This window comes from Lactuca saligna, chromosome 6 (assembly GCF_052625555.1).
Source record: "Lactuca saligna cultivar CGN05327 chromosome 6, ASM5262555v1, whole genome shotgun sequence".
Lineage (NCBI taxonomy): Eukaryota > Viridiplantae > Streptophyta > Magnoliopsida > Asterales > Asteraceae > Lactuca > Lactuca saligna.
This window is the reverse complement of record NC_136422.1, coordinates 49,669,994-49,742,082: the sequence shown is the minus strand read 5'-3', so window position 1 is coordinate 49,742,082 and position 72,089 is coordinate 49,669,994. Positions and strand designations below refer to the sequence as shown.

At 36.5% G+C, this 72,089-nt stretch overlaps 1 protein-coding gene and 3 pseudogenes across 3 annotated transcripts in view; all 4 read right to left on the bottom strand.

Annotated features, from left to right (window-relative positions):
• LOC145000919 (putative CoA ligase CCL7) overlaps nt 1–1,353 on the bottom strand; it is a 1,566-nt pseudogene extending 213 nt beyond the window's left edge. Inside the window, exons 1-5 of the transcript XR_013661417.1 lie at nt 1,115–1,353; nt 879–1,024; nt 692–759; nt 111–213; nt 1–45 (exon numbers count right to left, since the gene is read on the bottom strand). The exon at nt 1–45 is cut by the window's left edge and continues 213 nt beyond it. The product of XR_013661417.1 is annotated as a putative CoA ligase CCL7 (transcript). The remainder of the gene's footprint in view (nt 46–110; nt 214–691; nt 760–878; nt 1,025–1,114) is intronic.
• A 13,691-nt stretch (nt 1,354–15,044) lies between these two features.
• LOC145002557 (putative CoA ligase CCL7) lies at nt 15,045–18,613 on the bottom strand (annotated as a pseudogene).
• A 4,400-nt stretch (nt 18,614–23,013) lies between these two features.
• Nucleotides 23,014–27,164, bottom strand: LOC145001557 (putative CoA ligase CCL7). Its single transcript, XM_078960927.1, has 6 exons — nt 26,097–27,164; nt 24,561–24,750; nt 24,325–24,470; nt 24,138–24,205; nt 23,380–23,482; nt 23,014–23,314 (listed from the first exon to the last, which is right to left on the bottom strand). Exons 1-6 carry the CDS (start codon nt 27,096–27,098, stop codon nt 23,201–23,203), a joined length of 1,623 nt encoding a protein of 540 aa, XP_078817053.1. The 5' UTR covers nt 27,099–27,164; the 3' UTR covers nt 23,014–23,200.
• A 40,347-nt stretch (nt 27,165–67,511) lies between these two features.
• LOC145000700 (putative CoA ligase CCL7) overlaps nt 67,512–72,089 on the bottom strand; it is a 7,294-nt pseudogene continuing 2,716 nt past the window's right edge. Inside the window, exons 2-6 of the transcript XR_013661334.1 lie at nt 69,118–69,307; nt 68,884–69,027; nt 68,697–68,764; nt 67,931–68,033; nt 67,512–67,865 (exon numbers count right to left, since the gene is read on the bottom strand). The product of XR_013661334.1 is annotated as a putative CoA ligase CCL7 (transcript). The remainder of the gene's footprint in view (nt 67,866–67,930; nt 68,034–68,696; nt 68,765–68,883; nt 69,028–69,117; nt 69,308–72,089) is intronic.

The window sequence follows — 72,089 nt, the reverse complement described above, 5'->3', positions numbered from 1 at the left end:
ACTGCTTACAAATGTCACTCGCTTCAATCTTTTATCAACTGCAACCTGTATCGATTATATTCCAATGAGTATTGTTTTTGTTAAAATACAAAAATATTACAAACATTTACCTGGTCAATAATAAATTTCTTAACATCTTCTTCGGTCAACGAACTGTTTAGAGACCGAACCACAAATGCAATCGGGACCTCGCCAACTTCCACATTGGGAAACCTACCATAATATATATATATACTGATTAGTTACATCATATCGGATCTAAAAGAGAAAGTTGAAGGAAAGAACAATGTAATTTCCCCTTTTTACCAATGTGAGAAATATACTTCAAGTTTTATGCATAATAACAATGTACTTATTGTTTTTACACAATGCAACCAATTTTAATCTGGAAAACAAATAACTTCTTTGCCATTTGATTTTTGTTTTACTTTTGTAGTTTTTTTTTCATATGTGGTAATACATTTTCCAAATCAGTATTCAAATATTATTGTTTAAGTATTTTGTTACTAAAGGTAAAAGTGAAAGTATTGAGGATAAAGTACAATACTGTTATGGATAAATATTAAAGTATATTACTCATTATATATGGTAAAAAAAAGGAAAGGTATATTCCTATTTCCTGAAAATTGACTATTTAAAAAATGTTTTGGATGAGCTTCAAATTCTGAATAAGATTGTATTTTTAACTTATGGAATTACTGCAGCGTCCAATATTTCAAAGTGTGAAAGCAAAAGTGCTTCATGCTCTGCCGGTGCAACCTTATAAGTATAAAACATATAGCCAAGATTAATGACTGCTATTGTCATGAAAAAAAGATAACAAAAAAACCTATCAAAGTAGGATCATTGGAAGATATAAATTAACACAACTTTTTTACCTGAAAACCCTTTCACTTACTGAGTTCCTTTATTCGGTCAACCACTAATAATTGACCATGATGATCAAAATACCCAAGATCCGCAATATGCACAAAACCCTCTTTATCTACCATAAGCTCGATAGCTTGTGCATTATTGAGATAACCTATAAATTAAGATCCAAAAAGGATTTTATGCCAAAAAAGTAGATTAAAGATTCATGTTTTATGTGTAAAAAATGATAAGATGAACATACCTTGCATCATGCTAGCTCCTCGAACCCATAATTCACCCATCTAGTTAATAGGAAGAGGCTTATCGGTATCTGCACTAACTATTTTCACCTCAACACCTGGTAGTAGAATCCCGGTTGAACCAGAGTTACGTGGGCCTATGCTTAGACTCTCCATTGTTATAAGCCAAGTTGTTTCAGTCATACCATATCCCTGTTGAGTTTCTTGATTTTGTCATATAATTTCAAGATTCTTAAAGAAATTCAAAAATCAAAGCAGAATGGTGTTCAGAACTCTAGCTTATAACTAATAGTCTTATGTTGTACAACATTTTGTATAAAGTTTAGTTACACCTTTTGGATCAGCTCATTTTAGATCATAAGATTCTGGATCGTATAATTTACTATTATAACATTTTCAACCAAATTAAGTTTTTGTCTAATAAAAAGTTTTAGATCACAATATTTTTTTACTTATAAAATATTCTATTAAGTATCACGATTTATGTAAATCAAAATATTTTGGATCTTAACAAACTAACGTATTACGAACTTGGTGAAAATAACAGTTTTTTATCAAAAACTATTTTGGATCATACAATTTTGGATCATAACATTTTCACCGAACTTGGGTTTTTGTTTAATAAAAAGTTTTGAATCATAATATCTATTAAATCGTATCATTTTGAATTGTAAAAGATACCGTTAATGATTATAAATATTTTGAATTATAATATTTTTGGTAAAAACAAATTAAAGATCATAACATGTTGAATTATAACAATATTGTATTTTGAATATTTTAACTAATATCATTTTCATCATTAATTTTTCAAAAACTTATAATATTATAAAATAATGTTTAATATATAAACAACCATAATTGTTTAAAGTATATATATATATATATATATATATATATATATATATATATATATATATATATATATATATATATATATATATATATATATATATATATATATAAAGAATTAAAAAATTACGTGTCAAATTAAGTTTACAATGACAAACAATCGAACAATTACAAATGGCCAGAACGGAGATCATTAAATGTGTCGCTCTATATTGAAATGGAAAGGAAGATTACCCAAAGGTGCAGCTCCTATTTAGCCAAAGCAAGTATAACCCGGGGAACAATCCATAAATGTGTCGCTCTATATTTCTCAATGTTGTTTAGTAACCCTTCAAAATCAAACTTCTCCATTGATATGATGGTATTCCCTTCCTGTAACTGAGAATATAGTATAGTCGCAAGTCCGGCTATATGAAACATGGGCAAGACACATATGAACCTGTAGTCTTTCTCCCCCATTAATCTTTGATCTGAAGTAATCATCTGTGAATTAGAGATGAAATTCATATGGCTTAAAACGACACCCTTACTAACACCGGTTGTCCCAGAAGAGTACAGTAAGGCGGCAGTATCATCTCCTCCGATCGACACATTAGGGAGTTCTGAGACTGAGGAAGATGTTGAAATCAAATCGTTATATAAAAAACATCCTTTTCTTGGACTTTCTGATCCTAAAAACACAACCGGCAGGCCAAAGCTTTCAACTTTTTATTACAATGCTGGAATGGTGATGATGAGTTTGGGTTTAGAGTCTTGGAGTTGTTTGGATAGCTCACCGACAGTGCACCATTTAATGAATTTGTTGGTGTGGTTATACATAATCACATTAAAATTGAATTTGTTGGTACGCTTTCCATATAAGTCCAACATTAAAGCAAGATTTTTTGGTGCGGAAGTTTAATTTATCATCTATACATACTCACATTAAAATTAAAATTGCTCTGTAACATCCGGAATCTAGAAGGTCAAATTATGGAAATACATTCCCTTTTAGGGGCCACCTCGTCAAGTTCTTCGCATAAACTCGACGTGTTGGAATCTTTTGGGACGCGTGTTTTTGAGGACCAACTCGTCGAGTTTGTGAAGGAAACTCGACGAGTTTGATGCTGTTTGAGAAATCCAATTTTGGGATTTTTCACCCAATTTAAACATCTTAAGTCCCATGTGTTGGCCTCATTTCCAGCCTCTAACCCTAATCATGAAACCTTAAAGCTTTTTTGAGTGTTGTGAGCCCTTTGTGAGGGTGTTTTGGTTTGTTTGAAGCCCTTGGAAGAAGGAGAAGCTTGGTGGAAGGTGGTGATTCAAGTTGGAGCCTTCAAGATCTTGATGCTTTGCATCATTTCTAGCATATTTCTGGTATAAAGTTCTAACATTGCTCAATAATTGGTTAGATCTCTTTTTGAGTTAGTTATGATGATTTTAGCCATGCTTGGGTGATTGGTGGGGTTGAAGGTTGTCCCAAGTGTTTTCCTTCCAGATCCAAGATCCTCTTGTGCTCTTTTGGCATAAAGGTGCCAACTTTATGGTCTTAAAAGCTCCATGCATGCATTAAGTCCATCTTATGGCTTATTTTGGACATTTGAGCCTCTTCTAAGCATACTTGAGAGCAAAGTAGGAAACTCTACGTGTGTTAGCAGCCTTTAAGGACTAAATCTGTATTTTGATGCTTTGTCTTGGTGAATAAGTGCTTATTGATTAAGTACTTACCCTTTTAAGTTTAGGGTTTGGGTTTTGAACTCATTTTGGTAGTTCTTTGGGGTAAAGTGGAAACTTTACCCTTCTTAAGGCCGTTTCAGCTAAGGTTTGAGTGGGAGAATCTATTAGTTTCGAATATGTTGGCTTAATGGGTTGAGTTGTTTGGTCCTGGGTGAAATTGAAGAGTTGGATGGCCAGCTCGGCGTGTTGTTTTGATTTCCCCGATTTTCAGTTGGTATGGGCCAACTAGGCAAGTTGATTAGACAACTCGGTGAGTTGGACCGGTTTCTTCCCGACCTTACGGTTGTCAAAGGAACTCGGCGAGTTAGGTCAACTCAGGCCATTGACTTTGACTTTTGACTTATGCCTTTGATCAAGTTTGTCCCAAGGGGTGTTTGAAGCAATTTGAATTGGAAAATGTGGGCTTAGAATAAGGCCCATATGGGATTGGGCCCAATTTGGAAAAATGAACCATTAGTAAACTTTCATGTATTTCGAGGTTTTGGATCTTGTTGGATTTAGGGCTTGGGCCTTAGTTATGAATCTTTTTGGGCCATGGTTAAAATGGTTATTTTACCCCAAATACGGATTATGGATTATGGATCATGGTTTGGTTCCTAATCGCTAATTGAGTGATATTTTGGTATTGTTAGCTTGAGGAGTTATTAGGGCAGCAGCTAAGGATTTCTTGCAATGAGCTTCAACATTCGAGATGAGTCTCCTCACTATTGTATGGGTCGAAGGCCGACCTATTTGGTTTATGTATTGTAGGAAGAACCGGGGGTTAGCTCTTGTCCTTATGTATAAAAGACCACGAGGGCACACTGTATGCAAGACCGGAGTCTGAACTCTGGCAAGTAATTGGTTAAGTAGTATAGTTTGTATATTATTTGTCTTTGTGATTCTTGCATGGAAGACTAGGAGGTAGGTCTTGGCGCTTGTCTGTAAGATCCAAGGTTGTCGCCCCCGGCCTGGAAAGAAAGACCAGGAGGCAACTCGTGGCATAATGGCAAGGCGATGGTCGACACATAACAATCTCATTGATTATGGTATATGTGACATCCCCAAAATCTCGGCCAGAAAAGACTGATTTTCATTTATTCCTTTAAAATAATTTCAGAGTAAATCCTTTTGTTTGAAAGAGTTGCGGAATTTGTTCCCAAAAAAAACGTGATAAAACAATGTTTACCAAAGCATTTCATAAAAGAAATGTATTTTCATTATATAATCAAAAATCGGGATGTCATGTTCCGATACAGACCATAAAGCATAAACGATAACATTAGAAGTCATTCAACAAATATATACATATACAGACTTGTAAACAAAACAACTTGATGGTTCATCCATCTTATGCCCTTGCGCCACTTCCTGTAATACAAATAAAACTGAGTGGGTCAGGCTTGGGAGCCTGGTGAGCATACAGGGTTTTCAACCCACAATAAATAATTAAATTAATTTTCATCAACCAACAATAACCCAATTACCCATTCCTGTTATTCTCACTTTATGTCCCTAAAATAACTAACACAAGGGACCTAGTCTAAAAATATTTCATCGGGGTGACAACACATGCTTCGAGGGTTCCTCAACAATATAAGTCAAATACGGCAACCATGAAGGGCATGGAATATAGCGAATGAACACCCAAGTTCATTAACACCTACAGGTTATGAGCCTGCTAGCGTTCCACTGGATTGTCTAGAAAAGTCCGTGGTCGTCATCTAAATTCCGCTAGATGACTGGATCAAAACAACATCGAAGCCTCTCATCTGTTTATTACACACCAACTATCTACCCATGTTCTACCCAACATATTAGTAGATAAAACATACATTTTTATACATAGTTTCAAAACTTGTATAGCATGCTCAATCAATACATTTTCCACATAACAGATGAGGAACACACATAACACGTATTTCATAGAGAAATAATCAGATCTATAAGATAGAAGAAAGTGAATATACATTCACACACATAACAACAAAATATACACATAACATGTATTTCGTATAAAATACTTCATAATTATGCGTTAGAAGAAAGTAACTACACACTCACTTGATCATAAGATGATCGGATAACACTACGGCTTACAATAGTAGTAATCCTCAGCAGATCTGGAAGATCTTCACAAAAATCGAACTTCTCGCGGGCAGAGCTTCGGCTCGGGAATCGCACTTCTCGGGATCTTCGGGGCTTCGAAACTTGCTTCGGGGCTCAGGGATATTACCGGGGCTTCGGGGTACTTCTAGCACACAAATCGAGGTAAAACGGGAGAGAGAAGAGAGAAAAAGAGCAAATGAGTCGGCTGCCCTCGCATCCTATTTATAGGAGGTTGAGCCTCGCACGTACGTTGGGCGTACGCCGGGCGTACGCGTCCGAAATCGTCACTGCATGCGTCATCTGAAGAACTCGAGTGCGAAGATCGTCATGCTACGCTGTATGCTGGGCGTACAGCAGTACGTTGGGCGTACATCGGATAGGCTCGGTGACTCCCTTTCGGATAATACCAGATTTAAAATTAAATTTTAATATTAATTATTTAACAAACTTTGAAAATTCATATCTTCTTCATACGAACTCCGTTTTCGACGTTCTTTATATCCATGTTTAGGTGAGACTATGCTCTACAACTTTCGTTTAGACTCTATCGGCTAATTTTGACTTTATTTTTATTAATTATTTTTAATAGGTCCGGATAGGAAAACTTCGTTATAAATTCATAACTTCTTCGTTTGACGTCCGTTCTCGCCTAACTTTTCATCGCTTCGATATCAACAACAAGATCTTCCATTCTCATTTAGATTGCTTCGGCTAAAAACTGCTCGATCTCAAATCGAGTATTTCGGGCTGCATACCGCTAAGTCGAAACTTCAATAAATCATAACTTCCTCATACGAAGTCAGATTTTGGCGTTCTTTTTATGCACGCTCTTGGTTTAACAAAATCTACGACTTTCGTTTAGATCACTAAGGTTAAATATCGCTCTAACGTAAATTTCACTTCTTACATCATTTAGCGTTGCCGGTTTTGTCGCGAAACTTCGACGGGTCATAACTTCTTCGTTATAACTCGGATTTCGGCATTCTTTATATCTTCGGAATCCTTGTTTCGACCACTACATCTTTATGCAAAGATATTGGGATTATCCCACACTTCAAATTTGATGCTTATTTTTATTCTTAATTAATCAAACCACATAATTAAGCAATTAATCACAAAACACATAATACTCAAATAATAAACTTCTATTATTTCAAAACGGGTTATAAAGGTTAACCTAGCCTATTATATCAACATTAATGACAGGCCCAGAAACACAGGCGTTACAATTCTCTCCACCTTAGAATGATCCCGTCCCCGAAATCACACATCAACAAACAAATGCGGATAGCAACCCATCATGTCACTCTCCGTCTCCCAGGTGAGATTCGGCTCATTCGTGTGTTTCCATCGGACAAGCACTAACTTGACCATCTTGCGTCGCTACTTCTTAGTCTTTCGGTAAACAATTGCCTTTGGTTCTTCAATCAACCTTTTGTTCTCATCGATTCTCAACTCCGAAAGTGGAATCATGTCGGGAACTTCTCCCGTGAGCTTCCTCAAATAACACACATGGAAAGTGTTATGAATTCCATTCAGTTCTTCTGGTAGTTCGAGCTTGTAAGCTTGGTTCCCAATCCTCTGAAGAACTTTAAACGGTCCAATAAACCTTGGACTTAATTTTCCCCTTTTACCAAATCTTATAAGTCCCTTCCACGGCGAGACTTTAAGCAAGACCGAATCTCCAACTTCGAAAGTCATCGGTCTTCGCTTGTTGTCAGCATAGCTCTTTTGACGATCCTGAGCTGCTAACATTGTTTCCCTAATTATTTTCAACTTTTCAGCAGTTTGATGAATCATCTCCGGTCCCATAAACTGCTTTTCCCCAGCCTCAAGCCAACAAGACGGCGTACGACACTTCTGCCTGTACAAAGTTTGATAAGGTGCCATCTTAATGCTCGAGTGAAAACTATTATTGTAGGAAAGTTCTACCAAAGGTAAATGTTCATCTTAGTTACCTAGGAATTCCAGGGTACATGCCCTCAGCATATCTTCAAGCGTTTGTATCATCCGTTCGCTCTGACCATCAGTCTGCGGATGGTAAGCTGTACTTAAACACAACTTGGTACCCATTTCCTCTTGTAGACTTTTCCAAAACCTCAAGGTGAAACAGCTATCACGATCCGACACAATCGTTAACGAAACACCGTGAAGCCTCACAATTTCCTTCATGTAAGAATTCGCAAGCTTTTCCATAGACCATTTCTCCTTGGCTGTTATGAAATGCGCACTCTTAGTGAATCGATCAACGACCACCCAAATCATGTCGTGACCATTCTTTGTTCTAGGTAGTTTAGTGACAAAATTCATTGCAATGTCTTCCCATTTGCCCATAGGCACAGGTAAAGGTTCTAAACTCCCATATGGTTTCTGATGTTGTGTCTTGACTCTCGCACAAGTCACACACTCGGCCACACACTTTGCAACATCGAGCTTCATCGTTGGCCACTAGTAGTAGGGTTTCAGGTCCCTATACATTTTAGTGCTAACAGGATGAATCGAGTACATGGTTTTGGGAGCTTCTTCCATCAGAAGATCCCTAATTCCTCCTGACTTAGGTACCCAAATACGATCTTGGAATACCTTCAGTCCATGACCGTTTGTACCAAACACCAACGTTTTACCCAAACGTTCCTCCTTTCGGTCATTTTTCTCAAAAGCTTCCTCTTGAGCTTTCTTTATACTCTCCACAATTGTCGAGACAACTTTTATTCTCAACACTCTTGGCCTTTTCCTCTCAACATAGACTTTCCGACTGAGAGCATCAGCAACAACATTAGCTTTATCGGGATGGTAAAGTATCTCACAGTCGTAGTCCTTGAGTAAATCTAGCCAGTGTCGTTGCCTCATATTTAACTCTTACTAATTGAAGAGATATTGGAGACTCTTATGATCAGTGAAAAGTTTGCACGTCGTGCCATAGAGGTAATGCCTCCATATTTTCAGAGCGAAAACTACTGCTGCCAACTCCAAATCATGGGTCGGGTAATTCTTTTCATGCTCCTTCAACTGCCGAGACACATATGCTATCACCTTTTCTCTTTGGGTCAAAACACAACCCAATCCAACCCCAGACGCATCGCTATAAATAGTGAAGTCTTCAACTCCATCGGGTAGAGAAAGTATTGGTGCCTCGCATAGCTTCTTCTTTAACTTCTCGAATGCTTCTTTATGCTTATCACTTCAAGCATAAGTAGCTCCTTTGTGGGTCAAAGCTGTTAATGGACTAGCGATCGAAGAAAAACCTTGGATAAACCTTCGGTAATATCCGGCTAATCCTAAAAAGCTTCGGATCTCCGTGGGACTTTTTGGTTGTTCCCACTTCATTACAGCTTCAATCTTTGTTGGATCAACCATTATCCCTTCTTGGTTGACCACCTGACCCAAGAATTGGACTTCTCGAATCCAAAAATCACATTTGAAGAACTTAGCATACAACTTCTCCTTCTTCAAGACTTCTAACACTTCTCGTAAGTATATGCCATGCTCCTCTTGGCTTTTCGAATAAATCAGAATGTCATCTATGAACACTATCACAGATTTATCAAGGAACGGATTACATACTCTGTTCATTAAATCCATGAATGCTGCTGGAGCATTGGTTAGTCCAAACGACATAACCAAAAACTCGTAGTGTGCATATCGGGTTCTGAATGCAGTCTTCTCTATATCTTGATCTCTTACTTTCAGCTGATGATATCCTGACCTTAGGTCGATCTTCGAGAAATATCTCGAACCTTGTAGTTGATCGAATAGGTCATCAATCCTCAGCAACGGATATGTATTATTTATTGTTGCCTTATTCAGCTCTCGGTAATCTATGCACATTCTCATACTTCCATCTTTCTTCTTTAGAAATAACACCGGAGCTCCCCAGGGTAATGAACTAGGTCTAATGAAACCTTTATTCAATAACTCCTGAAGTTGCATCATCAACTCCTTCATCTCCGTCGGTGCTAATCGATAAGGTGCTTTTGCTATTGGCGTGGTTGCTGGTAACAAGTCTATTCTGAACTTCACTTGTCTATCAGGTGATAATCCAGGAAGTTCTTCGGGAAATACTTCCGGATAATCACACACCACTGGAATACTCTGCATCACCTTCTTTTCCTTCGTAGCATCAATCACGAATGCTAAATATGATGTACATCCCTTGGTCAAACACTTTCTGGCTTTCATTAGGGAAATGATTCCAGAATTTACTCGGCATTTGTCCCCATACACCATAAATGAATCTCTCCCAGGCGAGTTTACTTTAACTATCTTCTTCTTGCATAAAATTTCGGCATCATTGGCGCTAAGCCAATCCATTCCCAAAACAATGTCGAAACCATTGAGTTCGATAGGCAATAATTCCTCATGAAACTTATTCCCATTAAGGTCGATTAAGATGTTTTTCATACGATGGCTAACAGGTACAAACTTGCCACTAGTAACTTCGACTAATAAAGCATTATCTAGTCTATCAATAGGCAAAGCTAGTTTTTTACTAAACTCATGCGAAATAAAGGAGTAGTTGGCTCCAGAATCAAACAAAATTTGAGCAGGTATTTTGTTAACAAGAAAGGTACTTGAAGCGACATCAGCTTCATCTTTCGTAGCCTCAAGTGTCATCTGGAAGGCTCTCGCCTTCGGCTTCAGTGGAATGTTGGGCTTAGCTGCCTCCTTCTTCTTCGGACAGTCTTTCAAAATGTGCCCCTCTTCATTGCAACCAAAACACATCCTTTTGTTGGACGAACACTCATTGGCAAAATGCGCAATTTTTCCACACTTGTAGCAGGTTACATCCTCACTACACTTCCCAAAGTGCTTTTTCTTACACTTATCACACCATTTCACTTCGCCTCCTTTTCCTCCAAACTTTTTCGAATCAGATTTCAAAAATTTGCTTCTCTTACCGGAACCAGATGTTCCCTCAAACTTTCTCTTCTCACCAACCTCAACCTTGTCGGTGGTTCTCCCCTTAATCATGTTCTCAACAGAATTGGCAGCCCAAATAGCTGCCTCTAGAGTAGGTTTCTGACGAACTGTCACTGCGTACTCCCATTAGAGTCCCTTTGCATACCGGTCAACCTTTGTCAACTCATCTGGAACGATGCGCAAATCAAACTCCATCTTATCTGTAAAGTTATTAGTGTATTCATCAACTGACATGCTGTCTTTCGTCAATGTCGGAAACTTGTTCTCTAGTTCCAACAGATTTTGAGCCAAGCAGAACTTGCGCTTGAACTGCACCAAGAATTCTGCCCATGTCAATTGCAGTGGCTCATTACGACTTAAAGTCTTCTCTAGAGTGTTCCACTAACGAACGGCTCCACCTCGGAATTGACGCACTGCATAGATAGTCTGCAACTTGCCTCTGCAGCCACAAGTCATGAAGGCCAATTCCATTTCTGAGATCCAATCCATAACTCCAATCGGATCCTCCTTTCCATTGAAGGTCGATGGTTTGCAAGTTAGAAAGTCCTTGTACTTGCATCCCATTCCATCATTCCTTTCATCATGGTTGTTTTGCCTAACTATCGATGGGTTGGCTTGACCAACAGACCCACTAAAGTTTCCACCTTCCGAGTGCCCTTCATTTAATTCGGGCTCTTCCACACGAATTGACAGTTCTTCACGATTCTGTTGAAGCAACTGCCTAGTTTCATCCATCTGACAATCCAACATTGTTTGAATCGTCATTTGCACACCAGCCATGGTTATTGGCTCAGGTGTTGCTGCTACGATAGGTATTTGTTCAATCACTGGTGGTTGATTCCTGTTTTCATCAGCATTTCCAACTCCACTTCTTGTTCTCACCATTTTTGATCTACACACCGAATAAGGTGAAATTAGATCCTCATTCACGATAGATATTCAAATCATCCTTATCACTCCGAAACGTTTACATGCTAGTTCTAATATCGTAGACGTACACTTAGAATCCTACACATATAAAGTTTCTAGATTCGGTTGACATTAGACCATAGATCCGAAAAAATAATATCATATATGGCAACATAAAACTTTTAGTACATAAAGCATTTTAGGCAACTTTCCTAAAATAAACTAGTGCTCGTGTCTAAAATATAACAGACACACGTCTCAAAATTCCACTTAGCATTCTAAGTTTAAGTCTAGAAATCCTACAAATTCCTAGTTCGCTTAAACTAATGCTCTGATACCAACTGTGACATCCCCAAAATCTCAGCAAGAAAAGACCGATTTTCATTTATGCTTTTAAAATAGTTTTAGAGTAAATCCTTTTGATTTGAAAGAGTTGCGGAATTTGTTCCCAAAAAAAAAACGTGATAAAACAATGTTTACCAAAGCATTTCATAAAAGAAATGTATTTTCATTATATAATCAAAACTCGGGATGTCATGTTTCGATACAGACCATAAAGCATAAACGATAACATTACAAGTCATTCAACAAATATATACATATACAGACTTGTAAACAAAACAAATTGATGGTTCATCCATCTTATGCCCTTGCGCCACTTCCTGTAATACAAATAAAACTGAGTGGGTCAGGCTTGGGAGCCTGGTGAGCATACAGGGTTTTCAACCCACAATAAATAATTAAATTAATTTTCATCAACCAACAATAACCCAATTACCCATTCCCGTTATTCTCACTTTATGTCCCTAAAATAACTAACACAAGGGACCTAGTCTAAAAATATTTCATCGGGGTGACAACACATGCTTCGAGGGTTCCTCAACAATATAAGTCAAATACGGCAACCATGAAGGGCATGGAATATAGCGAATGAACACCCAAGTTCATTAACACCTACAGGTTATGAGCCTGCTAGCGTTCCACTGGATTGTCTAGAAAAGTCCGTGGTCGTCATCTAAATTCCGCTAGATGACTGGATCAAAACAACATCGAAGCCTCTCATCTGTTTATTACACACCAACTATCTACCCATGTTCTAACCAACATATTAGTAGATAAAACATACATTTTTATACATAGTTTCAAAACTTGTATAGCATGCTCAATCAATACATTTTCCACATAACAGATGAGGCACACACATAACACGTATTTCATAGAGAAATAATCAGATCTATAAGATAGAAGAAAGTGAATATACATTCACACACATAACAACAAAATATACACATAACATGTATTTCGTATAAAATACTTCATAATTATGCGTTAGAAGAAAGTAACTACACACTCACTTGATCATAAGATGATCGGATAACACTACGGCTTACAATAGTAGTAATCCTCAGCAGATCTGGAAGATCTTCACAAAAATCGAACTTCTCGCGGGCAGAGCTTCGGCTCGGGAATCGCACTTCTCGGGATCTTCGGGGCTTCGAAACTTGCTTCGGGGCTCAGGGATATTACCGGGGCTTCGGGGTACTTCTAGCACACAAATCGAGGTAAAACGGGAGAGAGAAGAGAGAAAAAGAGCAAATGAGCCGGCTGCCCTCGCATCCTATTTATAGGAGGCTGAGCCTCGTATGCCAGTATGTTGGGCGTACGCATCCGAAATCGTCACTGCATGCATCATCCGAAGAACTCGAGTGTGAAGGTCGTCACGCTTCGCTGTACACTGGGCGTACATCGGATAGGCTCGGTGACTCCCCTTCGGATAATATTGGATTTAAAATTAAATTTTAATATTAATTATTTAATAAACTTTGAAAATTCATATCTTCTTCATACAAACTCCGTTTTCGACGTTCTTTATATCCACGCGTAGGTGAGACTACGCTCTACAACTTTTATTTAGACTCCGTCGGCTAATTTTGAATTTATTTTTATTAATTATTTTTGATAGGCCTGGATAGGAAAACTTGGTTATAAATTCATAACTTCTTCGTTTGACATTCGTTCTCGTCTAACTTTTCATCGCTTCGATACCAACAACGAGATCTTCGATTCTCGTTTAGATTGCTTCGGCTAAAAACCGCTCGATCTCAAATCGAGTATTTCGCGCTGCATACTGCTAAGTCGAAACTTCAATAATCATAACTTCCTCATACGAAGTCAGATTTTGGCGTTCTTTTTATGCACGCTCTTGGTTTAACGAACTCTACGACTATGGAGTTAGCACTGTTAAGTAAACCCTGGTGACTATGGAGTGTGTGCTGAGAGATGGTATGAGTAAACCCTGGTGACTATGGAGTGAGCGCCTACTGTTAAGTATACCCTGGTGACTATGGAGTTAGCGCCAACTGTTAAGTAAACCCTGGTGACTATGGAGTTAGCGCCTACTGTTAAGTAAACCCTGGTGACTATGGAGTTAGCACCTACTGTTAAGTAAACCTTGGTGACTATGGAGTTAGCGCCTACTATTAAGTAAACCTTGGTGACTATGGAGTTATCGCCTATTCTATAAACCTTGGTGACTATAGAGTTAGCGCCTATTGTTAAGTAAACCGTGGTGACTATGGAGTTAGCGCCTATTGTTAAGTAAACCTTGGTGATTGTGGAGTTAGCACCTATTGTTGAGTGAACCTTGGTGACTATGGAGTTAGCGCCTGATAACTATGGATTTAGTACTTGATAGATAAACTTTGGCAGCAATGGACTTCGTGCCAATTCCTTAGGTAAATCCTTAGGAATGAATGAATGCAGGATAGTGGATTCTTAGGGTAAACCCTTGAGAAAATAAAGTAGATATGGAGATGGGTATTTGGGTTGATTGTTTGATAATTGAATATATATATATATATATAAATAAATATATATATATATATGTATATATATATATATATATATATATATATATATATATATATATATATATTATTGTGGGTTGAAAACCCTATATGCTCACCAGGCTCCAAAGTCTGACCCACTCAGTTTTCTTTGCATTACAAGTAATGGCACAAGGGTATAAGTTGGTGGACTTGACGAGAAATTTTGGATTATAGATCAGTAGTTATAAATAACTGTTGTAAGGTCTATTTTATATTGTTTATGCTTTTGGTCTGTATCAGAGCATGATATCCTGAGGTTTTATTATTTAATGAAAATACATTCTCTTTGAGAAACGTTTTGATAAATTTTATCATATTTTGTTTTGGGAACAAATTCCGCAACTCTTTTAATCAAAGGATTACTCTGCTTTTATAAAACAAAGCATAAACAAATCAGTCTTTTCTGGCCGTGAAATTGGGGATGTCACAATTACTCATCATTGTAAAAAAAAAAAAAAAAAAGGGGGGGGGGGGAAGGTAAATTCCTATTTCCTAAAAATTGGCCATTTAGAAAATGTTGTGAATAATCTCAAATTCTGAATAAGATTGTCTTATTAACTTATGGAATTACTGCAACATCCAATATTTCAGAACGTGGAAGTAAAAGCGCTTGAAGCTCTGCCGGTGCAACCTTAAAAGTATAAAACATATAGCCAAGATTAATGACTGTTATTGTCACGAAAAAAAAAGATAACAAAAAAACCTATCAAAATAGGATCTTTGGAAGATATAAGTTACCACAACTTTTTTACCTGAAAACCCTTGCACTTAATGAGTTCCTTTATTCAGTCAACCACAAATAACCTACCATGATCATCAAAATGCCCAAGATCCCAGTGTGCACAAAACCCTGTTTATCTACCATATGCTCTGTAGCTTGTGCATTATTAAGATAACCTATAAATTAAGATCCAAAATAGATTTTTTGCCAAAAAAGCAGATTAAAGATTCGTGTTTTATGTGTAAAAAATGGTAAGATGTTCATACCTTGCATCATGCTAGCTCCTCAAACCCATATTTCACCCATCTAGTTAATTGGAAGAGGCTTGTCGGTATCTGCACTAACTATTTTCACCTCAACACCTGGTAATAGAATCCCGATGGACCCAGAGTTACGTGGGTCAATGATTAGACTCTTCATTGTTATAAGCCCAATTTTTTAAGTCATACCATATCCCTGTTGGGTTTCTTGATTTTGTCATATAATTTCAAAATTCTTACAGAAATTCAAAAATCAAAGCAAAATGGTGTTGAGAACTCTAGCTTATAACTACGAGTCTTATTGTCTACAATGTTTTGTATAAAGTTCAATTACCCCCTTTTTTGGATTGGCAAATTTTAGATCATATGAGTTTGGGTTGTATAATTACTATCATAACATTCTCAACCATTTAAGTTTTTGTCTAATAATAAGTTTTAAATCACAACATTTTTTAATCATAAAATACTCTATTAAAGATCATGACTTATGTAAATCAAAATATTTTTGGATCTTAACAAACTTATTAAAAATAACAATTTTTTATCTTGAAATATTTTGGATCATACATTTTAAGATCATAACATTTTCACCGAAGTCGGGTTTTTGTGTAATAACAAGTTTTGAATTATAATATCTATTAAATCATGTAATTTTGAATTGCAAAAGATACGATTAAAATTCATTATTTTTTTTTGAATCATAATGTTTCGGGTTAAAACAAATTAAAGATCATGTTGAATTATAATAATCTTGTATTATGAATATTTTAACTAATATCATTTTTAACATTAAATTTTTTAAAACTTACAGTATTATAAAATAAAGTTTAATGTATAAAGAATCTTATTTTTTTAAAGTAAATAATAAAGGATATATATATATATATATATATATATATATATATATATATATATATATATATATATATATATATATATATATATATATATATGCGCCAAATTAAGTTTAAAAAGGAGATCATTAAATATATTGGTTCAAATGGAAAGGAAGATTACCTGAATAACCGTAACATGAGGAAACTATTTGGCACACTCCTCCATTAATTCTTTTCCCAAAGATGCAGCACCTGAAGCAATTTGCTTTAAAGAAGATAGATCGAACTTCCTTACTGCATCCTGTTTAGCGAAAGCAAGTATAACCGGAGGAACAACCCATAAATTTTTCGCTCTATATTTCTAAATGCGCTTTAGTAACCCTTCAAAATCAAACTTCCGCTTCGATCCTCTCGACTGGTGACCTTGCCTAGCATATCTAGGTGCTGGCCTACCCCTTCGATCCCCTCGACTGACCTATCACATACTATCACATAATCATAGTCTGTCTAGCATTGCTGGGTACTAAACTACCCCTTCGGCTCTTTCAACGAGTAACTTGGGGACTATCTCCCCTACTACTACCGCACATAATATCATATCACATATATCATAATAGTACATAGAACATAACAAGTAGCAGCAAACTTATATGAATATCACAAAGACAATCATCTAACATACATCTCCTACTATTGGGTCGGCATTGTAGCCTTAGAGTTACTGCTACTGGAAGGTAACTCACCCCTCAATAGACTGCTGAATAACTCGTGCAAAGGTGACACGTCGGCTGCTCCAACTATTCCCCGGCTATCATGACCACATAAACGTTTAATCAGTAACTGTTGGCTCTTCTATGGGTAAACTGACTATTTTACCCATTTTGATCAAATTTGGGCCATGAACTAGGCCCACTCCTTTCTAGTCCTCACTAGGGCCTATTAAGTCCCTAAATGGCCCAATTTTTTAAATTGGGCCTAACTCTTCAAATAGTCTTTTCTTCCATGCCCAAACCAATTCTCGGGCCCTTAACTCACATTTGAAGGCCTATCACATCCCAACTACCGCTATGTGCAAAGCTAGGCCCAAGCCGAGGCCCAATAACTTAAAATCCATTGACTAAGCATACGCATATGTACGCTGCGCGTATTGCTTAAATGGCTTATACGTTGTGCGTATTGGCGTGTACCGCCAGCGTACTATCCTGTTAACCCATCTTCTCCAAAATGACTTAATCCCTTAAGACAGAACATCGAACTTACATATTTGAGTCTCATGCTTCATTCTAGTCTCTAAAGTTGGTTACTTGGTGGCTTGCAACCCACCAAATGAGCCCAACACAAAAAAATGACAATGAACTTCCAAAGAAAATGATAGATCTCTTGCATAGCTTCATAAAAGACTCAAAGCTTATAACTTTATTTCTAAAGGGACTCATTAAGCTTCAAGGGTGGCAACCCTAAGCTCAAAATCGAAGTTGCCTGATCAAGATCCAATCTTTGGACCTAAGAAGGTCCAAATCTTCAAAAACCCTAGATCTAGACTTTGAGGAGGAAAGTTAGGAGCTTTATACCTCCTTTTGATGCCAAATGATGAGCTTAATCCAGATCCCTAAGCTCAAGGTACTCAAAGGTTTCTTCTCCAACCTCTCATTCTCTTCTTCAAAGCTTTTCTTCACCAAAATGAGCTCAAAAGATCATACACAGACAACAATGGAGTATGAGGCGTATCAGGGTTCTCTGAGGGTGAGGGGGTTGGTAGCAAGAACAGGGGTGGCTATAATGGGGTATTTATATGTCTTAAACCTTAAAAATTAGGGTTTGGTATCTGCTCACATACGATGCGCGTACTCCTGGTATGTTGTGCATACGTGCGCACGCCCCCTGTATCCGATGCATGCCTCTATCCCCACGCACGCAAAGACTACACCCAACGTACGTCTTATGGGCGGCTCAATTCCTTGGCCCCTTTTTCTTAAGTCCAATCCAATAATCCTTTTATCTATATTTTACCCATCTATAATTTTAGGAAATAATTAATAATTAATACCTCAAAAGTCGGTCATTACAAAAATACTTCATATCTATGTGTAACATGAAAGTGACTATACACTCACGTGAAAAGGAGGTGATTCGGACAGCACTTCGCTTCTAAAAAATAATCTTCTTTCATGAAACCAGGAGGTTTGCTTGAAACCGGCTAACTCGCATCATATTTATAACCGAGAGGCTTCTGGCTATGCAGGGCGTTCCTGCGACGGTAAACGGGGCATACCTCGGTCGCAGGGCGCTCCGGCCTACGCTGCGCGTTCATATTGACAAATATTCGAAGTTCGGTTGGTCATCGTGGCCGATCCGAGACCAAGTGCTACGAGAAAGCGGAGCGTTCCCCCTCCTTGCACGGGGAGTTCCTCGGACAGCTCGCAAATTGTCATCCCAACATCAAAAATTCATAATTTTCACATACAAGCTCAATTTTTGATGTTGTTTTATATCCACGTGTAGGTAGAGATGTGCTCTACAACTTTGGTTTAGACTCCGTTGGCTAATTTTGATTTTTTAAAAAAAAGTTCAACAGGCCGGGATACGAGAAGTCCGTTAAAAATTTATAAATTATTCATCCAACGTCCAATTTCGTTTGTCTTTTTACCGTTGTGCTACTATTAACGAGATCTTTGATTTTCGTTTAGGTTGTGTTGGCTAGAAATCGTTCGATCTAATATTCGAACTCCAGGCTGCATATCGCTAAGCCGAAACATAGAGAAATCATAACTTCCTCATACAAAGTCAGATTTGGGCGTTCTTTTTTACGCACGCTCTCAGTTTAACGAACACTATGACTTTCATTTAGATCACTAAGACTATAAAGTCCTCTATTGTAAATTCACTATTTACGCCACACAGTGTGGTACCGGTTCTGTCGCGAAACATCGACATGCCATACCTTCTTCGTTATAACTCAGATTTCGACGTTCTTTATATCTCCGAAATCTTTGTCACGACCACTAAAACTTTCTTTATCGATAACGGTCTTATCTAACATTTTATTCTTGACACTTATTTTTATTATATCTTTGCAAACAAGTATATAATCACATAAAAGCACAAAATCCACATAATATTCAAGTAATTCATCTTTATTACATTAAAATAGGTTACAACGGTTGACCTAGACTATTACATCATCACATCGATGCTTAGCCTCGAAACACGGGCGTTACAAAAGCTTAATTCATAAAGTTGTGAGAGTCCATTTCCCACGATGTGGCAATTTGCCAGCTACAACGTGGCGACAAGTGTCACCGTGACTGTTTTTTTGTGAAGCTGCTACAACGTGGACTATGGTGGCCACGACGTGGAGGTCAGTTAGGGTTTACTTTTTACTAAGTTGACTTTTGGTCAACTTACGGGGTTTAGTGTGTAGTCTGAGAGGGTACTTCTATATTGATGATTATTTGATTCATAATATAAGTCTTCACTGTCAGAGAGCTATTGTGATTGTATGATATTGCGAGGTGAATCTTCTCACTATACTACTTGTGTGCGAATGCTAGACTAGTCGAGTGTTATTTGTAGATTGTTGTTGTGTGTATTATTGGTTGTTGATAACCTACAAGGTTGTGGATAATCCATAGGGTTGTTGTGAGCCCATAGGACTACTGATAATCTTAGGGTTGCTAATAACGCATAACTGTTCATTATGTTATGTTGTATGTGATATTTTGGGGGAACTCGCTAAACTTCGTGCTTACAGTTGTGGATTTAAATATTTTTGGGTCCTTCAGATGATCGTGGATTTAAATATTTTTTTATGCACGCTCTCGGTTTAATGAACACTACGACTTTCCTTTAGATCACAAAGACTATAAAGTCCTCTATTTTAAATTCACTATTTACGCCACACAGTGTCGTACCGGTTCTGTCGCGAAACTTCGGCATGCCATAACTTCTTTGTTATAACTCGGATTTCAACGTTCTTTATATATCTTCAGAATCTTTGTCACGACCACTAAAACTTTCTTTATTGATAACGGTCTTATCTAACGTTTTATTCTTGACGCTTATTTTTATGATATCTTTGCAAACAAGTATATAATCACACAAAAGCACATAATTCACATAATATTGAAGTAATTCATCTTTATTACTTTAAAACAGGTTACAACGGTTGACCTAGACTATTACATCATCACATTGATCTTAGTTGCGAAATATGGGCGTTACAAAATCTTAATTCATAAAGTTGTGAGAGTCTAGTTCCTACAATGAGGCAATTTGCCAGATACAACGTGGCGACAGGTGTCACTGCGACTGTTTTTCTGTGAAGCTGCTACAACGTGGCCTATGGTGGCCACGACGTGGAGGTCAGTTAGGGTTGACTTTCTACCAAGTTGACTTTTGGTCAACTTATGAGTTTTAGTGTGTAGTCTGAGAGGGTACTTCTATATTGATGATTATGTGATTCATAATACTAGTCTTCACTGTCAGAGAGCTATTGTGATTGTATGATATTGCGAGGCGAGTCTTCTCACTATACTACTTGTGTGTGAATGCTAGACTAGTCGAGTGTTATTTGTTGATTGTTGTTGTGTGAATTATTGGTTGTTGATGACCTACAAGGTTGTTGATAATCCATAAGGCTGTTATGAGCCCATAGGACTATTGATAATCCTAGGGTTGCTAATAACGCATAACTGTTCATTATGTTAGGTTGTAGATGATATTTTGGGTGAACTCGCTAAACTTCATGCTTACAGTTGTGAATTTAAATGTGTTTCGGGTACTTCAGATGATCGTGGAAAGGAGAAGGCTTGACTGTATACACTCATCGACACCTTTTGTGATTCCGCATTATTATGATACTCTAATTCTAGGATGATTGTATTTTGAAACTTATGGTTTTTCTTGACTTGGTTTTTATGGAAACAATGTTTTTACCTAATTTAAAAATGAAAATTTTGGTTGTATAAATGAGACATTACATTGTTATAACGAACCCAAACAGATAACCCTTCACTTTGTAAACTGCTTCACCAGTCATTAGAAACTATTTGTTTCATATTTTTTTAGAGTGCAAGGCCTCATCGTCTTCATTTGAGTAAGAGAATCATGAATATTAAGATTTAAGAACTGTATCATTGATATTCGAATATGAATTCGGAAAAGAGCATAAAATGATGAATCCAAAGTCTTCCTCATCATACTTAGATTAGAAATAATTTCTTTGAGGTCGAATATATGGGTAAGAAATCTCCACTTTTTGAAATTTGTGTAAGAACAACTTATGTTTCCAATGCATCTTGTTTGTAAGAACCTTCTTCATACAAATAGATTCAAGTTTCAACCAAATAGCTCTTGAAGACTTTTGTTAAGTACTTGTTGAATAATATTGTTGTGTAAGTAAAGTCAAATACAAGCAAGAGGATGCTGGATGCGGATCCTTTCTTTCTTCATTTGGAGTCCAAGTAGCTTTAGATTTACCTACAAACAAATCTAAAGCGTCCTCATAATCCGTTTATTCCAAAAGATCTCTCATCTTCACTTGCCAAAGTGACAATTAATCTAGTGTTACAATGTAGCCATGAGAAAAAAATCGATGTACATATAATTTGTAATACAGCTAATCGTCGATTTATAGATCAGTTCAAGAAAATCATTTCATAAGGGCTAAGAACTGATTTATATGGCTGGGAAAAAAATTGTATATCAGGTTGTGTATGACTTTAAGGAAAAATAATAATATACGTCTTACGTGCATATGAGCTTAAGATAAAAATTTAAAAGGGTATTGTTGGTTAAAAACGATTATAAAGGGGATGTTGTTTTCTTAATTTAAATAAAGCGGCTAATACAAATAGGCCAATATTATTTATTTACTGTTGGTTTTACTTTTGAGGCTTAAGGAAAAACGATGAGGAGCTTCTATATATCAATTAAAGAGCTGTGATATATCTTTTAACAATTGATATGTAGGGCTGATAATCAGGCTTAAAAAATCAACTAATAATAAACACAACTTTTAGTGGCTTAAGAAAATCAATAAAGAGATTTGTATGACAGCTTCAAAATAAAAAACAACAATGGTGGCTAACATATGGTTTGTGGTTTCCTTGAGCTTTTAGAAATGGATTAATGAGGCAAATTAATAGGTTTAGAAAATCCATAAAAACCATAGCTTGAATGTTTATTGGCAACAAGAAAAAAACGATTATAATATTGGCAGTATAGAGTCACCAAGAAAGAACCTTTTGGGTTCGAGAAATACTATCAATGTGTAGGCACAATCGACTAAAGAAAACAACTTTTTTGAAACGCTTTCTAACAGTCTTGTAGTAGAGGCCAAGAAGAAACCCATTAGGGTTGAAGAAAACGAAGAAATATGTGGTTGTAGTTGTGATCTTCAAAAGAGTAAGATAAAACCGACTTCACGAAATTCTTTGTAGGTTTAAATAGTAGTCGATAATAGTGAAGAGTATAAGTTACTCATGAAGGAATTTGTTAGAGTTCAATAATGTAGAGTTAGATAGATATTACTGGAAAAGCATAAGGAAAATAAAAATACAAAACATTGTTCTTAAATGAACTCAAACTTAAACAAACGAAACACACCATTGTTTTTCTTCTTATTAAATAATGGAACATATTACTTTAATAAAGGAACATATTACTGGAAACAAAGAGATACGAAAATAAAAATCATACAGATAAAACCACTTAAAAGAACGAACGACACCATTATTCATGTTCGTTTACTTATTAAATAAAGGAACATACATGAACATACATGACTCTCCTTATTGACGTTACCAACTTTAACAATTTTTACACGGATAGTTAAAAAACAAAAGTTCACAACTTTTATGGTATACAGAAAATTCTAAGTTTTTGATTTCATAAAATCTTATGTTTCGGATCGAACTTTTTCAATAAGTTCCCGCCTTAGAAGTTTCCCTGCAGCCGATTTTGGCACACTGCTTACAAATGTCACTCGCTTCAATCTTTTATAAGGTGCAACCTATATCGATTATATTCCAATGAGTATTATTTTTATTAAAATACAAAAACATTACAAACCTTTACCTGTTCAGCAATAAATTTCTTAACATCTTCTTCGGTCAACGAACTGTTTGGAGACCGGACCACAAATGCAATCGGGACCTCGCCAGCTTCCACATTGGGAAACCTACCATAATATATATTGATTGGTTACATCATTTCAGATCTAAAAGAGAAAGTTGAAGGAAAGAGCAATGTAATTTTCCCTTTTTACCAATGTGGGAAATATACTTCAACTTTTATGCATAATAGCAATGTACTTATTGTCAATGCAACAAATTTTAATCTGGAAAACAAATAACTTTTTTGCCATTTGATTTTTGTTTTACTTTTGTAGTTTTTTTTCATATATGGTAATACATTTTCCAAATCACTATTCAAATATTATTGTTTAAGTATTTTGTTACTAAAGGTAAAAGTGAAAGTATTATACTTTATATTTTCCCCTATAATAACAACGTACTTATGATTTTCTAACAAAAACAACAATTTTAACCTGGAAAATCGGTAATTGGTTACCATTTTTTTTTGTTTTTATCCTTTTTGCTCATATGGCATTCAACTAATAATGTTGTGGTTATACAAGTACCAAATCTACATTGAGATATTTGGGATAAAGTACATTGTATTATGGAAATTAAGATAGAAAACTATATTACTCATTATGGTAAAAAAAAAAAAAAAAAAAAGGAAAGGTATATTCCTATTTCCTGAAAATTTGCCATTTAAAAAATGTTGTCAATGAGCTTCAAATTCTAAATAAGATTGTCTTTTTAACTTACGGAATTACTGCAGCATCCAATATTTCAGAGTGTGAAAGCAAAAGTGCTTCAAGCTCTGCCGGTGCAACCTTAAAAGTATAAAACGTATAGACAAGATTAATGATTATTATTGTCAAGAAAAAAAGATAACAAAAAAACCTATCGAAATAGGATCTTTGGAAGATATAAATTTCCAAAACTTTTGTACCTGAAAACCCTTGCACTTAATGAGTTCCTTTATTCGGTCAACCACAAATAATTGACCATGATGATCAAAATACCCAAGATCCCCACTATGCACAAAACCCTCTTTATCTACCATAAGCTCTGTAGCTTGTGCATTATTGAAATAACCTATAAATTAAGATCCAAAAAAGATTTTATGCCAAAATAGTAGATTAAAGATTCATGTTTTATGTTTAAAAAATGATAAGATGAACATACCTTGCATCATGCTAGCTCCTCGAATCCATATTTCACCCATCTGGTTAATAGGAAGAGGCTTATCAGTATCTACACTAACTATTTTCACCTCAACACCTGGTAGTAGAATCCCGGTTGAACCAGAGTTACGTGGGCCTATGATTAGACTCTCCATTGTTATAAGCCCAGTTGTTTCAGTCATACCATATCCCTGTTGAGTTTCTTGATTTTGTCATATAAATATAAGATTCTTAAAGAAATTCAAAAATCAAAGCAAAATGGTGTTCACAACTCTAGCTTAAAACTAATAGTCTTATCTTATACAACATTTTGTATAAAGTTTAGTTACACCCTTTTGAATCAGCTCATTTTAGATCATATGATTTTGGGTCGTATAATTTACTATGATAACATTTTCAACCAAATTAAGTTTTTGTCTAATAAAAAGTTTTAGATCACAACATTTTTTTACTCAAAAAATATTCTATTAACGATCACGATTTATGTAAATGAAAATATTTTGGATCTTAACAAACTAAGGTATTATGAACTCGTTGAAAATAACAATTTTTTTTTATCAAAAACTATTTTGGATTATACAATTTAGGATCGTAACATTTTCACTGAACTTGGGTTTTTGTTTAATAACAAGCTTTGAATCATAATATCTATTAAATCGTATAATTTTGAATTGTAAAAGATAACGTTAATGATTATAAATATTTTGAATGATAATATTTTCAGTAAAAACAAATTAAAGATCATAACATGTTGAATTATAACAATATTGTATTATGAATATTTTAACTATATCATTTTGGATAATATCTTTTTCAAGTTTAATTTTTTAAAAACCTAGAATATTATAAACTAAACTTATATATATATATATATATATATATATATATATATATATATATATATATATATATATACTAGCAGTGCACCCGCGCAAAGCGGCGGGACATGTAAATTCTTTCAGTGATATGTTTCCTCTACAAAAATGTTATGTTACAAAAGAAAGTACACGTCGAAGACAAAATAATCAAACTATGGTGTTATTTGGGAAATAAAGTCATTTTTTGTTCCTGGACGGTGGACTTTATAGTAGAGGAGGGAGCAAAGAGGTATATGCGATTGGAGGGATATTTGAATCAACATGCTAAATTTAAGGATATCTAAAAGGGTTCAAAATTTGAATGAATCCGAGATTTGAGGAAACCATATCAAATTGTTGAGAAATATATGGAGATTTGATGATAAATATTTGAATTCAAAATATGGTTAAAATTTAATATTATTTTATTAATGATTACTTGTACTATCAGCTTCATCATTTGGACGTCTTAAAAAAATATTATTATTATAATCAATCTATTTTTAGAAATAGTTAGATTTCTTTTATAAGATAGTAAAGATATATATATATATATAAGAAATAAAGAATTAAAACATTAGGTGCGAAATTAAGTTTAAAATGACAAACAATCGAACAATTATAAATGGCCAGAAAGGAGATCATTAAATATATTTAGTTCAAATGCAATGGAAGTTTACCTGAATAACTGTAACATGAGGGAACTTTTTGGCACACTCCTCCATTAATTCTTTCCCTAAAGGTGCAGCACCTGAAGCAATTTGCTTTAAAGAAGATAGATCGAACTTCTTTACTGCATCCTGTTTAGCCAAAGCAAGTATAACCGGAGGAACAACCCATAAATGTGTCGCTCTATATTTCTCAATGTTCTTTAGTAACCCTTCAAAATCAAACTTCCCCATTGATATGATGGTATTCCCTTCCTGTAGCTGAGAATATAGTATAGTCGCAAGTCCGGCTATATGAAACATGGGCAAGACACATATGAACCTGTAGTCTTTCTCCCCCATTAATCTTTGATCTGAAGTAATCATCTGTGAGTTAGAGATGAAATTCATATGGCTTAAAACGACACCCTTACTAACACCGGTTGTTCCAGAAGAGTACAGTAAGGCCGCAGTATCATCTCCTCCGATGGACACATTAGGGAGTTCTGAGACTGAGGAAGATGTTGAAATCAAATCGTTATATGAATAACATCCTTTTCTTGGACTTTCTGACCCTAAAAACACAACCGGCAGGCCAAAGCTTTCAACTTTTTGGTACAATGCTGGAATGGTGATGATGAGTTTGGGTTTAGAGTCTTGGAGTTGTTTGGATAGCTCGCCGACAGTGTACTGAGGGTTGACGGTGGTGGCTATGGCACCGAGAGCGATGACAGAGAAAAGAGAGACGGAGTATTGGATTGAGTTGGGGGCGAAGAAGAGGACGACGTCGTTCTTGGAGATACCCAGTTGGGTGTTCAAGGCTTGAGAAAGCTTGGCTACGGTGGTTTTGAATTCAGAGAAAGTGAGGGTTTCGCCGGAGTCGCAGTCGATTAAGGCCGGTTTGTTTGGGTACGATGAAACGTTACGGAAGAGGAAGGAGATCATTGATGTGTGTTGTTTTGCTGGGATGACTACTGGTGGTCGGAGTGATCGGAATATTCCGTCATGGCCATACCCAGATTTGTCCATCGACATTGTGTGTGTTTTTGATAGATGAGCAATTTCTACCAAATGATATTCAAGTGCTCATCACCTTCATATCTTTCACATTTTATACTCCTCCATCTTGGCTAGTGACGGGTCTAACATTCTTTTTTCTAAATTTTCATTCTGAAATAATATATCTAAGTAATAAATTATAGTTTAAATAATCTATTAATTATTGAAGTTGTGAAAAAGAAAATTAACAATCTTGTAGAATATTATAGGGATATTAATTAAAGGTTGTTATAAAAGGCCTAATATTATAGATACAGTTAATTAATTCACATAGAGTTTAGGAACAGCCTACTTTTTGCGGAAATTGGCCTTTTATATTTATCAAAAATGGAAAGTGATATTTGGATTAATAATTTACACAAAGGTAAAATACATTTGCATCTATCGTACAAGTTAGTAAAATATAAATTCAAGTTGAAGAATTAATTTATTAAGTGGAAATAACAATTCTCATCAGAAATTGGTCACTAAATTTGATATTTTTCGGATTTTCCAGCTAGTTTACGTGTACCACCGATTCAACCAATCTTTCATCTTCCTTGTTTTTCTTTTCGACCTTCACCTTAATTTTTTTCTCCCTAGACGTAATCAGTCGACACTGTTGTATGAGAAAAGAACTGTGACTCTATCGGTTAGTGAACGTTCAGGTTTTTGGCCTTTGCCTTGTTACCATTGGCATCACAGACGCTCCCATATTGAATGAAACTTCACACAACGTTGCTTCAAGCTCGCCGGACACCACCCCCACTATCTTTCTGCCACTTGCCCGACCTTCTTCCCCTCAATTTGAAATTTAAATACTCTCATTTGATTCAATCTAACATTGATATCGAAGGAAACATGTGGTTTTCTAGTTTGGACAACTCGATAGCTTAATTATGTGCCGATTTATGTTCTTATCGATTCATTGTTTTAATTTGATCTTAGTTATGGATCGGTAGGGTATGAGATTTTTAGTTTATGATTGTCGTTTTTTCAGCTTAGGTTATTGGTTGAACAGTATTGTATGTTTAGTTTTTGCCCACCATATGTTCACTAAAATGTGTGAGTGGCTGTTTGATGCTTCAACTTCTACTATTCTTTCGTACTATTTCAGCTTCAATTTGAGTGGCTGTTTGCGGGGACTTGATTGAGGGGTTGTGCCAGTGCTCTACAGAAACGGGTAGCGTGCCCCTTCCTGTTGCAATTTCTGCAGTGTAACTCTCGGCAGGCTCCATAGTGATGGAAGTTACACTTGTTTCATTTTAGGCGAATCCTCGCATATTGTTGTGCTGTCGTTGGCGTGGCAGGTGTTGTAACAACATGAACAACAACAATCTATTGTTTCTTCGAGGGATCTTGAGTTGGTTGTCCCTTTTTCCTACTCTCAGATCTTCGTTTATGGTCACCCTCTTTTGGTAGTTTAAGAATGGGGGTCATTATTCCTTGGCGGACTCCCTTCTGGGCACGTGCAAATTTCAAATACTGATTCTGTTTTCTCGAAACATTGCTTTAGAGCAATGACTCATCCACTTCCGCTAAACTATTTAGGTTTTAATTCATGAAGTCTTTATATGTACACTCCCTAGAGTGTATGTGGATATTTCCATGATTAGATGGGTTAGCACCACTTACCGCCCATTGGTACCACTTGCATGGATATGAGACATGGCGGCTGTTACGGTGGTATTCACCGTAGTCTGGAACATAGTGGGGTCATATTATGGACGTGGTTGTAGTGGATTTGTTGTCGTGTTGTTATTACGCCTGATATATCTACGAGGCAACATCTTTCTGTCATAAAATTTAAAGTTGAAAGGTAGGTAAAATATCGGTAGAGGTTATAAATCAAATGTCATACGAACTAGGTTATTGTATTTGACTGTAACATGCTCCGAAAGTGTTTTGTAATCAATTCATAATAGAAGTTTATGTGAAAAATAAACTTATGAATTTTTCATAGTGACTACCATCACTGAATTTTTTTGACTTGATTTGTAGTTATCAGTTGTGATGAAAGACGTGATAAACCTAACACATAGTGTGAGTAGTGTAATCACTAACTCACTGGTTTATATTATTTTCTTAACTATTAATATTCCGTATAAGGTGGTCTCTAAATTGTTTCTAATAGGACAAGGTTTGTTAATGATGTATCTAGTGCCTTTCTCTTCGGTCGATCCTTTCTTGGAATCCTCCTTGTAAAACCTCTTTTGGTTCTGTCTTGATTCCTCTGTTGGTTGTTTGTGATGTTTAGGTGTGTCAGTTGTGCGAGAATGGAAGTGTCTAAAGAATCTATGAGATTAATTAAACATTTTTATTAACATAATTTTTTTTTACGAAAATGATCCTTACCTGGTCTTTCTATAATCACTTAGTGTATACAGATTATATATAACTAAGATCAAATAGATCGTCGAATAAGTGATCCTACTCTAAAATCACAACCAAACAAGGAACAGGAAGTCGAGTGAAAATCACAAATTCTAAGTCTATAAAATCTCAATTATATATAACCTTAACGTATACTCTCAGTAATTATAGACCTAACAGTAAAGATCTTTTAGTTTTCACATAAGTTAGTTATAGTACCTAAAATAATACTATAGTATTTTAACTTTATGTTTTGTTCTAGCATTTCTTTGTATATAGGGATGGTAAGTTTTAGGCTTGCTGCAACACCACTATCGATCCCAAACAGATATTGATCGTATCTAAAACAAATATAGTTGATTAGGCTATATTTATCGCAGATATGATTACATAACTGTTTAAGTTTGACTGTAATGTCCAAAATCTAATGCTACTGTTTTGTTCTTCTTGTAATATTTGTTCTAGTATATATATATATATATATATATATATATATATATATATATATATATATATATATATATATATATATATATATATATATATATATATATGCTTGTATGTATACTTTCATAAAAATATACTTATATTTTAAAAGTATACTTTTAGTTAGAACACTTTGGTCCTATTGTATTTATAGTTGTGTATATTTTAATAACTTATATACTTAATTCACTATAAACAATGCTCTAATACCAATCTGTCACACCCCCAAACCCGAACGGCGGAAATGTTCGGGGGCGGAGGACGTCATGTTTAATTATCACAACCATTACATAATAGTAATCAAAACAACAACAAAAACCATTATATTAACAATATAAAGTTTACATTGTGTTCAAAACGTTACTTGATTTACATTAATACTATAACAAAAGATAAGACGTAAAGCTCCATCTTCGCAACACCTAAGAGAGTACATATCTACTAACGATCCTAAGAATACATGTGGTTTGAAAAAGTGTAAACATTAAAGTTGGTGAGTTCATAAGTATTTTGTTTTAGAAAACATGTTCTTTGTTCTTTTTAAAACATGAGGTGTTACTCCAGAAAATCCTATATTTTCTGATGTGATGAATGATGAGTAAAATTACTCTTACTAGTTCCTTCTACGAGTACTTAGTGTATACAAGTTATATACAATCCAGATCAAACAGACAATCGATTGTGTTGTTCAGCCGCAAGCCCAAAACCAAACAAGGAACAGGAAATGAGGCGGAAATCACACATCCCATTGTTTGTCGGATCATCATTGTATATAACCTTGATTTATTTGATGGGTTTTGAGCATTCTAACACTTCCTAAGTGTGCATGCAACCCTAATAAACCTTGGATCTATGTTTGTCTAAATACATGCAAAATTTGGTTTCCAAGGTTCATAATCCTATCTAGCATACATGGGGAACTTTTATCTTAAAAGGATGGCTAGAATTACATACCTTGTAGTTGATTTTGATTCCTTGAAACCTTGAGAGCCTACCACCCCAAGTGTGATGCCTCAAATGCTTCACACAACACTAAATGTTTTTGGAATGACTTTTGAGAGAATACACACACTCTAAAAATCAGCCTAGCCCTCACTTCTCTTGGTGTCGCCGATTTTGGTGGATAGTATGTTCCTTATATAGTGTGACACATCTAGGGTTACACCATGTAAACCCTAATGTGTCATGACTCTTCATGTCCATGACCCATGAGTTTGTAACTTCCATGGAGCATCCATGGGGCATCCTATGGGTTTAACCTAACTTGATAATCCATGGAGCCTCTTAGCCCACTATACAAGTTATGGTTGATTTACACAATCAATCCATATATTTAATTAATTATCTTTTTGATCACTTAATTAATTCTAAATTAATTATTGATCAAAATAATTAAATAATACTTTTAATATACTAGAACTCATAATATATTAATAAACCACAAGTGTTATTTCTCTCATTTAGTCTATCCAATTGCATGGTGCCATGTAATCCAAATGGACCATGCCAGGTCAGGTTAAGTACATATCAGAAATAGTTATGGACTTAGACACCTTATCCAACAGTCTCCCACTTGGATAAGTCTAATAACTATAACTGCAAGTATGACTTCAGGAACCGATCAGCAATTGTATCTCTTTCAAGGTTTCTCGGAACTGAAAAGATAATGATACGCCATTTAAGATAAGTGATCATATAATCCTCTGCTCTAGTTATCATCCGGACAAATACATTGAACAATGTCTTACTTATTGTCCAGCAGTTTGTTTCCCGATTTCCGATTTGTTTGAAAAAGAACTTAATTGAAAACATCAACTTAGTTCTGACCGGGCCTGGTACATAGTTCAAAACAAAATCATCGAGGGGCCCAGATATTAGTTTCTAATCCAACAAGGAACATATAAACTTTGACTCATATGTTTGTTCTACCACTCATTGAATTATACACAAAAACATGTTTTATAACATTGAGTTACCAATTCGTTTACGTACAATCAATGCATAACCAATTCATAAGTAACAAATCATATCTCTAGGTTTGAAGAGTTATATGATATTACCGTCTCACGATCACTCGAGATAAATTCCATGAAGTGATTCCAGTGAGCGTGGGTTGAGTCCAATGCTCAGAACTTATGAGCATTCATGATTGTTGTAGCCATGTCCAACACCTTACACCTCTGCAACCAATCATGATAGTATTGATTCATACCTACTTCCGACATATGACTGACTGTGGAGGTTCGAATAATATGATATACCAAACATAATTATTCTAGAAGTCAAAACATACAAACTAAATATAGTAAACGATCGACAGGAGATAGCATCACTTTACTCATAAATAAAACACCTTTTATTCATCATCTAATGTCAATTACACTTTACAAATTTCGAGGTTATCTAACTAATAAATCTAATATCATCCTTCAGCCCTATGCTCCGAGCATGCTGGAGATGCTTAACTCGAGTCAGTCCCTTAGTGAGGGGATCTGCTGGATTCTCATCTAATGATACCCTCTTTGCCATGAGGAGTCCTTCTTCTATTCGATGTCAGATGAAATGGTATTTTCTGTCGATGTGTCTGGATCTACTGTGATCCCTTAGTTCCTTGGCTAAGGCAACAACACTTTCACTATCACAGAAAATTTCCATTGGCTCCTTAATAGCTGGTACAACTCCAAGGTCTCCAATGAAGTTCTTCAGCCATATCGCCTCCTTTGCTGCCTCGCTAGCTGCTATATACTCTGATTTGCAAGTTGAATCAGCCATTGTCTCTTGCTTGAAACTCTTCCAAAAAATTGCTCCTCCGTTTAAGGTAAAGACCCAGCTTGATTGAGAGCGGAAATTATCCGTATCTGTAACATCGTAAATTTCCAAAACAATTTTTCGCATTTATAAACACATAATTCATTTGTAAATCATAAAAACATCATTGTTTGAAACTCAATTTATAACATATAACAATCCCAAGATCTCATAGCATAAAAATCCCGTGTGTGTACTGATCAAGCCGGCGCCTTCCCGCAATCCTCACTAGTACCTGAAACACATAGCACAAAACACTGTAAGCACAAAGCTTAGTTATAGCCTCGAGTGCAAAAAGTTTGGGTGCACCCGCAAAATACCACATATAACACATATTAGCCACTCGAGGCTATAACTTTGTGGGTCCGTGCACCCAAACTCTGTGAACCCTCAGGTTCTAACTCTGCAAGCATGCACAACATAAATCACATAGAAGAATGCAGTGAAACAACAATATATATAAAACACTATATCACATAACTCTATTTACCTATTCAAGGTAAAGTATAGTGAGAAGACTCACCTCGCGTATCTCAGTAAATATCTGTCTTGAAATAAATGTGATCTAGCCTCCGCCTAATCACACAAAGTAATACACTCATAAATACAACTGAACTCAACCCTAAAGGTCAACAAGGTCCACGATCAACTTTGACCGGACTCGGCGAGTCTATACGCGTCCACTGACTCCCTTGGATCCTCTCTTGACACGCCGAGTACTTCTCTGACTCGACGAGTTTCACCTGGCATAAATCACGGGGCCACCACGACTCAACTCGTCGAGTCTCAAGAACAACTCGGCGAGTTCCGGCTTGAATCAGTCCCCCCTGACTCTCCCTGACTCACTGAGTCGACCCCTAAACTCGACAAGACCACTCGTTGAGTGGTTAAGGGCAAACTTCATGCTACTCGCCGAGTCTATTCTTCAGACTCGGCGAGTCCATTCCATGTATAAACTCAAACTCACTTCTGAGGTCAGATATGTTCCATATAATCATAGAGCTGGCCTCCCCAAGCATGATAATCACGTAAAGTCCAAAACTTAGTGCTCAAACAACAACTATTTGCTCCTAAATGATGTTTTAGCCCCATATCTCATAACTTTAGGTCAAAACTGTTGGGTTATGAGCATTCTAACACTCCTAAGTGTACATCCAACCCTAAATACCTTGGATCTATGTTTTCTCTATTATACATGCAAATAAGAACTTTCCAAGGCTTTAATCCTAACTAGCATATTATGAAGATCTCATACTACAAAGTACTAGTTAGATGACATACCTTTTGATGTAGCTTGATGTCTTCAAGCTTTAAGAGCTTAGCCCCAATAGTGTGGAAGCCTCAAGTGGAATCACAAATCACCAAAACACCTTGGAAGACTTTAGAGAATATGGATACTTGGTTCTCTCTAGTGAAATCGGCTAGCCCTTTTAGTGTACCACACTAGTGCCAATTTCACCAACCAAGGACATCTTTATATAGTGTGGAGGATTAGGGTTAAACCCTAATACCCATGACTATTCATTTCCTAGGATCCATGGGTTAAACACTCTTGGACTATCCATGAAAGCTTAGCCCAACCTAAATGAACTTGGCCCATTCCATATATACAAGAGTCCATATTTAATTAGTTCATTTTGATCACTTAATTAATTCTAAATTAATTCTTGATCAATATTAATTAAATAATATGATTCCATATTAATATATTAGAACTTATAATATATTAATATGTAATCATAAACATACTAATCTCAAAAGATTATCCATATAAATTGTGTCGGTGAAGTGCAACCCAAATGGACCATGCCGGGCCGGGTAAAGTACATACCAAATATAGTTATGGACTTAGACATTAATCCAACAAAAACTCCCATGAATCCTCATTAAGATTAAGGAATAAAGCTTCTCTGGACCTCTATGGATCCCATCTCAAGCTTCATCACAAATACGGACGAAGTGGACATCAAATCTAACCAACAAAGGGGCCAAGAAACCCTAAACCCCATGTTCATCATAACAACAGAAAAGGAAGCCAAAATATACCTCCAAAATGATGCTCTGAGCTCCAAAATTGAAGGATGTCCACCTCCCTTGCGTCCTCTTAGCTAGAATCTCCCTTTCCTTGCCAAACCAAGCTTCAAAAGTCAACAATGGCCTCTTCTCTCTCCCAAAATGCTCAAAAGCTCTTTAGGGTTTCTCTCTGGGGTTGGTGGCCGCAAATGACGGCCATAAGCCCCTTTAAATAGGTCTCAAACCCTGGAAATTAGGGTTTCATTAAACAGCGTGGACTCACCGAGTCCATTTTTGGACTCGCCGAGTCCAGATGTGAACCCGTGCACAAAACCACGATCCTACTCGGCGAGTTTAGACTCCAACTTGCCGAGTCCCTCAAAATTACCCAAAAATAAAAGAATAAAAATAATACATGGGAATCCGGGGTGTTACACTATCAGTCTAGAAGCTAGCATCACTATACCCTACAACTCTCAAGTCATCACTCCCAACAAGGGTAAGAACCTAATCCTTAGTCCTCCGTAGGTACTTAAGGATGTTCTTTACCGCAGTTCAGTTTACTTTTCCAGGGTTCCCCTGATACTTGCTAACCATGCTCAAGGAAAAGGCTACATCAGATCGAGTACACGTCACAGCATACGTGATCGATCCTACAGCCGAAGCATAAGGTATTCGACTCATTTCTACTATCTCATCCTCTGTACTAGGGCTTTGTGTCTTACTCAATTTGGCGTTACTCTGGATGGGTAACTCTCATTTCTTGGAGTCCTGCATGCCGAATATCTTCAGCACCTTATCCAAGTAGGTACTCTGACTAAGTCCAATTACTCTTTTACTCCGGTCTCTCAAGATCCTTATCCCTAGAATACAAGCAGCTTCTCCTAGGTCCTTCATAGAGAAACACTTCCCAAGCCAGGACTTAACTTCCTACAGAGTTGGGATGTCATTTCCTATGAGTAGTATGTCATACACATACAATACCAAAAACCTAACTATACTCCCACTAGCCTTGACATATACACATGATTCATCTTTACTCCTAGAAAAGCCAAATTCTTTGACTTTCTCATCAAAGCAAAGATTCCATCTGTGAGGTGCTTGTTTTAATCCATAAATGAATTTCTCAAGCTTACACACTCTATTAGGGTACTCTGTGTTGATAAAACCCTCTGGCTGACTCATGTAAACATCCTCAGCCAACTTTCCATTAGGGAAAGAGGTTTTGACATCCATTTGCCATATTTCATAGTCATGAAATGTAGATGTGGCTAACAGAACCCTAATAGAATTAATCTTGGCCACTAGAGAAAAGGTCTCATCATAACCAACTCCCGGAGTTTGTGAGAAACCCTTTGCAACTAGTCGTGCCTTATAAGTGTGTACATTACCATCCTTTTCGGTCTTCTTCTTGAAGATCCATTTGCATCCTACAGTCTTACGACCTGGTATATTCTCAAACAAGTTCCAAACTTGATTGTCATACATGGACTGTATCTCGTTGTCCATTGCCTCTTTCCATTTGGCTGACTTAGGGCCTGTCACGGCTTCCGCGTAACTGTTAGATTCATCCAGACCTATCAGTGTCTCATCACTGATAAGTGTATCACCTTCCGCAGTAATATGGAATCCATAGTAATGCTCAGGTACATTCCTAACCCTTGTGGAACGCCTCATAGGTACAGACATGTCAATTGGCTCAACAGGAGTTTCCTCCTTAAGTTGAGTGCTAGGGTTTCAAGTTCCTTCACCACTTGACTCTTGAATTTCTTCAAGGTCAACTTACCTCCCACTGTTTCCTTGGCTTATGAACTCTTTCTCTCTCTCTCTCTCTCTCTCTCAATACAGCCCTCCTTGCTACAAAGACCACATTTTCACTAGGTCTGTAGAAGAGGTAACCAAAGGATTGATGTGGGTAGCCGATAAAAATACACCTCTCGCTTCGGGGTTTGAGCTTATCATGAGTCTCGCATCTCACGAAATCCTTACAACCCCAAATCTTGATGTGGTCTAGTTTGGGTACTTTACCAGTCCACATCTCATGAGGACTTTTGGCAACTTTCTTTGTAAGGACTAGATTAAGGATATGGGCGACAGTCTCTAAGGTATACCCCAAAAATGAGATTGGTAGCGAAGCTCTACTCATCATGGAATGAACCATGTCCAACAAGGTTCGATTACACCTCTCAGCCACACCATTCAACTGCGGTGTCATGGGAGGTGTCAATTGTAAGACAATCCCACATTCCCTAAGATAGTCGAGGAACTCTTAACTAAGATACTCACCACCTTGATCGGATCAAAGCATCTTAATATTCCTACCCAATTGATTCTCGACTTCCTAGTTAAACTATTTAAACCTTTCGAAAGTCTCTGACTTATGCTTGATTAAGTAGATATATCCATATCTATTGTAATCATCAGTAAAAGTCAAATAATAACGATTAGCATCCCTTGTGGCATGTTTGAAGGGTCTACACACATCCGTGTGTACGAGATCCAACAAACCTTCACCCCTCTCACACGAACTTGTGAAGGGTGACTTTGTTATTTTTCCAAGTAATCATGATTCGCAACTATCATCTGACCTTAGGTCAAATGACTCCAAGACTCCATCCTTTTGGAGTTGGCCTATGCGTTTCCTTCTTATATGTCCAAGACGACAATGCCATAATGACGATTTATCCAAGTTATTATCATTAACAGAATCAATACACACTACATTATTTCCTAAGTTATCAACCACAAATACAGTTTCATACACACCATCACAAGGTAATGCTTTAAAATAAAGAACATTATTAAAGAAAGCATTAATCGAACCAACATCATTATCAAATGAAAAGGTAAAACCTTGTTTATACAATGCATGAAAGGAAATAATATTTCTTGCCATTTTTGGCGAATAACAACATTTATTCAAATCTAAACTAAACCCAATACTTAGCGATAAAGTATGAACTCCAATCTTGGTAACAGGTAAGGCTTTCCTATTCCCCATGATTAAGTTTATTCTTCCATGCTCCATATTCTCACTTCTTCTTAGTCCCTACAAATCAGAACAGGTATGAATACCACAACTGGTATCAAGGACCCAAGAGTTAGAATAGGGTGAGTTATTAGATAAGATAGTGTAAATACATGCATGGTTGGGTTTAACTTTCCCATCCTTCACATCTTGCTGGTATTTTGGGCAATTCCGCTTCCAATGTGACTTTTCATGGCAATAGAAGCATTCAGCCTCTTTTGGGTCAGAAGAAGGAGTGACGAAACCTTTCTTGGTTCCACTTGAATAAGATCCATAAGGATCCTAGCCTTGGTACCCTTCAAAGAGCTCTTCCTCTTTTTCCTTCTACCTTTCCCGATTGCCAAAACCGGGGTAGAGTTTGGAGTAGGAGTGTTAACAACCGACTTACCCTTAAGACCTGTTTCTGCGGTCTTGAGGAGTCCTTGAAGTTTGCTGAGTGTGGCCTCTTCCTTATTCATGTGATATGTCATGCGGAATTGATCATAGCACGATGGTAAGTAGTGCAAAATGATATCTATTTCAAGCTCCTCAGGGAATTTCACATTAAGCTTCAGCAACCGATCCACATACCTTTGCATTTTCTGCATGTGGCTCATGACGGACTCTCCGTCCTTCATCATGGTTGTTATCATGGAGCAAATGATTTTGTACCTCTCTTTTCGTTCACTTTGATGGTATCTTTCCATCAGATCTTGTTGCATTTCAAAAGGGTAGAAGTCCACATAGGACTTTTGGAGTTATGCTGTCATGGTGGCCAACATAAAGCATGCCACTTTGGTAGCATCCTTTTCATGTGCCTGGAAGTCAGCAATCTCCTGGGGAGTTGCAGTGGTCTCATCATCTCCTTAAGCTCCTTATCTAGGACATATTCTTTGTCATCGTGGTGGGTAATCAGCCTGATGTTTCTGATCCATTCATTGAAGTTGGATCCATCAAAAGTGACTTTCCCACACAAGTTCATAAGGGTAAATGAGCCATTAGGATTAGAGTCAGAAGCAGCGTTGTTTGAAGACATCTGGATGAAGAGAACAAGATTAGTTTAGATATTAAGAGAGTCCTTAATAAAACACCCAAATGTAATATTAAGGCTATGATCCAATCACAATATATTATAACTTAGAAGAGGTATGTCGTAATCCAAGCTATAACATATTTGAAAGGTAGGTGAATGACGATTCACCAATTTCCACCATGAAAAACAAAATATAATTATTAGGTTTTTAATTGGTTATTAGAAATTCCTAGATTCTTTGAGATTCATTGAACTTTTCAATGGCATGTTTCAGTCTCGAGTGTGCCCTCCAAGTTTTGTGTCTGGGATACCGAGGATCACAAAACGAGGTGTGAAGTAACCATGCAAATCACTTGGTACCCTTAAAGTTTATCACTTAATCGATGTGCTGGTAAACCACACATGCTCCACTGATACTATGATAAACCTTAAGTCACCCTTTACCTACCTTGTTAAGTCCAAGTTAGTGTGCCGGTGAACCATACACGCTCCACCAACGACTTAAACAAAGTGTAAAGTGTAATTTCATGGATTAGCACCTTATTCACATTTTTCTCAAAGTAACTAAGATTGGGAATTTAATAAAAGAATTTAGTTACTTTATAATATTCATCATACTTTTAATGAGAATTTATAAGTCCTTTTCCTACCCGTTCGGCTAACGACCCTCCACCGATCAAGGAAGCGGTGGGTGAGAGTGGACACCCATTAAGTTGCCATTTTATAGGCAACAACCTTATACCCCCCCCCCTTATAAACCGGCTTCATGAATGAGGTGTACTAGTGGTAAGACGACTTAATCTTATACATATATATTATTAACTTATAATATAAAGTATAAGGGTTGAATTTTAACTTTTAAAATTCTAAGGGTTGGAACTAAAGTTTATTAAGTGACTTTACATGTTCCAAAACTTGAGGGAAAGTTTTGTAACTTTACAAAACCTTTCACATTCATAACTTATGAGTCATTAAAATGAAGACTCTTCATTTTATAACTTATGTGTTCTTTTAATGGTTGTTAACACAAAGAGACTTTTGGTTATCCATAACTTGAGGATAAGTTATGGACTCCATTAAAACACATAAAGATCATGAATTAATCATATAAACAAGTAACTCCTATGATCTATCAAGAACTCATAAGAACATGAATATTCATATCAACATTTCAAGAACATATAAACACATATAATCATGAAAAGTTGAAATTAGCCATTGTAAATGGATTAGAACAACCATTACACCATCTAAAACAAGTTTTATAATACCAAAACAGTTTAGGATAATGTTTCTAGTCCATATCCAGCAGCACAAATCGAATTTCTGCATTCTTCATGGCCAACTCGTCGAGTGCACTAACAGACTCACCGAGTTGGTTGCATTTATACTTAGACTCATCGAGTCCCCTGAGCAGACAGCAAAAAAACTGATTTTTAACACTATTTTGCATCAAGTATTCACAAACAAACCTAGCTCTGATACCACTGATGGGTTTTGAGCATTCTAACACTTCCTAAGTGTACATGCAACCCTAATAAACCTTGGATCTATGTTTGTCTAAATGCATGCAAAATTTGGTTTCCAAGGTTCATAATCCTATCTAGCATACATGGGGAACTTTTATCTTAAAAGGATGGCTAGAATTACATACCTTGTAGTTGATTTTGATTCCTTGAAACCTTGAGAGCCTAGCACCCCAAGTGTGATGCCTCAAATGCTTCACACAACACCAAATGATTTTAGAATGACTTTTGAGAGAATACACACACTCTAAAAATCAGCCTAGCCCTCACTTCTCTTTGTGTTGCCGATTTTGGTGGATAGTATGTTCCTTATATAGTGTGACACATCTAGGGTTACACCATGTAAACCCTAATGTGTCAAGACTCTTCATTTCCATGACCCATGGGTTTGTAACTCCCATGGAGCATCCTATGGGTTTAACCCAACTTGATAATCCATGGAGTGTTATTTCTCTCATTTAGTCTATCCAATTGCATGGTGCCATCCTATGGGTTTAACCCAACTTGATAATCTATGGATGATTTACACAATCAATCCATGTATTTAATTAGTTATCTTTTGATCACTTAATTAATTCTAAATTAATTCTTGATCAAACTAATTAAATAATACTTTTAATATAGTAGAACTTATAATATATTAATAAACCACAAGTGTTATTTATCTCATTTAGTCTATCCAATTTCATGGTGCCATGCAACCCAAATGGACCATGTCGGGTCGGGTCAAGTACATATAAGAAATAGTTATGGATTTAGGCACCTTATCCAACAGTATTCGCTAGGTACTTACAAAGTTAACTGTAATAGTCCTTTGAGATATGATGAAAGTATTCCTTAAGAAAATCCTATATTTTCTTAGTAAGAATTATGACCATACCAGTTCCTTCTATAACCACTTAATTTATACTAGTTATATACAAACTAATATCGAACAGACAGTTGAATGTGTGGATCCACCCTAAGCCCACAACCAAACAAGTAACAGGAAGTAAGGTGGAAACCACACATTGCACTGTCTGTCGGATATTATTTATATATAACTCTGATGTATAAACTAAGGACATCATATAATTAACAATTAAAGGTACTATATGTTATACTAGTTTGTAAATAAGTGTTGAACATTTTGTAAATATGTTCCTAGTTCCACCTGTTCAATTGTAATGTGTTGTTTTGTAAAATAATGATGCGTATCCTGGAAAATCCTATATTTTCTTGAAAACCGAATTATAGTTCTAAACTTTTCAAGATCGAAAAGTACAAGTATTATTGCCATACTTAATTTAATGATACATAGTTTTATTTATAAATAAAACGAATTGAAGACGTGTTTGCACTGTAAACTGTATATGAAGTTAATACCCTCCCATGAGTACTTAGTACATACAAGTTATATAAAATCAAGACGGAATAGACAATTAACTAGGTGAATCTGCCCTAAACACAGTTTTATATAACCTTGATGTAAGTACTAAGTAATCAAAGAGTTCTTTCCCCTTTAGACTGTGTAAAAGTATATCTTTACGTAAATAATTAGTTAATACTTATTTTGAGTATTCATTATAAACATACTAATATGACTAGTAGCCTACATGGCGTTCTTCAGGCGTCGTAAAAATAATGACATTTTTCACCCCTGAACTTTCGCTCCAACTGTAGCTAACAGTCGGGGCGTGGGATTCGCAATACCGTATAGATCTATACACAAACTCACGCTCTCCCTCCAGAAGACTCTGGTTATAATTATGTATCTAACGAGTACCATATTTGGTACATCAAGTGGTTCACAATCCTGTATTAACTAGTTTACATAAATTAAAAAACCTTTTAGTAAATAACATGTAACTTTGTAAAATAGTTTCTTTGTTCCATAAACTATACATATTATAGTTTACACGTTTGTTTTTTCGTTTTGGCATAAAAATCGTTATGTCTCAACATGTTTTTGACAAATTGTTTGTAAATCTGCTAGTAACAATATTTTGCAAGTTTAGTAAATTTCACTTTTAACAATATATTACGGTGAAAAAAAAGACATCAATAATTTGAATTTTTAAACACAAGTTTCTTGTGTTTTACATGTATTCCCCCTAAAAACATTGAAAAATCTTGAAAAAATATGGGGGGGGGGTATGAACTCACTTTGTGTGTGGTGTTGACTAGATATCGAGATGAAAGCGGTGACCTTCAGGCTATAATACTGGAAAAGATGTTGTTTCATATTAGATTTAAACACATAATAATATGTGTGAATGTGATGAAACTACAGCTTATGTGTTGAATAAACACCAATAATTGAAGAATACTCACCAACACTTAATTCTATTTTGAGATGAAGACCTCCTGGGACTTCAAATTGAAAGGATGAAAGAAAATGGGTTTGTTAATTTGAGAGAGAATGGTAACGTTTTTGCTCACTGGATGTGTAGAATGAAAGAAGGATCTTATATGAGCCTTATATATGAAGTAAATTAAGTATGAAGGAACTCATGAGGTAGTTTCATGGGTAACTGAATTTTATCTTAATGGTATACTGAATATCGAACATTTGTGTTGACGGTCATATCTTGGCCATGAACACCATTGATTTTTAATCCCGAAATCGTGAACACCATTATGGAATTAATTCTAAACCGTGAACACTTCCTTGAATAAGTTTCCAAACTGTAAACACCTAATGTCCTTTAATCCAAATTTGAAAACACCACTTTGGTTGCGAAAATGGGACGTTACAGTTTGGCAATGAGAAAACTATATAGCATGCTTCCAAAATCCTCCTCCAAATGTGAGGTTATCGATTCTTTTTGTGCTTTAATTCATAGTATAGTACACTTCAACGCGATAATCTTTTGACGTTAATCACAAAAATGCCCAAAAGGGGATCATAAAGTCTACTATATACATGGTTAATTTTTTTCATTATCATGACAAGGTGTTTTTCAAGAACTTATTGCAATTGACGGTGTAGAAAAGTTAGTAATAGAGAAGGAGCATTTGTTATTACCCCTAAAGAACTTGTGTTGTTCAATACAAGAAATAGAAGATGGAGAAAAAAGTTGTTGTAAGCAATTGTTATATATTTGCAATATTCATTCTAGGGACAGTTTCAGAAGATGCTTTAAATGAAAAGATCCTAATATTTTATTTAATTGATGGATTATTTGAAAATGATATGATATCCGATAAAAGTTTTAAAAAAATGTTGTTTAGCTTTGCAAGATTAATAAAAAAAAACATATTTAATAGTTGATGGTTTCAGTGCACCACTTAATGAATTTGTTGGTGCGGTTATACATAATCACATTAAAATTGAATTTAATTGGTACGGTTTCCATATAAGTCCAACATTAAAGCAAGATTTTTTGGTGCGGAAGTTTAATTTATCATCTATACCATCTAAAGCGGGTTTATCCGTTTAGGGTTTTTAACATATTTTCCAAATCGCTCTTATTTTTCAACATTGTGATTTTCTGCGCACAAATTCGTTAAAATTTTGAAATTGCTCTGTAACATCCGGAATCTAGAAGGTCAAATTATGGAAATAAATTCCCTTTTAGGGGCCAACTCGTCAAGTTCTTGGCATAAACTCAACGTGTTGGAAGCTTTTAGGACGTGTGTTTTTGAGGACCAACTCATCGAGTTAGTGAAGGAAACTCGACGAGTTGGATGCTGTTTGAGAAACCCAATTTTGGGATTTTGCACCCTATTTAAACATCTTAAGTCCCATGTGTTGGCCTCATTTCCTGCCTCCACAGCCTCTAACCCTAATCACTAAACCTTAAAGCTTTTTTGAGTGTTGTGAGCCCTTTGTGAGGGTGTTTTGGTTTGTTTGAAGCCCTTGGAAGAAGGAGAAGCTTGGTGGAAGGTGGTGATTCAAGTTGGAGCCTTTAAGATCTTGATGCTTTGCATCATTTCCAACATATTTCTGGCATAAAGTTCTAACCTTGCTCAATAATTGATTAGATCTCTTTTTGAGTTAGTTATGATGCTTTTAGCCATGCTTGGGTGATTGGTGGGGTTGAAGGTCGTCCCAAGTGTTTTCCTTCTAGATCCATGGTCCTCTTGTGCTCTTTTCGAATAAAGGTGCCAACTTTATGGTCTTAAAAGCTCCATGCATGCATTAAGTCCATCTTATGGCTTCTAATGGCCTTTAATCCAAATTTGAAAACACCACTTTGAAATGAATTCTAATCCGTAAACACCTTTCCTTTAATTTCCTTGGACAATGAACTACTTGAGGCTTCATTCTTTGGATTGTGAACTCCCCCTTCTAGAATTCTAGGGTCGTGGACTCCTTTCCCTTAACTATACTAGGCCGTGAAATCTTTTTCTTTTTGAGTTCTTGGCGGTGAAGACACCTATGGTGTGTTATTTCATGGTTAAACCTTAATCTTTTGCTAAATGTTAAATTATACTATCCTAATTTAGTTTAGGTTTCAATCCATGCTTCTTTGTTAGTTCTATAAACAAGCCATAGAGTTATAGAAGACACCATGCAAAAAGGTTTGCAACATATTTTACATTACTACTTTGGTTAGGGTTTAGACCATGCTAGGTCAAAATTTTGGAGTTGTGACACTATCCCACCTCTAAGTTTATATGGTCATGCATTCCTTGGATTTTTTATATTTAGTATGTTGCTATGTTGTGGTAATCTGTTAGATTTGTATCCTGGTATCGAGTATGTTGCTATGATGTAGTGATATGTTAGATTCGTATCCTGGTATATAGGATGTTGCTCTGCGGTAGTGATCTGTAGATTTATATGTTTACAATAACTTGTTGGTTATCATCTAATGGAGTGTATTAGGGACTGTATGCAGTCATGTAGGATAGTCTGCGAACACTTGATCTAGGCTTTCTTTCCTATTCCTTGTTTGATTATGGCTCTAGAGTAGGATCATTTCTCCGGGTGGCTGTTTCACCTCAAGGTACTTATTGTTACACATTCCATGGAGGTTAGATGGTAGCATGACTTTGTGTTGTGAGAGGACTAGAAGGCGGTAGTGATTTATGTGATTACTTTGTTTTCATGTATTATGTGCTTGCTTGATTCTAATTGTTTATATGTCAACATATGGTCATGGTGAGTTGATGCGGTCCTGCTTTGTGTTGTAGGCCAAGATACCAGATGCAGGCTAACTATAAGATGAAGGCACAGGGGCTCAGGAGGAGTGGTTAGGGTGAAGCAGTAGGCCAACAAACCATGGTATCATTCTGAATAGACTGAAGGCTTGTGATGCGGTCCAGTCACGCTCAAAGCCCGAAGAGCTGTCGTTATGCATGCTTATATGTTTATTGTATAGGGTATTTTAGGGGAACTCACTAAGATTTGTGCTTGCCGAGTTCTTTATAGTTTCAGGTATCATTGGTCATCATGGGAAGGCGAAGGCGTGACTACACACATTCATCAACAACAATGAAGATTTCGTGCTTTAATATTACTCTAATTTTTATAAATGTATTTGGAACAAACGGTTTTCTCCATAACAAATTTATAATTGGGAAGATTTACTTAAATAAAATGAAAATTTTTGGTTGTGAAAATGGCATGTTACAGTTTGGCAATGAGAAAACTATATAGCATGCTTCCAAAATTCTCCTCCAAATGTGAGGTTATCGATTCTTTTTGTGCTTTAATTCATAGTATAGTACACTTCAACGCGATAATCTTTTGACGTTAATCACAAAAGTGCACAAAAGGGGATCATAAAGTCTACTATATACATGGTTAATTTTTTTCATTATCATGACAAGGTGTTTTCCAAGAACTTATTGCAATTGACGGTGTAGAAAAGTTAGTAATAGAGAAGGAGCATTTGTTATTACCCCTAAAGAACTTGTGTTGTTCAATACAAGAAATAGAAGATGGAGAAAAAAGTTGTTGTGAGCAATTGTTATATATTTGCAATATTCATTCTAGGGACAGTTTCAGACGATGCTTTAAATGACAAGATCCTAATATTTTATTTAATTGATGGATTATTTTAAAATAATGTGATATCTGATAAAATTTTAAAAAATATTGTTTAGTTTTGCAAGATTAATAAAAAACATATTTAATAGTTGATGGTTTCAGTGCACCATTTAATGAATTTGTTGGTGCGGTTATACATAATCACATTAAAATTGAATTTGTTGGTACAGTTTCCATATAAGTCGAACATTAAAGCAAGATTTTTTGGTGCGGAAGTTTAATTTATCATCTATACATAATCACATTAAAATTGAAATTGCTCTATAACATCCAGAATCTATAAGGTCAAATTATGGAAATAAATTCCCTTTTAAGGGCCAACTCATCAAGTTCTTGGCATAAACTCGACGTGTTGGAATATTTTGGGACGCTTGTTTTTTAGGACCAACTCGTCGAGTTTGTGAAGGAAACTCGACGAGTTGGATGCCGTTTGAGAAACCCAATTTTGGGATTTTTCACCCTAGTTAAACATCTTAAGTCACATGTGTTGGCCTCATTTCCAGCGTCCACAGCCTCTAACCCTAATCACAAAACCTTAAATCTTTTTTGAGTGTTGTGAGCCCTTTGTGAGGGTGTTTCGGTTTGTATGAAGCCCTTGGAAGAAGGAGAAGCTTGGTTGAAGGTGGTGATTCAAGTTGGAGCCTTCAAGATCTTGATGCTTTGCATCATTTCTAGCATATTTCTGGTATAAAGTTCTAACATTGCTCAATAATTGATTAGATCTATTTTTGAGTTATTTATGATGATTTTAGCCATGCTTGGGTGATTGGTGGGGTTGATGGTCGTCCCAAGTGTTTTCCTTCCAGATCCATGGTCCTCTTGTGCTCTTTTGGCATAAAGGTGCCAACTTTATGGTCTTAAAAGCCCCATGGATGCATTAAGCCCATCTTATGGCTTATTTTGGACATTTGAGCCTCTTCTAAGCATACTTGAGAGCAAAGTAGGAAGTTCTACGTGTGTTAGCATCCTTTAAGGACCAAATTTGTATTTTGATGCTTTGTCTTGGTGAATTAGTGCTTATTGATTAAGTACTTTCCCTTTTAAGTTTAGGGTTTGTGTTTTGAACTCATTTTGGTAGTTCTTAGGGGTAAAGTGGAAACTTTACCATTCTTAAGGCCGTTTCAGCTAAGATATGAGTGGGATAATCTATTAGTATCGAATATGTTGGCTTAATGGGTTGAGTTGTTTGGTCCTGGGTGAACTCGAAGAGTTGGATGGCCAACTCGGCGTGTTGTTTTGATTTCCTCAATTTTCAGTTGGTATGGGCCAACTAGGCAAGTTGATTAAACAACTCGGCGAGTTGGACCGGTTTTTTCCCGACCTTGCGGTTGTCAAAGGAATTTGACGAGTTAGGTCAACTCAGGCTATTCACTTTGACTTTTGACTTATGCCTTTGATCAATTTTGTCCCAAGGGGTGTTTGAAGCAATTCGAATTGGAAAATGTGGGCTTAGGATAAGGCCCATATGGGATTGGGCCCTATTTGGAAAATTGAACCATTAGTAAACTTTCATGGATTTTGAGGTTTTTGATCTTGTTGGATTTAGGGCTTGGGCCTTAGTTATGAATCTTTTTGGGCCATGGGTAAAATGGTTATTTTACCCCAATTATGGATTATGGATTATGGATCATGGTTTGTGTAACGCCCGTAGATTAGGCTAGTCAATTTAGAGATGATAAGCATCAAAAACGACTTTTTGATAGAAAATTATTTAGAATGAATAATCTTAACTAAGTTTTAGTATATTTCACAAGGTTTCCGTGCATATAAAGAACGTTGAAATCCGAGTTATAACGGAGAAGTTATGACATGTCAAAGTTTCGCAACAGAACCGGCACGACGCTGAATGACGTAAAAAGTGAATTTACGTTAGATTGATATTTATCCTTAGCAATCTAAACAAAAGTCGTAGAGTTCGTTAAACCTTGAGCGTGAATAGAAAGAACATCTGAATCTGACTTTGTATGAGGAAGTTATGCTTTTTCTAAACTTCAACTTAGCGGTATGCAGCCCGAATATTCGATTTGAGATCGAGCGATTTTTAGCCGAAACAATATAAACGAGAATCGAATAACTTGTTGATAGTAGTCCAACGGTAGAAAGATAGATGAAAACGGACGTCGGATGAAGAAGTTGTGAATTTATAACGGAGTTTTCCTGTCCCGGCCTACTAAAAATAATATAATAAAAATAAAATCAAAATTAGCCAACAGAGTCTAAATGAAAGTTGTAGAGCATAATCTCACCTACACGTGGATATAAAGAAGTCGAAAACGGAGCTCGTATGCGAAACTTATGAATTTTGGAACATCGTGGCACGCATAACAAAGCTTATCCGAAGCGTACGCCCAACGTAACCAAGATTACGTCCAGCGTACTTGGAAATTACGCCCACCGTAATGCCAAACCCATTAGTCTATAAATAGTAACCGAGATCAGCCATTTTCTTTGCTCATTTTCTCTTCTCTCTCTCTCCCGTTTTGCCTCGATTTTCGTAAAAGAAATATCCCGAAGTCTTGGTATCATTCCCGAGCCCCGAAGATCCCAAGAAGTGTAATTTCCAAGCCGAAGCTCTGCCTGCGAGAAGCCCGGTTTTTATGAAGATCTTCCAGATCTACCCAATAATACTACTTCTACAAGTTGTAGTGTTGTCCGGTCGTCTTCTGATCTAGTGATACCAAAGATTATCCGAAGCGTACGCCCAACGTAACCAAGATTACGCCTAGTGTACTTGGAAATTACGCCCAACGTAATCCCAGACCCATTAGTCTATAAATAGTAACCGAGATCAGCCATTTTCTTTGCTCATTTTCTCTTCTCTCTCCCGTTTTGCCTCGATTTTCGTACAAGAAATATCCCGAAGTCCTGGTATCATTCCCAAGCCCCGAAGCAAGCCCCGAAGCCCCGAAGATCCCGAGAAGTGAAATTTCCAAGCCGAAGCTCTACCCGCGAGAAGCCCGGTTTTTGTGAAGATCTTCCAGATCTACCCAAGATTACTACTTCTACAAGTTGTAGTGCTATCCGATCATCTTCTGATCAAGTGAGTGTAACCGAGCCCCGAAGCAAGCCCCAAAGCCCCGAAGATCCCCAGAAGTGAAATTTCCAAAGCGGAAGCTCTGCCCGCGAGAACCTGGTTTTTGTGAAGATCTTCCAAATCTACCCAAGAATACTACTTCTACAAGTTGTAGTGCTGTCTGATCGTCTTCTGATCAAGTGAGTGTATAGTCACTTTCATCTTACACATAGATATGAAGTATTTTATAAAATATGTGCTATGTGTATATATATTGTTGTTTATATGAGTGAGTGTGTGGTTACTTTCTTCTAACACATAAATATAAAGTATTTTCTTTGAAATGCGTGTTATGTGTTTATATACTATTGTTTATTTGAGATAAGTGTGGAATGGATGTTTTATATGGTCTTTTTAAATGAGTTAAACGGTATATGTATTATTTTTTATCTACCAATATGTTGGGTAGAACATGGGTAGATGAGATAGTTGGTATGTGATAAAATGATGAGGTAAATGACGAGTGTGACATCCCCAAAATCTTGGCCAGAAAAGACCGATTTTTATTTATGCTTTTAAATATTTTCAGAGTAAATCATTTTGATTTGAAAGAGTTACGGAATTTGTTCCCAAAAACAAAACATGATAAAACAATGTTTACCAAAGCATTTCATAAAAGAAATGTATTTTCATTCTAATCAAAACTCGGGGTGTCATGTTCCAATACAGACCAATAAGCATAAACGAATACATTACAAGTCATATAACAAATATAAACATATGTAGACTTGTAAACAAAACAACTTGATGGTTCATCCATCTTACGCCCTTGTGCCACTTCCTGTAATACAAATAAAACTGAGTGGGTCAGGCTTGGGATCCTGGTGAGCATATAGGGTTTTCAACCCACAATAAATAATTAAATTAATTATTATCAACCAACAATAACCCAGTTACCCATTCCCGTTATTCTCACTTTACGTCCCTAAAATAACTAACACAAGGGACCTAATCTAAGAATATTTTCATCGGGGTGACAACACATGCTGCGGGGTTTCCTCAGCAATATAAGTCAAATAAGGCAACCAAGAGGGGGTGGAATACAGCGAATGAACACCCAAGTTCATTAACACCTACAGGTTATGAGCCTGCTAGCGTTCCACATGACTATCTAGAAAAGTCCGTGGTCGTCATCTAAATTCCGCTAGATGACTGGATCAAACAACAACGAGGCCTCTCATCTGTTTATTACACACCAACTATCTACCCATGTTCTACCCAACATATCAGTAGATAAAAACATACATTTTTATACATATTTTCAAAACCTGTATAGCATGCTTGATCAATACATTTTCCATATAACAGATGAGGCACACACACATAACACATATATTTTATATAGAAATAATCATATCTGTAAGATAGAAGAAAGTGAATATACATTCACACACATAACAACAAAATATACACATAACACGTATCTCGTATAAAATACTTTATAGTTATACGTTAGGAGAAAGTAACAACGCCTTCGCACGTATAAACGACGATAAACTTAATACACTCAAACCATAGTTGTATTATTATTGCGTTTATGAAAGGTAGTATACACTCACTTGATCAGAAGATGATCGGACAGCACTACGACTCACAAAAGTAATAATCCTCCGCAGATCTGGAAGATCTCTACCAAAATTGAACTTCTCCCGGACAGAGCTTCGGCTCAGAAACCGCACTTCTCGGGATCTTCGGGATCTCGGGACTCGCTTCGGGACTCGGGAATATTACCGGGGCTTCAGGATGGCTTCGGGGGTAAAAACGTAGAGCTTCGGCACAAAAACGAGAGGAAATTAGCAAATAAACCCGGACCCCTCGCATCCTATTTATAGGAGGGTGGAAGCCTCTCGTACGCGGGGCGTACATGCGTACGCGGGGCGTACATGCCTCAGAAACGTAAGCGCATGCATCATCCGAAGTGTCGACACTCTTCGGAGTACGTGGGGCGTACTCACTTACGCGGCGCATAAGTCGGATCAGACCTGTGACTCGCCTTCGGATAATGCTTCCGAATTTTGATTTAAAAATAAATACAAATTAATTAATAAACTTCGGAAATTCATATCTTCTTCATACGAACTCTGTTTTTAATGTTCTTTATATCCACGGAAAGGTGAGACTACGCTCTACAACTTTTGTTTAGACTCCGTCGGCTAATTTTGACTTTATTTTTATTATTTATTTTTAATAGGCTGGGACAGAAAATTTCGTTATCAATTCATAACTTCTTCGTCCGACGTCCGTTCTCGCCTAACTTTTTATCGCTTTGATACTAACAACGAGATCTTTGATTCTCGTTTAGATCACTAAGGCTAAATATCGATTTAATGTAAATTTTACTTTTTACGTTATTCAGCGTTGCCGGTTCTGTCGCGAAACTTCGACAGGTCATAACTTCCTCGTTATAACTCGGATTTCGGTATTCTTTATATCTTCGGAAACCTTGTTTCAACTACTACAACATTATCTAAAGATATCAAGTTTATTTTACACTTAAATTTTGATGCTTATTTTTATTCTTAATTAATCAAACCACATAATTAAGCAGTTAAGCACAAATCACATAATACTCAAATAATACAATCTTATTATTTCAAAATGGGTTACAAAGGTTAACCTAGACCATTACATTGCTAAAAATGGCAAGCCCGGAAACACAGGCGTTACAATTCTCTCCACCTTAGAATGATTCCATCCCCGGAACCACACATCAACAAACAAATGCGGATAGCGACTCAACATGTCACTCTCCGTCTCCCAGGTGAGATTCGGCCCATTTGTGTGTTTCCATCGGACAAGCACTAACTCGACCATCTTGCGTCGCAACTTCTTAGTCTTTCGGTCAACAATTGCCTCTGGTTCTTCAATCAACCTTTTGTTCTCATCGATTCTCAATTCGGAAATTGGAATTATATCGGGAACTTCTCCCGTGAACTTTCTCAAATAACGCACATGAAAAGTGTTGTGAATTCCATTCAGTTCTTCTGGTAGTTCGAGCTTGTAAGCTTGGTTCCCAATCCTCTGAAGAACTTTAAACGGTCCAATAAACCTTGGACTCAACTTTCCCCTTTTACCAAATCTTATAAGTCCCTTCCACGGCGAGACTTTAAGCAAAACTGAATCCCCAACTTCAAAAGTCATCGGTCTTCGCTTCTTGTCAGCATAGCTCTTTTGACGATCCTGAGCTGCTAACATTCTTTCCCTAATTATTTTCAACTTTTCAGTAGTTTGATGAACCATCTCCGGTCCCATAAACTGCTTTTCCCCAGCCTCAAGCCAACAAGATGGCGTACGACACTTTTGTCCATACAAAGCTTGGTAAGGTGCCATCTTAATGCTCGAGTGAAAACTATTATTATAGGAAAATTCTACCAAAGGTAAATGTTCATCCCAATTACCTAGGAATTCCAAGGTACATGCTCTCAGCATATCTTCAAGTGTTTGTATCGTTCTTTCACTCTGACCATCAGTCTGCAGATGGTAAGCTGTACTTAAACATAACTTGGTACCCATTTCCTCTTGTAGACATTTCCAAAACCTTGAGGTGAAATGACTATCACGATCCGACACAATTGTTAGCGGAACACCGTGAAGTCTCACGATTTCCTTCACATAAGAATTCGCAAGCTTTTCCATAGACCATTTCTCCCTGGCTGCTATGAAATGCGCACTCTTAGTGAATCGATCAACGACCACCCAAATCATGTCGTGACCATTCTTTGTTCTAGGTAGTTTAGTGACAAAATCCATAGCAATGTCTTCCCACTTACCCATAGGTACAGGTAAAGGTTCTAAACTCCCATACGGTTTCTGATGTTGTGTCTTGACTCTCGCACAAGTCACACACTCGGCCACATACTTTGCAACATCAAGCTTCATCGTCGGCCACCAGTAGAAGGGTTTCAGGTCCCTATACATTTTAGTGCTACCGGGATGAATCGAATACATGGTCTTGTGAGCTTCTTCCATCAGAAGATCTCTAATTCCTCCTGACTTAGGTACCCAAATACGATCTTGGAATACTTTCAGTCCATGACCGTTTGTACCAAACACCAACGTTTTACCCAAACGTTCCTCCTTTCGGTCATTTTTCTCAGAAGCTTCCTCTTGAGCTTTCTTTATACTTTCCACAATGGTCGAGACAACTTCAATTCTCAACGCTCTTGACCTTTTCCTTTCAAGATTGACTTTCCGACTGAGAGCATCAGCAACAACATTAGCCTTACCGGGGTGGTAAAGTATCTCACAGTCATAGTCCTTGAGTAATTCCAGCCAGCGTCGTTGCCTCATATTCAATTCCTTCTGATTAAAGAGATATTGGAGACTCTTATGATCAGTGAAAAGTTTGCACTTTGTGCCATAGAGGTAATGCCTCCATATTTTCAGAGCGAAAACTACCGCTGCCAACTCCAAATCATGAGTCGGGTAATTCTTTTCATGCTCCTTCAGCTGTCGAGACGCATATGCTATCACCTTTTCTCTTTGGGTCAAAACACAACCCAATCCAACCCTAGACGCATCGCTATAAACGGCGAAGTCTTCAACTCCATCGGGTAGAGAAAGTATCGGTGCCTCGCATAGCTTCTTCTTTAGCTTCTCGAATGCTTCTTTATGCTTCTCACTCCAAGCATAAGTAGCTCCTTTGTGGGTCAAAGTTGTCAATGGAGTAGCAATCGAAGAAAAGCCTTGGATAAACCTTCGGTAACATCCGGCTAATCCTAAAAAGCTTCGGATCTCCGTGGGACTTTTCGGTTGTTCCCATTTCATTACAGCTTCAATCTTTGCTGGATCAACCATTATCCCTTCTTGGTTGACCACGTGACCCAAGAATTGGACTTCACGAATCCAAAAATCACATTTGGAGAACTTAGCATACAACATCTCCTTCTTCAAGACTTCTAACACCTCTCGCAAGTATCTGCCATGCTCCTCCTGGCTTTTTGAGTAAATCAGAATGTCGTCGATGAACACTATCACGGATTTATCAAGGAACGGATTACAAACCCTATTCATTAAATCCATGAATGTTGCCGGAGCATTGGTTAGTCCAAACGACATAACCAAGAACTCGTAGTGTCCATATCTAGTTCTGAATGCAGTCTTCTCTATATCCTGCTCTCTTACTTTCAGCTGATGATATCCTGACCTTAGATCAATCTTCGAGAAATAGCTCGAACCTTGCAATTGATCAAATAGGTCATCAATCCTCGGCAACGGATATCTATTCTTTATTGTTGCCTTGTTCAGCTCTCTGTAATCAATGCACATTCTCATACTTCCATCTTTCTTCTTCATGAATAACACCGGAGCTCCCCAGGGTGATGAACTAGGTCTAATGAAACCTTTGTCCAACAACTCCTGAAGTTGCATCATTAGCTCCTTCATCTCCGTCGGTGCTAATCGATAAGGTGCTTTTGCTATTGGCGTGGTTCCTGGTAACAAGTCTATTCTGAACTCTACTTGTCTATCAGGTGGTAATCCAGGAAGATCTTCGGGAAATACTTCCAGATAATCACACACCACAGGAATACTCTGCATCACCTTCTTTTCCTTCTTAGCATCAATCACGAATGCTAAATATGAGGTACATCCCTTGGTCAAATACTTTCTGGCTTTCATTAGGGAAATGATTCCAGAATTCACTCGGCGTTTGTCCCCATACACCATAAACGATTGTTTTCCAGGCGGGTTTACTTTAACTATCTTCTTCTTGCATAAAATTTCGGCATCATTGGCGCTGAGCCAATCCATTCCCAACACGATGTCGAAACCATTAAGTTCGATAGGCAATAATTCCTCGTAGAACTTATTCCCATTCAAGTCGATTAAGATGTTATTCATACGATGGCTAACAGGTACAAACTTGCCACTAGCAACTTCGACTAATAAAGCATTATCTAGTCTATCAACAGGCAAAGCTAGTTTTCTACCAAATTCATGCAATATAAAGGAGTAGTTGGCTCCAGAATCAAATAAAATTTGGGCAGGAAAATTGTTAACGAGAAAGGTACCTGAAGCGACATCAGCTTCATCCTTAGCAGCTTCCAGTGTCATCTGGAATGCTCTCGCCTTCGGCTTTGGTGGAATGTTGGGCTTAGCTGCCTCCTTCTTCTTCGGACAGTCTTTCAAAATGTGCCCCTCTTCATTACAACCAAAACACATCCTTTTGTTGTTCGGACATTCATTGGCAAAATGTCCAACCTTTCCACACTTGTAGCAAGTTACATCCTCGCTACATTTCCCGAAGTGCTTTTTCTTACACTTTTCACACCACTTCGCTTCTCCCCCTTTTCCCCCACCAAACCTTTTCGAATCAGATTTCGAAAATTTACTTTTCTTACCGGAACCAGATGTTCCCTCAAACTTCCTCTTCTCACCAACCTCAACCTTGTTGGTGGTTCTCCCCTTGATCATGTTCTCAACAGACTTGGCATCCTAGATAGCTGCCTCTAGAGTAAGTGCCTGACGTACTGGCACTTCGTACTCCCATGGAAGTCCCTTCGCATACCGATCCACCTTCGTCAGCTCGTCTGGAACGATACGCAAGGCAAACTCCATCTTATCGGTGAAGTTATTGGTGTATTCATCAACTGACATGCTACCTTTAGTCAATGTCAGGAACTTGTTCTCCAATTCCAACAGATTTTGAGCCGAGCAGAACTTGCGCTTAAACTGCACCAAGAATTCTACCCATGACAATTGCAGTGGCTCATTTGGGCTCAAAGTTTTCCCTAAAGTGTTCCACCAACGAACGGCTCCACCTCGGAATTGTCGCACGGCATAGATAGTTTGCAACTTACCTCTGCAGCCACACGTCATGAAGGCTAGTTCCATTTCGGAGATCCAATCCATAACCCCAATCAGATCCTCCTTTGCAAGTCAAAAAGTCCTTGTACTTGCATCCCATTCCATCATTCCTCCCATCACGATTATCTTGCCTAACTATCGGTGGGATGGCTTGACCAACTGATCCACTGAAGTTTCCACCTTCCGAGTGCCCTTCATTTAATTCAGGCTCTTCCACACGAATCGACAGTTCTTCACGATTTTGTTGAAGCAACCGTCTAGTTTCCTCCATCTGACGATCCAACATCGTCTGAGTCATCAATTGCACACCAGCCATGGTTATTGGCTCAGGTGCTGCTGCTACAACAGGTCTTTGTTGAATCACTGGTGGTTGATTCCTGTTTTCATCAGCATTTCCAACTCCACTTCTTGTTCTCACCATTTTGATCTACACACCGAGTAAGGTGAAATTAGATCCTTATTCACGATAGATATTCAAATCATCCTTATCACTCCGAAACGTTTACATGCTAGTTCTAATATCGTAGACGTACGCTTAGAATCCTACACACATAAAGTTTCTAGATCCGGTCGGCAACAAACCATAGATCCGAACAAATAATATCATATATGGCAACATATAACATTTAGCACATAAAGCATTTTAGGAAACTTTCCTAAAATAAACTAGTGCTCGTGTCTAAAACATAACAGACACACATCTCAAAATTCCACTTAGCATTCTAAGTTTAAGTCTAGAAATCCTACAAATTCCTAGTTCGCTTAAACTAATGCTCTGATACCAACTGTGACATCCCCAAAATCTCGGCCAGAAAAGACCGATTTTCATTTATGCTTTTAAATATTTTCAGAGTAAATCACTTTGATTTGAAAGAGTTGCGGAATTTGTTCCCAAAAACAAAACATGATAAAACAATGTTTACCAAAGCATTTCATAAAAGAAATGTATTTTCATTATAATCAAAACTTGGGGTGTCATGTTCCGATACAGACCAATAAGCATAAACGAATACATTACAAGTCATATAACAAATATAAACATATGTAGACTTGTAAACAAAACAACTTGATGGTTCATCCATCTTACGCCCTTGCGCCACTTCCTGTAATACAAATAAAACTGAGTGGGTCAGGCTTGGGAGCCTGGTAAGCATATAGGGTTTTCAACCCACAATAAATAATTAAATTAATTATTATCAACCAACAATAACCCAGTTACCCATTCCCGTTATTCTCACTTTACGTCCCTAAAATAACTAACACAAGGGACCTAATCTAAGAATGTTTTCATCGGGGTGACAACACATGCTGCGGGGTTTCCTCAGCAATATAAGTCAAATAAGGCAACCATGAGGGGGATGGAATACAGCGAATGAACACCCAAGTTCATTAACACCTACAGGTTATGAGCCTGCTAGCGTTCCACATGACTATCTAGAAAAGTCCGTGGTCGTCATCTAAATTCCGCTAGATGACTGGATCCAACAACAACGAGGCCTCTCATCTGTTTATTACACACCAACTATCTACCCATGTTCTACCCAACATATCAGTAGATAAAAACATACATTTTTATACATATTTTCAAAACCTGTATAGCATGCTTGATCAATACATTTTCCATATAACAGATGAGGCACACACACATAACACATATATTTTATATAGAAATAATCATATATGTAAGATAGAAGAAAGTGAATATACATTCACACACATAACAACAAAATATACACATAACACGTATCTCGTATAAAATACTTTATAGTTATACGTTAAGAGAAAGTAACAACGCCTTCGCACGTATAAACGACGATAAACTTAATACACTCAAACCATAGTTGTATTATTATTACGTTTATGAAAGGTAGTATACACTCACTTGATCAGAAGATGATCGGACAGCACTACGACTCGCAAAAGTAATAATCCTCCGCAGATCTGGAAGATCTCTACGAAAATCGAACTTCTCGCGGGCAGAGCTTCGGCTCAAAAACCGCACTTCTCGGGATCTTCGGGATCTCGGGACTCGCTTCGGGACTCGGGAATATTACCGGGGCTTCGGGATGGCTTCGGGGGTAAAAACGCAGAGCTTCGGCACAAAAACGAGAGGAAATTAGCAAATAAACCCGGACCCCTCTCATCCTATTTATAGGAGGCTGGAAGCCTCTCATACGTGGGGCGTACGTGCCTCAGAAACGTAAGCGCATGCATCATCCGAAGTGTCGACACTCTTCGGAGTACGCGGGGCGTACTCACTTACGCGGCGTGTAAGTCGGATCAGACCTGTGACTCGCCTTCGGATAATGCTTCCGAATTTTGATTTAAAAATAAGTACAAATTAATTAATAAACTTTGGAAATTCATATCTTCTTCATACGAACTCCGTTTTCGACGTTCTTTATATCCACGGAAAGGTCAGACTACGCTCTACAACTTTCGTTTAGACTCCGTCGGCTAATTTTGAATTTTGTTTTTATTATTTATTTTTAATAGGCCGGGACAGAAAATTTCGTTATAAATTCATAACTTCTTCGTCCGACGTCCGTTCTCGCCTAACTTTTTATCGCTTTGATACTAACAACGAGATCTTCGATTCTCGTTTAGATCACTAAGGCTAAATATCGCTTTAACGTAAATTTCACTTTTTACGTTATTCAGCGTTGCCGGTTCTGTCGCGAAACTTCGACAGGTCATAACTTCCTCGTTATAACTCGGATTTCGGCATTCTTTATATCTTCGGAAACCTTGTTTCAACTACTACAACATTATCTAAAGATATCAAGTTTATTTTACACTTCAATTTTGACACTTATTTTTATTCTTAATTAATCAAACCACATAATTAAGCAATTAAGCACAAATCACATAATACTCAAATAATACAATCTTATTATTTCAAAACGGGTTAGAAAAGTTAACCTAGACCATTACATTGCTAAAAATGGCAAGCCCGAAAACACAGGCGTTACAACGAGGTATGTAAGATGCTTAAAGAATAATATTGGTAGATGTGGATGCACCAAATAGAGAATGTCATAATACTAGCAGATGCGCTTATAGGATAATCCTGGCAGAAGCGCTTATAGGATAATGCCGGAAGATGCGCCCAAGAGAGAATGTCATAAACCTGGCAGTCGCGCCTCATAGTTTATGACGTAATCCTGGCAGAGGCACTTAAAGGATGATGTTCGTAGATGTGCCTTATGTAGCAATGGATTTTGTGTCAATTCCTTAGGTCAATCCTTAGGAATGAATGAATGAATGATAGTTGAATTCTTAGGGTAAACCTTTAGAAATAAAGATTATAATGGGGATGGGTAATTGGGTTGATTGTTTGATGGTTGAATATAATAATTATATTATTGTGGTTCGAAAACCTTATATGCTCACCAGGCTCCGAAGCCTGACCCACTCAGTTTTCTTTGTATCACAGGTATCAATACAAAGACATATCTCACCGAGAGATTAAAGGAGATGTAAATCATGAGTGTAAATAAATATAAGTTCTGTTTATGCTTATGTGTCTGTATCGGAGCATGACATCCCGAGATTTTGTTATATAAAGAAAATACTTTTCTTTAAGAAATGCTTTGATAAATTCTTATCATATTTTGGTTTGGGGACAAATTCCGCAACAATTTTCTTTAAACGATTACTCTGATTTTGAAAACAAAGCATAAACAAATCAATCTTTTATGGCTGTGAATTTGGGGATGTCAGAGTTGGTATCAGAGCATTAGTATAAGCGAACTAGGAAATTGTAGAATTTCTAGACTTAAACTTAGAATGCTAAGTGAAGATTGTGAGATGTGTGTCTGTTATATTTTAGACACGAGCACTAGTTTATTTTAGGAAACTTGCCTAAAATTCTTTTATGTGCTAAATGTTATATGTTGCCATATATGATATTATTTGTTCGGATCTATGTTTTGTTGCTGATGTGTGTGAAACAAACTAGTTTTAATCCTACTAACTTAGACACAAAATAAACACACGAAAGGCAGTGTACCTATCAATTAGTAATATAGTTCAAGCAAGTAGGGTATCGAACACAGGGAATGGTAAACAATTAAAATAAATGCTAATATTATCTAAATAAAACAAGTAAAAAAGAGTTTTCTCTAGTTTTGCAAGACTAGAAACTTAAACAATTAACTAAAACTTAAACTAAGAAACTAAGAGCTAAGAAAACAAAGATCAACTAAATTCAATGATTAAAAAGGCTTTCTGTTTAGGTTCGAATCATTTGTTCCCATTGATGATTTTATGGTAAATATATCGGATTAATTCTTCATTGGTTACCGACTAAAGTGATTAGATTCACATTCGCTGTAGCTAATCCTTAGAAAACAGATTAATTCCAGCAATGGCCAGTTGTCTAAATTAATGAATTTCCTAGTTTGTTGATTCGGGTTTAGAAACACTTGTAATTAGCTAATCAAATTGGTGATTCAATTAACCTCTTGTTGATGGTGTATCAAACAAGCTCACACATTAACTTACCTATCAAGTTAATTCTAGTTTCACATTCGTTATTCCTAGACATACAACTATGTGGTCACGTAAATCATATGAAATTAGCAACTAAGAGATGTTCATACAACTTAATTACTGATTTATTAATAGAAGAATAGTTATTGTTAACACATAAGTTTCTTTAACAAGCTTAATAAAACATAATCACCAATTAAAATTAATCCTAATCAAATAATCAATCCATGTTCACAAATTCATCTACCTAAACAGAAGTTATGAGTTTTTAGCTCATAATTACAACAAAAACAAGCTCAAAAACGAAATCAATTGGTAAAAACATAGTTCAAACAAGATATTAGGTAAGAGTAAACTTGATTTTGACTTGATTCTCCTTAAAATTGAATGTAGGGTTGATTCCTTAGCTTCCCACGCTCCAGCAACACCATTAGTCGACAATTGACCTCCAAGGGCTCATCTATATGCTAGGGTATCGATCTGAAAGTCCCTTTATATAGATTTTCACAAAACATGGGCTACTCGACGAGTATAGTTACCTACTCGGCGAGTCCATCACTTAAAATCCCGTGTACGGCAAGGCAAAGTCAAGAATCGAGAAACTTCTGACCAACTCGGCGAGTTGATGGCCTACTCGCCGAGTACATTTGGAATCAACATTTTCTCAAAACACAAAATTCGTCCGGAATTGTGTCTAGTTTTCATAACATTTTGAATCTTGTCAATCGGAGTTACGGTTCATGAGATATGACCAAAACACTAACGAGGGGTCAAGCTGTCCAGCAACATCCTTCTTTCTTCAAAATCCAAGATCCAAGCCTCCAATCGCTAGTTCCGCTTCCTTTTCCTTCCGAGCATGTCATTGTTGCTGAATAATGAGATTCTAAACTAATTAAGCACCTTTTGTTCATTAAATGAGATAAAATCAACATAAAGCATTAAGATAATGCATGAATTTTATAACTAAATATGCCCATATCAGTTGCCGACCGGATCGGGAAACCTTATGTGTTTAGGATTCTAAGTGTGCGTCTATGATATTAGAACTAGCATGTAAACGTTTCGGAGTGATGAGGATGATTTGAATATCTACCATGAATGAAGATTTAAAAATCACATTATTCGGTGTATAGCTCAAGAATGGCAAGAACAAGAAGTGGAGTTGGAAACGTGAACGAAAATAGGAATCAACCACCTGTGGTTGAGCAAGCACTGGTTGTAACACCAACACCTAAGCCAATAACAATGGTTGGAGTACAATTGATGATTCAAACGATGCTGGATCGTCATATGGAAGAAACTAAGCGTCTGCTTCGGCAGAATCTCGAAGAACTATCAATACCAATTGAAGAGCCCGAAGTGAATGAAGGGCAGTCAGAAGGAGGTAACTTCAGTGGGGTGATTGGTCAAGCTAACCCACCGATTGTTAGACTGAATCATGACGATGGAGGAAATGATGGCCTTGGATGCATGTATAAAGACTTTTTGACTTGCAAAACATCGACCTTCACTGGAAAGGAGGGTCCGATCAGAGTCATGGATTGGATCTCGGAGATGAAGCTAGATTTCATAACTTGTCGCTGCAAGGACAAGCTACAAACCACATATGCAGTGCGTCAGTTTAGAGGTGGTGTTGTTCGCTAGTGGAACACTCTGGGGAAGACCATTAGCCCCAATGAGCCACTGCAACTGACTTGGGTAGAATTTTTGGTGCAATTCAAACAAAAATTCTGCTCGGCCCAATATCTGCTAGAGGTAGAAAACAAATTCCTGACGTTAAAGAAGGACAACATGTCCATTGATGAATACACCAATGCCTTCACAGATAAGATGGAATTTTCTATACGCATTGCCCAGACGAGTTGGCGAAAATAGATAGCTATGAAAAGGGACTACCATGGGAGTACAATGTGCCAGTACGCCAGGCACTTACCCTAGAGGCAGCCATCTGGGTTGCCAAGTCTGTTGAAGAAATGATCAAGGGCAGGACTGCCAACAAGGTCGAAATTGGTGAGAAAATAAAGTTTGAGGGATCACCAAGGTCCGACAAAAAGATAAAATTCTCGAAGTATAGTTCAAAGAAGTATGAGATGAAGGAAGATGGTGCGATTAGTGCAAGAAGAAGCACTCGGGAAAATGTGGCGCGGATGTGACATGTTTCAGTTGTGGGAAGCATGGGCACTACGCTGATGAATTTATATTCAACAAAAAGGTATGTTACGAATGTAATGAAGAGGGGCACTTTAAGCAAGACTGCCCAAAAAGGAAAGGATCTATGAAACAAAATGCGCCACCAAAGGCAAGATCATTCCAAATGATCCTTGACAAAGCAGACCATAATGTGGGAAATCAAGGATGAGGATTATATATCCAAGGATCAAGTTATGAAGTAGCAGTACAAATAGTAGCTTATGATGTAGCCTATTAGAGGCATAATATAGGCTGAACTTGAATGTTTGTGTAATAGTTTCAAGTTTTGATATAAACCCTGGTTTTGATATTTATGTGATATTTATGGTTTTAATACCTGCTATGTTAAATGATTGTGTATTTTTGAATAGTGACTTGGTTCGACTGAGAGACAATACTTGGGACGAGTATGAGTAGGTGTGAAAGGTAGTAGATGCATATACTACCGGAAGCACATGACTCACACTTGGATCAGGGAAAGTCACAAGGTTGCCAAGAAGCTAGTGATTGATCTCGTTTCATTCAAGTATGTCGTTACCATTGTTTCGGTAGTGACTAAGAAGATGATTGATATTCTGACCCTAACGGTCATATCAAATTAAGATCAAATTAAGTCCGACTACGACGAGTTTCTTACGTGGTTCATAGAACCAATTTCGAGGTAGCATCTGACTCAAGTCAAAAGATTGAAATCAATGTGATCGATAGCATCGCGCTCGTTGTTAAGGAAGTTTGTAGCTAGAAACGCTACATGTAAAAATGTCATTATATCACATTAGAATATGAAGGAAGGTATATTCCATTCTGGAATTTGACTCTATGAGACTTGAGTCTAAGCGTTGCATCATACGATGAGAGGTCATCAGGACACAACCCATCGGTCTGTTACGATAGATAAATGAACGTATTTATCCTAACAAGAAGTAGGAGTCCACAATAAGGATTTATTTTATAAATTGAAGGTAACAATTGAAAGTCCAACATAGTATGAAGACTAGACGTAAGATTGAACATCACGGTTATTAATTAGGATGGAAAGTTAACGTATGGAATCATTATTCAAGCCCTGTTTCGTTGATGATTCCGGGACGTAATCATCCTAAGGGGGATATAATTGTAACGCCCGTAGATTAGAGCTAGTCAATTTAGAGACAATAAGCATCAAAACCGAAATTTTGATAGAAGATTATTTAGAATGAGTAATCTTAACTAAGTTGTAGTATATGTCACAAGGTTTCTGTGCATATAAAGAACGCCAAAATCCGAGTTATAACGAAGAAGTTATGACCTGTCGAAGTTTCGCAACAGAACCGACACGACGCTGAATGATGTAAAAAGTGAATTTACGTTAGATTGATATTTATCCTTAGCAATCTAAACAAAAGTCTTAGAGTTCGTTAAACCTTGAGCGTGAATAAAAAGAACATCTGAATCTGACTTTGTATGAGGAAGTTATGATTTTTCTAAACATCCGAATACTCGATTTGAGATTGAGCGATTTTTAGCCGAAACAATATAAACGAGAATCGAAGAACTTGTTAATAGTAGTCCAACGGTAGAAAGATAGACGAAAACGGACGTCGGATGAAGAAGTTGTGAATTTATAACGGAGTTTTCTTGTCCCGGCCTACTAAAAATAATATAATAAAAATAAAATCAAAATTAGCCAAGAGAGTCTAAATGAACGTTGTAGAGCATAATCTCACCTACACATGGATATAAAGAACGTCGAAAATGGAGCTCATATGCGAAAGTTATGAATTTTTGAAGATCGTGGCATGGATACCAAAGCTTATCCAAAGCGTACACCCAGCGTAACCAAGATTACGCCCAACATACTTGGAAATTATGCCTAGCGTAATCCTAGACCCAGCAGCCTATAAATAGAAACCAAGATCAGCCATTTTCTTTGTTCATTTTCTCTTCTCTCTCTCACGTTTTGCCTCGATTTTCGTACAAAAAATATCCCGAAGCCTCGGTATCATTCCTCAGCCCCGAAGCCCTGAAGATCCCGAGTAGTGAAATTTCCTAGCCAAAGCTCTGGCCGCGAGAAGCTCGGATTTTGTGAAAATCTTCCAGATCTACCCAAGAATACTACCTTCTACAAGTTGTAGTGTTGTCCGATCATCTTCTGATCAAGTGAGTGTATAGTCACTTTCGTCTTACACATAGATATGAAGTATTTTATAAAATACGTGCTATGTGTATATATATTGTTGTTTATATGAGTGAGTGTGTGGTTATTTTCTTCTAACACATAAATATGAAGTATTTGCTTTAAAATGCGTGTTATGTGTTTATATACTATTGTTTATTTGAGATAAGTGTGGAATGGATGTTTTATAAGGTTTTTTAGATGAGTTAAACCGTATATGTATTTTTTTATCTACTAATATGTTTGGTAGAACATGGGTAGATGAGATAGTTGGTATGTGATAAAATGATGAGGTAAATGACGAGGTATGTAAGATGTTTAAAGAATAATATTGGTAGATGCACCAAGTAGACAATGTCATAATACTATTAGATGCACTTGATAATAATATTGGTAGATGCACCAAATAGAGAATGTCATAATACTAGTAGATACACTTATAGGATAATCCTGGCAGATTCGCTTATAGGATAATGTCGGCAGATGCGCCCAAAAGAGAATGTCATAAACCTGGCAGTCGCGCCTCATAGTGTATGACGTAATCCTGGCAGAGGCACTTAAAGGATGATGTTCGTAGATGTGCCTTATGTAGCAATGGATTTTGTGTCAATTCCATAGGTCAATCCTTAGGAATGAATGAATGAATGATAGTTGAATTCTTAGGGTAAACCTTTAGAAATAAAGATTACAATGGGGATGGGTAATTGGGTTGATTGTTTGATGGTTGAATATAATAATTATATTATTGTGGTTCGAAAACCTTATATGCTCACCGGGCTCCGAAGCCTGACCCACTCAGTTTTCTTTGTATGACAGGTATCAATACAATGACATCCCGAGATTTTGTTATATAACGAAAATACTTTTCCTTAAGAAATGCTTTGATAAATTCTTATCATATTTTGTTTTGGAGACAAATTCCGCAACAATTTTCTTTAAACGATTACTCTTATTTTGAAAACAAAGCATAAAAAAATCGGTCTTTTCTGGCCGTGAAATTGAGGATGTCACAGTTTGGGTCCTAATCGCTAATTGGGTGATATTTTGGTATTGTTAGCTTGAGGAGTTGTCAGGGTAGCAGCTAAGGATTTCTTGCAATGAGCTTCAACATTCGAGGTGAGTCTCCTCACTGTTGTATGGGTCGAAGGCACCAATGCCGACCTATTTGGTTTATGTATTGTAGGAAGACCCGGGGTTAGCTCTTGTCGTTATGTATAAAAGACCATGAGGGCACAATGTATGCAAGACCGGAGTCTGAACTCTGGCAAGTAATTGGTTAAGTAGTATAGTTTGTATATTATTTATCTTTGTGATGCTTGCATGGAAGACTAGGAGGTGGGTCTTGGCGCTTGTCTGTAAGACCCAGGGTTGTGCCCCCGGCCTGACAAGAAAGACTAGGAGGCAGCTCGTGGCATAATGGCAAGGCGATGGTTCGCACATAGCAGTCTCATTGATTATGGTATATGATGGATGTGTGTATCTCAGAGTTATATATGACATGTATGGATTGTTTGATATGTATGGTATGTGGTATTTAGGAAACTCACTAAGCTTTGTGCTTACGGTTTTCAGTTTATGTTTCAGGCACTCCAGTTTTCAAATGGAAGAGCTCGAGACGATCGCAGCACATACGCCCATGTCTAATAGCAATATGTGATCTTTTGGATTAGACACTGATAATTGTGTTAATTGAAATGCTTTTCAATGTTTAGAACAAAGCTACAATAGTGTTTTTATTATAATAATAATGTAAATTTTACCTTGGATTTTTAGGCTGCTACATGCTCTGCTATTTTTTATTTTATTTAACATGTTTATGTATTAACTCATAATTTGTTGTTATTTGTAAAAATTATTTTTTTATAGATTATTATCATGTTAAAATGTATACGTATGAGATATAATAATCAAAAAGTGGATTAGAGCACTTGTTTATATTCATTTTTATTATTTTTTTTCTTTAATTTATATATATTGAATACATACATTTACATTCCTTGTTTGCATATTTTAATTTATAGATTGATTGTGGTTAGGGGTGTACAAAACTCAACGTATATCCAGAACATAGTATATCGAAGGTTTTCAAACTTTTATTTGGGTTGTCAAAGAAAAACACATGAGTAAAGGAAGTGGATGGATTTGTTATCCTTGTAACGTTTATAAATCTTTAAAATACTTAATGGTACCCGAAAAGTAAAGTATAACTTTTTTCAAAATGGTTTTGTGCCTAGGTACACTTGTTGGTCAAAGACATGGAGAAGCACTATTGGATTGTAGCATATTGTTGATCGATGCACACATTAACGATAGTACATACAACAACGAGTCATATTACTCTATTAAATAAAGGATCATATTGCTGTAAAAAAAGAGTTACAAAAATAAAAATGCATACAAACTTAAACCAACAAAAAAAAAAAAAAAAAAAAAAAAAAAAAAAAAAAAACCTTAAATGAACGAACGACATCAGTGTTCTTGATCGTTCACTTATTAAATAAAGGAAAATACACTAACTTACCACTACACAGTACGCAACATGTGGTTTGGTTACATCCGTACTACCAATTACTTTATACCGACTCTCCTTATTGACTTTCCTAAACTTTAACAATTTTTACACGGATAGTTAAAAAACAAATCCAAAACAGTTCACAACTTTTATTGTATACAAAACATTCTAAGTTTTTTGATTTCATAAAATCTTATGTTTCGGATCGAACCTTTTCAATAAGTTCCCGCCGTAGAAGTTTCCCCGCAGCCGATTTTGCACATTGTTTACAAATGTCGCTCGCTTCAATCTTTTTATAAGGTGAAACCTGTATCGATTATATTCCAGTGAATATGATTTTTATTAAAATATAAAAATATTACAAACCTTTACCTGTTCAGCAATAAATTTCTTAACATCATCTTCGGTCAACGAACTGTTTGGAGACCGAACGACAAATGCAATTGGGACTTCGCCAGCTTCCATATTGGGAAACCTACCATAATACTTATACTGATTAGCTACAACATATCAGATCTAAAAGAGAATGTTGAAAGAAAGAGCAATGTAATTTTCCCTTTTTACCGATGTGGGAAATATACTTCAAATTTTATGCATAATAACAACATACTTATTGTATTTACACAATGCAACAAATATTAACCATGAAAACAAGTATATTTTTTCCCATTTGATTTTTGCTTTACTCTTGTAGTTGTTTCTTTTTCATATGTGGTAGTATATTTTCCAAATCAGTATTCTAATAGTACCGTTAAGGTACGTTGCTACTAAAGGTAAAAGTGAAAGTATTATCCTTTATAATTTATATTTGCACCCATAATACCAATGTACTTATGATTTTCTACCGAAAACAATTATTTGAACCTGGAAAATTGGTAATGGGTTACCATTTATTTTGTTTTTAACCCTTTTGTTCTTATGGCATTCAACTAATAATGTTATGGTTATACAAATACCAAATCTACATTGAGATATTTAGGATAAAGTATATTATATTATGGATAGATAGTAAAGTATATTACTCATCATGGTAAAAAAAAAAAGGGGAAAGGTAAATTCCTATTTCCTGAAAATTGGCCATTTAGAAAATGTTGTGAATAAGCTTCAAATTCTGAATAAGATTGTCTTATTAACTTACGGAATTACTACAACATTCAATATTTCAGAGTGTGAAAGTAAAAGCACTTCAAGCTCTACTGGTGCAACCTTAAAAGTATAAAACATACAGCCAAGATTAATGATTGTTATTGTCATGAAAAAAAGATAACAAAAAAACCTATCAAAATAGGATCTTTGGAAGATATAAGTTACCACAACTTTTTTACCTGAAAACCCTTGCACTTAATGAGTTCCTTTATTCGGTCAAACACATATAACTTACCTCGATCATCAAAATACCCAAGATCCCAGTGTGCACAAAACCCTGTTTATCTCCATATACTCTGTAGCATGTGCATTATTAAGATAACCTATAAATTAAGATCTAAAACAGATTTTATGCCTAAAAAGCAAATTAAAGATTCGTCTTTTATGTGTAAAAAATGATAAGATGTTCATACCTTGCATCATGCTAGCTCCTCGAACCCATATTTCACCCATCTAGTTAATATGAAGAGGCTTATCGGTATCTGCACTAACTATTTTCACCTCAACACCTAGTAATAGAATCCCAGTGGAACCAGAGTTACGTGGGCCAATGATTAGACTCTTCATTGTTATAAGCCCAGTTTTTTAAGTCATACCATATCCCTGTTGGGTTTCTTGATTTTGTCATATAATTTCAAAATTCTTAAAGAAATTCAAAAATCAAAGCAAAATGGTATTCAGAACTCTAGCTTATAACTACGAGTCTTATGGTCTACAATGTTTTGTATAAAGTTCAGTTACCCCCTTTTGGATTGGAAAATTTTAGATCATATGAGTTTGGGTCGTATAATTACTATCATAACATTCTCAACCAAATTAAGTTTTTGTCTAATAATAAGTTTTAAATCACAACATTTTTGAATCATAAAATACTCTATTAAAGATCATGACTTATGTAAATCAAAATACTTTTGGATCTTAACAAACTTATTAAAAATAACAATTTTTTATCTTGAAATATTTTGGATCATACATTTTAAGATCATAACATTTTCACCGAAGTCGGGTTTTTGTGTAATAATAAGTTTTGAATCATAATATCTATTAAATCATGTAATTTTGAATTGCAAAAGATACGATTAAAAATCATTATTTTTTTTGAATAATAATGTTTCAGGTTAAAACAAATTAAAGATCATGTTGAATTATAACAAACTTGTATTATGAATATTTTAACTAATATCATTTTTAACATTAAATTTTTTAAAACTTACAATATTATAAAATAAAGTTTAATATATAAACAATCTTATTTTTTTTAAGTAAATAATGAAGGATATATATATATATATATATATATATATATATATATATATATATATATATATATATATATATATATACACGTGCCAAATTAAGTTTGAAAAGGAGATCATTAAATATATTGGTTCAAATGGAAAGGAAGATTACCTGAATAACCATAACATGAAGAAACTTTTTGGCACACTCCTCCATTAATTCTTTCCCCAAAGGTGCAGCACCTGAAGCAATTTGCTTTAAAGAAGATAGATCGAACTTCTTTACTGCATCCTGTTTAGCCAAAGCAAGTATAACCGGAGGAACAACCCATAAATTTTTCACTCTATATTTCTAAATGTGCTTTAGTAACCTTTCAAAATCAAACTTCCCCTTCGATCCTCTCGACTGGTGACCTTACCTAGCATATCTAGGTGTTGGCCTACCACTTCGATCCTCTCGACTGGTATATCACATACTATCACATAATCATAGTCTGTCTAGCATTGATGGGTACTAAACTACCCCTTCGGCCCTATCAACCAGTAACTTGGGGACTATCTCCCCCTACTACTACCATACATAATATCATATCACATATATCATAATAGTAGATAGAACATCATAGGTAGCAACAAACCTATATGAATATCACAAAGACAATCATCTAACGTACATCTCCTACTAATGGGTTGACATTGTGGCCTTAGACCCACTGCTACTGGAAGGTAACTCACCCCTCAATAGACTGCTGAATAATTCGTGCAAAGGTGACACCGTCGACTGCTCCAACTACTCCCCGACTATCATGACCACATAAACGTTTAGTCACTAATTGTTGGCTCTTTTATGGGTAAAATGACTATTTTACCTATTTTGATCTAATTTGGGCCATGAACTAGGCCCACTCCTTTCTAGTCCTCACTAGGGCCTATTAAGTCCCCAAATGGCCCAATTTTCTAAATTGGGCCCAACTCTTCAAATGGTCTTTTCTTCCATGCCCAAACCAATTCTCCGACCCTTAACTGACTTTTGAAGGCCTATCACATCTCAACTACCTCTATGTCCAAAGCTAGGCCCAAACCGAGGCCCAATAACTTAATATCCATTGACTGAGCATACACTGAGCGTACGTATCTGTACGCTGAGCGTACTACTTAAATGGCTTGTACGTTGTGCGTATTGGCGTGTACCACCAGTGTACTCTCCTATTAACCCATCTTCTCCAAAATGACTTAATCCCTTAAGATAGAATGTCGAACTTACAGAAGCTTAATTCATAAAGTTGTGAGAGTCTAGTTCCAACAATGTGGCAATTTGCCAGCTACAATGTGGCGACAGGTGTCACTGCGACTGTTTTTTTTTTTGTAAAGCTGCTACAACGTGGCCTATGGTGGCCACGACGTGGAGGTCAGTTAGGGTTGACTTTTTACCAAGTTGACTTTTGGTCAACTTATGGGTTTTAGTGTGTAGTCTGAGAGGGTACTTCTATATTGATGATTATGTGATTCATAATACCAGTCTTCACTGTCAGAGAGCTATTGTGATTGTATGATATTGCGAGGTGAGTCTTCTCACTATACTACTTGTGTGTGAATGCTAGACTAGTCGAGTGTTATTTGTTGATTGTTGTTGTGTGTATTATTGGTTGTTGATAACCTACAAGGTTGTTGATAATCCATAGGGCTGTTGTGAGCCCATAGGACTATTGATAATCCTAGGGTTGCTAATAACACATAATTGTTCATTATGTTATGTTGTATGTGATATTTTGGGTGAACTCGCTAAACTTCATGCCTACATTTGTGAATTTAAATGTGTTTCGGGTACTTCAGATGATCGTGGAAAGGAGAAGGCTTAACTGTATACACTCATCGACACCTTTTGTGATTCCGCATTATTAGGATACTCTAATTCTGGGATGATTGTATTTTGAAAATTATGGTTTTTCTTGACTTGGTTTTTATGGAAACAATGTTTTTACCTAATTTAAAAATGAAAATTTTGTTTGTGTAAATGAGACATTACATTATTATAACGAACCCAAACAGATAACCCTTCACTTTTTAAACTGCTTCACCAGTCATTAGAAACTATTTGTTTCATATTTTTTCAGAGTGCAAGGCCTCATCGTCTTCATTTGAGTAAG

Bases quoted from the DNA above. Each gene is read 5' to 3' on its own strand.
- LOC145001557 (XM_078960927.1), bottom strand. From the start codon at position 27,098: ATGTCGATGGACAAATCTGGGTATGGCCATGACGGAATATTCCGATCA. The intron at 24,751-26,096 runs GTAAACTTCCAT...GAAACTCAACAG, and splicing joins CTCATGTTACAGTTATTCAG to GGATATGGTATGACTGAAAC. The intron at 23,483-24,137 runs GTAAGTTAAAAA...ATATTATGGTAG, and splicing joins TTGGATGCTGCAGTAATTCC to GTTTCCCAATGTGGAAGCTG.